This window comes from Calliphora vicina, chromosome 1 (assembly GCF_958450345.1).
Source record: "Calliphora vicina chromosome 1, idCalVici1.1, whole genome shotgun sequence".
Taxonomy (NCBI): Eukaryota; Metazoa; Arthropoda; class Insecta; order Diptera; family Calliphoridae; genus Calliphora; species Calliphora vicina.
In genome coordinates, this window is record NC_088780.1 from 54,709,218 (window position 1) to 54,771,409 (window position 62,192).

The 62,192-nt window shown below is 32.3% G+C and overlaps 3 protein-coding genes across 5 annotated transcripts; 1 reads left to right on the forward strand and 2 right to left on the reverse strand.

Annotated features, from left to right (window-relative positions):
- Positions 1–7,688: 7,688 nt before the first annotated feature.
- Positions 7,689–21,866, reverse strand: Bap170 (Brahma associated protein 170kD). 3 transcript variants are annotated; one of them, XM_065513987.1, is made up of 3 exons: positions 21,458–21,866; positions 11,851–16,111; positions 7,689–9,110 (listed from the first exon to the last, which is right to left on the reverse strand). In XM_065513987.1, exons 1-3 carry the CDS (start codon positions 21,751–21,753, stop codon positions 7,905–7,907), a joined length of 5,763 nt encoding a protein of 1,920 aa, XP_065370059.1. In that variant the 5' UTR covers positions 21,754–21,866; the 3' UTR covers positions 7,689–7,904. The 3 variants fall into 3 exon arrangements, with proteins under 3 accessions (XP_065370059.1, XP_065370051.1, XP_065370043.1); XM_065513979.1 differs by having other exon boundaries at positions 11,677–16,111; XM_065513971.1 differs by having other exon boundaries at positions 11,587–16,111.
- Positions 21,867–22,127: 261 nt separating this feature from the next.
- On the forward strand, positions 22,128–23,312 carry Spt3 (Transcription initiation protein Spt3). The gene has a single exon (XM_065498562.1). It carries the CDS (start codon positions 22,143–22,145, stop codon positions 23,118–23,120), a length of 978 nt encoding a protein of 325 aa, XP_065354634.1. The 5' UTR covers positions 22,128–22,142; the 3' UTR covers positions 23,121–23,312.
- Positions 23,313–25,636: 2,324 nt separating this feature from the next.
- On the reverse strand, positions 25,637–27,421 carry Zif (Zinc-finger protein). The gene is made up of 4 exons (XM_065498563.1): positions 27,207–27,421; positions 26,296–27,137; positions 26,094–26,228; positions 25,637–26,025 (listed from the first exon to the last, which is right to left on the reverse strand). Exons 1-4 carry the CDS (start codon positions 27,348–27,350, stop codon positions 25,707–25,709), a joined length of 1,440 nt encoding a protein of 479 aa, XP_065354635.1. The 5' UTR covers positions 27,351–27,421; the 3' UTR covers positions 25,637–25,706.
- Positions 27,422–62,192: the final 34,771 nt, after the last annotated feature.

The following is a 62,192-nucleotide window of genomic DNA, read 5'->3' on the forward strand; positions in this document are numbered from 1 at the left end:
GTCTCTCAAGTCTTATTAAGAGATTACACAAACGGTTGTACATTCGTAAAATTGTTCTCTTATTCGAAGAGGTGCAAGAGGTTTGTGCCTGCAAACAGCTTTGTGATTTAGTTGCAGATATAACCTCAATCAACTAAATCCTAAATCCTTATATTAATGATACTCAGGAATTGAAAACCTTGGCCAGAATTGTGTTGCTGCTCAATGCCTTGGATAAACGCACAATAATAATTTGAATAAAATATTTTTAAATATGTATACTTCAATAAAGGCAAAAATCGGATTAAGTTTAATGAATATGGTAGCTTTGTTTTAGACATAAACTTCAAATCCCCATTTATTGTCAAATGCTTAATTAGGTTGACATAAAGAGAAAATGAAACTACCTTGTATTTTTTATATCATGATAGAAACGTTTTAACAATGAAAATGTGCAAAAAGTTATTTTTATCAAAATTTAAAAGTTAAAATTTCAAGACATTTCATTGGTTAACATTTCTCTGAACTCACACGGTACCCGTATACATATGTGAGAGAGTAATTTTAAAAAATTGAGAGTCGGACTACTTGGTATACTTTGGTTGCAAATGTAAACAAAACTAAAATCTTGAAAATTAATACAATTTACAAGTTCTGCGAAGAAAAGAAGTAAAATAACACAAAACAAACTTTTTAAATATATATCAAACGTATAAACATATATACAACTTATTTTTACGAATTGTTGTTCGCGTACTTTTTCTGATAATTTTTTAGATTGAGAGTAATTTATTTTTACTCTCTAAAATAATGTTACTGGAAAGTACGAGAACACACCTATTGTAACAAAAAAATATATATTCATGTAAAATTTTGACTCAAAGTACTCGCTTTTAAAAACAGCACATTAGTCAATTTTAAAGAAAACTGAATTTGAGATACACAGATAAATTGAAATGAAATTCTTATAATTTTGAGACTTTTTATACAAATATCTCTAAATACTTATTTCTATGGCGTGTTTGCTTACAAATAAAAATTATGTTTTTGTATTAAAATATTAGATTCCGAACGAAAATACGCTTTCAGATTATGCCTAATACCAGTAATTCGTGAAAAATTCGGCCAAATACCGAAACTTTTATAAAAAAAAAACATAGATTATGGAATTTTAAAGGAGAAACAAATTTTGAAGTAATAAAAAAATGTATAGTTTATTGTAAAATGTCCAGAAAAAAAACCCTCAAAAATTTATTATTTTCAATTAAGTCTTTTCGGAAATTAATAGTACATTTCGGATAAGGCCGAATAAAGAATATTACGTTCGATTGGTATCGGCCAGAAGAAACCAGGTTTCAGCTAGACTCTAGAATATATACATATTTTTAATATATTTAATAGGCCTAAAACTTCTAATATTCCATTTGAGATTGAAGTAAAGGATTTAGTTTAAAAACCTAATAGGTCACAGAGTTAAAATATGTCTGAATTACATACATATGTATACAAATAATAGCTTTTTATATTACTATTTATTTCAATACTATCATGAATACTATTTTGATTAAAAACTGTTTTATATTCTCTTTGGATTGTTTTTTATAATTTTTTGAATTTTTGTTTGTTAGTTACTATTATACTTTTTTATTTCATTATTTTTATTATTTTTTTTTTATAAAAAATGTAAATCAAAACACAAATTATTTGCCCAATTCACAATTGGTGTCGTAGCGTTGTATCGTTGTATGTCTTATTTTTTTTATTAATGTTTTGTTTTTGTTTCGAAAAATTTGTTTGAAAAATATTTATGACATACAACGCTACAACACTACGACATCAATTGTAAATTGGGGAATTGAATCAATTTTGTTGTGTATGTTTTTCTCGTGAACCAACCTGTTATTTAACTAAGTATTTCACCATCCTCCTTAATTTTATCAAATGACAATTTATTAATACAAGAAAGAATGTGTGTTTAAATAGTCTTTAAATATAATTATTATCATTATGATTATAATTAAATATTTTTATTATTAACAATAATAATAAAAATAACATTCAATTATCTTTACTTAAATGAAATCCATATGTTGATCATAAATAAAAAATACACGATTATTGTATTTATAATAAAAAAAGATACACAAATTCATTACGATAAATTCGATAGATAGATCGTAAAACAATAAACCAATTTTAATCATAATTACAGTGCAAACTATGTATATTATATAATCCTCTCAAATTTGTATAATTTTCTGATCAGTTTTTTAAGCAGTAATTTTTTTGTAGTGAATTGTAATAAATATACACAAACACAATATTTTTAAAATATGCATTTTTCTTATTATTCCTACTTATCGGTTTACCGATAATAAGTATCGTAAAACATTTGTTTTTACAGTTGTGAGTGCCATTGAACATCTTAACTACGGATCCGATTTGTATCTGTAAAGCAGTTAAGTTTTCGAAATATTTTTTTTATATTCAAAGTGTTATATCTAAATTGTAAAAGGCCGATTTCCCTCCTTTCACCTGTAGCGAAGATACTCAAAGCTTTTCTCCCCCAGCTGACCAGTCAACTACCAGCAGCTCGTCACCAGCATGGATTCCGTAAGATGCAGACGATCAGTGAATAACTATGCTGCTCCAGTGTGGTCGCATTCGATAAGTGATAGCAGCTCGTCACCAGCATGGATTCCGTAAGATGCAGACGATCAGTGAATAACTATGCTGCTCCAGTGTGGTCTGTTGTAAATAGAATAACCATTTGGTTTTAGCATCACTATTAAAGTAACGGTTGTTTCAGTGTAATGTAGTAGCAAGTAAGATGAGAGAATAAATAAGATTTTTCAGTTCTTTTGTAACACTCAACATAGACACACGCGTTTTACTCTAACAACAGGTTATGGGCCTTTGTACACAGTGAAAGTAAAGAAGAAAAGGAATTTTTTTATAGAACATTTAAATAAATGAACAATTGAAATATTTTTAATAAAAAGTGTGAAACGATTAAAAAATGGCAACGAGTTTATCATTTCCATTTGAGAAATTGCGTGGTCGCGAAAATTTTGATATTTGGAAGCGTCATGCTAAATCGTACTTAGTATTGAAAAATTGTTGGAAAATTGTTGAAGCGGGTTTAAATGAAGGTTCCAGTGTGGTTGACGTTGATATGAATGAACGTGCATTCGCAGAATTAACGTTGATGATAGAGCCGAATAATTTTGCACATATAGCAAATTCAACAACGGCAAAGGAAGCTTGGCAAGCTTTGATGTGTGCATTTGAGGATACTGGTCTGTCTAGAAAGGTTGAACTATTGAAGCAGTTGGTACAACTTAAATTGGCTGATTTTGACTCAATGGAAGAGTACGTCAACATAATGGTTATGACTTCCTTAAAGGTTAAAAATACCGGACTGAATATTGATGATGAGCTAGTTGCATCCTTGATGTTGGCAGGTCTGCCGGAGGATTTCCGTTCACTTGTTTTGGCTGTTGAGAATTCTAAAACGAAATTAACTGTGGACATGGTGAAGAATTTGCTTTTACAAGATGCAAAATTCGATAACCCTATAAAAAGGGAGGAGAATGCATTAGTTTCATATAAGAAATATCAAAAGCCAAAAAAGTTCAAGTGTCATGGTTGTAAAAGGGAAGGTCACTTTATAAAAAATTGTCCAAACGTTCAAAATGCAAACTCAAATAGTAACGGATCAAAGCAGCAGAAAAAAAAGTCGAGCGAGAGAATTCTGTTAGCGTCACTGTTTACGTCAAGTGACGTCGACGCAGATGAATGGTACATCGATTCAGGCGCAACAACACATATGTCGAGAACAAAGACAATACTTGACAACGAGAGAGCATCTCATGGTAAAGAAGTAATTGTGGCTAACAACAACAAACTGTCGGTTGAATGTGTTGGTGATGCAAGCGTATTTTTGTCTACTGATGGAGGGGAAATAAGAACCGTTATAAAAGACGTTGAGTATGTTCCGCAGCTTTGTGCAAATTTGTTGTCAGTCAGGCAATTAACAGCAAACGGAAAACGAGTAATTTTTGAGCAGAATCATTGTGAAATTTTTGATGGTGACAATGTACTCATGGCAACAGCAAGTTTGTGTAACAACTTGTACAAATTAAATTGCGTTTCCCAGGAAAAAACACAGCAAGCTTTAATCGTTAAAAATGATGCTCAGCTATGGCATCGTCGTTTTGGTCATATTTGCGATGAAATTCTGAGGAAGATAAAAAATGATCATGAATTTAATTTTCAAACGAATTTAGATCAGTGTGAAGTTTGTATTCTAGGCAAACAAGTGAGAAATTCATTTAAGGAAGATGGTCATCGTGCAAAGGAGGTTTTGGAAATTGTACATTCAGATGTAATGGGACCATTTAAAACCAAATCGTTTTCTGGTGCACGATTTATTGTGATATTTGTGGACGATTACTCTCGTAAAGTGTTTTTATCGCCGATAAAAAGAAAATCTGAAGTTTTCGATGAATTTAAGAAATTTAAAACTATGGCTGAAAACCAGTGCTCAAATAAAATTAAAATTTTTCGATCAGACAATGGCACTGAGTATATAAACAACTCATTCCAGAAGTTATTTAATGATTGCGGGATTATTCATCAAAAGACGGCACCATATACCCCAGAACAGAATGGCGTTTCAGAACGCCTTAACCGTACTATCATCGACCGAGTTAGATGTATGTTAATAGATTCCGGTCTTGACGTGAAATTTTGGGCTGAAGCATCTGTGACTGCAGCATATTTGTTGAATAGAATACCATGCAGAAAACACTCAGTTTGTCCAGAGGAGCTATGGTCTGGTAGGAAGCCAAGCCTTAACCATATTCGTGTTTTTGGATGCAAGGCATTTGTACATACTCCTAAGGTGAAGCGTTCCAAATTAGAGCCGAAGTCCATACCATGTATTTTCGTTGGTTATGGTATGGAGGCCAAGGCATACAGATTGTACGATCCAGCTACGGGAAAGATAATGGTCAGCCGTGATGTTGTTTTCATGGAAGATCAGGTATGTAGTAATGATGTAGACTTTACTAATAATGTTCCGAATCTTGTAGTCGAAAGCGTAAAGGATAATGCCAATTCAGCGGAGGAATTGATTGTTGAATTGCCATCCAGTAACGTAAATGAATTGTCATCCAGTATTGAGAATGAATTGCCGACTGAGATCAAAGATGTTCAAGCTGTTGATGAGATGGGCAATGTATCAACTGACAGTCTTAAAGTGGAATATGATGTTAACTCGGAAGATAGCCTAAATTTTGAGGATGCGATTGAAGAGCATTGTGTTGAGAACCTGTCTTCCGAAAATATTAGAGTCCGCCGCTCTGAACGAATAGCAGCAAAATCTGGTGAAGAATACAATTTTTGTGCAACTAGTTTTGTGTCAGGTGATCCTGTTACAGTCGAAGAAGCCTTGAAATCTAAAGAAGCTAAACAGTGGCGTGCAGCAATGGATGATGAAATGAATTCACTAGCCTTAAATAAGACGTGGACATTAGCTAATCCTTCTTCTGAAAGGAGGCCAATAAAATGCAAGTGGATATTCAAGACAAAGTATGATGCCAGTGGTAACAAAATCCGTCATAAAGCGAGACTTGTTGTACAAGGCTGTAGTCAACAAAAGGGCATTGATTATTATGAGACTTTTGCTCCAGTAGTTCGCTATTCATCAATAAGATTTCTAATTGCATTGTCTGTTAAATTTGGTTTACACGTCCATCAACTTGACGCAGTAACTGCATTTCTGAATGGGGATCTTGATCAGGATATTTGTATGGAACAACCTGATGGTTACAAGGATGGAAGTAACCGTGTTTGTCATTTGAAGAAGGCCCTATATGGATTGAAACAATCCAGCCGTGTTTGGAACACAACTCTAAATAGTATACTACTTGAATTTGGCCTAAAAAGAAGCGAAACCGATCAGTGTGTATACTTCAATACTGATAATGATAATATTTTATATGTGGCCATTTATGTGGATGACGTGTTAGTATTTTCCAACAATATCAACATGACGAACAAACTTAAGGATAAGCTGTCCAAACATTTTCGGATGAAAGATTTAGGAGAAGCTTCTTCAGTCCTGGGAATGAGAATTACGAAGTCCGGTGGTACGATGAAAATAGATCAATCCAAATATATTGAAGACGTGTTAAGAAGATTTTCAATGTATGACTGTAATCCAGTATGTTCACCAGTGGATGTAAACCAAAAGCTGTCTCTTGAAATGTGTCCGAAATCTGAGAAGGAGAAAGAGGAAATGAGAAATGTTCCTTATATGGAAGCTGTTGGTTGCTTACTATACGCAGCTCAAAATACAAGACCAGATATTTGCTATATCGTGAACATGCTCAGTCGTTTTAACAACAATCCAGGGAGGGCACATTGGTCGGCAGTAAAGCGTGTAATGAGGTACCTAAAGGGCACCATTGATAAAGGCCTAGTCTACAACAACAAATCCGAAGGACTTACTGGTTACTGTGATGCCGATTGGGCTGGAAGCATTGATGATAGACGCTCTACTACTGGTTATATCTTCACTATGCATGGCGCAGCAGTATCCTGGGGTTCTAAAAGACAACGTACGGTGGCACTCTCTTCAACTGAGGCTGAGTTTATGGCGATAGTATCAGCGATTCAAGAATGTATATGGCTTCGACGACTTGAACGGGATTTAGTTAAAAATCCTTCAGAATCAATGAATTTATATAGTGACAACAAAAGTGCTATTCAAATTGCACAGAACAACTCATATTCATCAAGAACAAAGCATGTTGACATCCGAATAAAGTTTATACGCGAGAAGTTGGACAATGGAGAAGTCAGACTCGATTATTTGGATACTAGGAGAATGCTAGCTGACATCTTTACAAAAGGCGTTCCAGCTGATGTATATGGAAATTTTACAATCCAATTTGGACTTATATAATAATTTTTATTTTATGTTTTTGCAACTTTTGATTTATGTATAATTTTGATTGATTTCTATATTTTTGAATTGATTTATTTTAATATTGGTTAAGTGGAATGTTTATTCAGGAAGGGTGTTGTAAATAGAATAACCATTTGGTTTTAGCATCACTATTAAAGTAACGGTTGTTTCAGTGTAATGTAGTAGCAAGTAAGATGAGAGAATAAATAAGATTTTTCAGTTCTTTTGTAACACTCAACATAGACACACGCGTTTTACTCTAACAACATGGTCGCATTCGTTAAGTGATACTCAGTGGAGAAATATTCAAAGCTGTCAAAATGCAACCGTCACAGACTGTCTCCAAATTACCTCCGAATATCACCTTCACGAGGAAACTAAGGTTCTATCGGTCAGGGAACATAACGTCATGTTGACGCAACATTTCCTTCTGGGATGTAACAGGAGGAGTCATCCAAACTTCAACATCAAACAGTTGGAGACCCCCCGGGGCATGTCAGACAGCGGAAAATTATATATAGTTACTCTTTTGGGTATTTTATGATTTCTACATATTAAATTGTAGTATTGGAACTTCTAAAACAATGGAATGGGATTTTAAAAAAACGGACAAAAAAAACAAAGGTATGCTAACCAATTAATAACTTTTTTCTATTCTAATTTCCATAAGAGAATGTAGGTTATACTTTTTCAGTCCTAAGGCTGTATGAGAAATAAAAGATGTAGATAATGATTGATTTTATAAATCGAGTTTTTATTGTAAAATCAAAAAGTGGATTAAATATATTAGAAAACATTTCGAATGGAAATGAAATTTTATAGAAAATATAGAAGATAATATAATTGTTTATGCAATTCAAACTTAAAAACTCATTTTTTAAACTTAAAGAAGACACATTAAATAAAAAAGAAAGCCGATATTTATAAATTTATATCATTCCAATATGATTCAACCATTCATTTCGTAGAGTATATGAGATATAGTGGCACTTGATTCAACATTACTTAAAGCAATATTTGCCAGATGTGGTTCATGGCGACGTATGCTACGCTTTGCTGTAGAGGTGTACATAACTAAATTACGTAGAATCAGTGAGGCAGTCAAACGTATACTCTTTGTTACGGGTCCCTCATTCTCATCCATGAGTTCTTTGGAATTCATTAAATCAGTTGTATGACGTTTGATGGCCTGTAAAGCTGATAGGCCGGTGGCCGATTGGGTTTGAGAACTGGACGATGATGAGGTTGACGGAGACGGAGAGGCATTGTTAGCTCTTTGTGAAAGCTCAAGGTTGCGAACTATAGTTACGGGCGGTATAGCAGGTGCAATATTATACATGCCGGTAGCAATTCTACGTTGCACAGCCGTTCTTAAACTGTCCAGTGTTAAATGATGATCGATTAGATGGGTCATTAGTGAGAAGCGTTTACGTGGTACACCATCGCAGAGGCCAGGACCAACTCCCCATTGACAAAAGATGTCGGCCGCTGGATCCAAATGATCTGGAGCATGTGATGTACAAACGTGATGCTGTAAATCACCCACTGATTTGAATTTTTTACGTGGACAATTGCGCCAATCGCATATGTACAACCATTGGGCATCGAGAGTGGAGAGCTGTTGGGGTGGTGGTTGTTGTTGTTGGGGTGGCAGGGGAAGGTTTGCATTCGCTTGTTGGGGTTGTGGTTGCGTGGGCAATTGTGGTGGATTCGGAGTGTTTTGGGGTTGTGGTATGGCAGCCATATTACTAGATGTGGTTGAAGTGGTAGATGTGGCAGATGTTATAGAGGTTTGTGCAGTTTGTGTGGGAAGTGCCTTAGCCGTAGATGTTGCCTGCATGTTAGCTTGAGCTACTGTTTGTTGACTTTTGGCAATTTCTTCTTTTTTGTTTGCCTCAGTATTTGTTGGAGCTGTCGCATTATTAGCTGCTGTAGTTGCATTTACCGCTGCCAGTGGTGGTGGTCCTATGGAATTAACGATTGGCGGCAATTTCACTGTTGGTAACGATGGTTTTATCAGTGATACAGGTTTTTTAACATTTCCCAACCCGGGAGTTTGAGTTGTTACTGGAATTGAAGGAGCGGCAGTATGTACCAAGCTTTGAGATTGATTTATATTTTTGGGTTGTATCAAAGATGGTGTGGGATCCGGTAGCTAGATATTTGAGAATTAAGAAAAAAGTTTATTTATTATATTCCAAAAAAATAGAGTGGAGGATAAAAGCATACAAGTATGTAAATGAAGTAAAAATAATAGCAACCAAAGTTAAGTAACACAAACACCAGCAATAGATAATTTCAAATTTTGAAACAAAACAAATGATAATGAAGTATAAAAGCAACGAAAATATAATAATAAGTCTATTATTTTGCTAGTTTTACTACTATCCAATGTTATGTTTATTTGTGAATCAGAAATTAGTCCAAATTTTGTCCGAATTCCAAATACTGGTCGTAATTCGATTTTTTACCAAAACTGAATATTCAGAATACACTCAATTGAAAAGAAAGTACTTTTTAGCAGAGAAAAAAGAATTTAAATCTAAAAATAAAAAATATATAAATGTGTAGTAGTAAGTAATAGTGTAAGCAGCAAAGAAAACTATTTTTTTAAGGAGTAACGCTAAATATTAATTTTCACATTTAGTTATCACAATATATTTAAATTTATCTTTCTAAATAGATCAATTCTAAAATTGTTACAAAATTCCCCAAACAATACGAGTCACATGCAACATACGTATCGTTGGTCTCTGTAGAAAGATCGAAACTAGTATTTATCGAAATTGAGTTTTTTTTATTGATTCCAATGTTTTGCTTCTCCAGTAAATTTCAAATTGAGAAAAAGTCCATTATATAAATAGGCACATAAAAAAATACCTGAAACTTTTAAAAGAAATTAAGAAAATATATTTTTTATATCATGAATTCAAAGAGTACAAAAAACACAAGTTTTTTTGACCTTGAATATTTTGAGTAAACATTTCGGAATCCTTTGAACATTTTAATTTTTATTCTCTTAAATTTCCAAAAAAAATTGCATTTTTATTCAAGACTTAAATTAGTTTTAAACATCAAGACAATTTACTTGGGATTTTAATTTAAATATTCGTATCTTATGAAGAATGCATTTAAAAGATAACATATGGCAACAAAATCGAAAAATTTTAGAGGCTTTTTAAATCACTACACAATTTTGATGTATAGTGGTTCCAGTATTACAAATATGGTCCAAATTTTAAATTCTTTGGAATTTTTTTTTAATTTTTTTTTTGTAAAATTGTGAATTTTAGACGTTTCTCCACAAATTTATAATAACTCAAAAAGGGTTAGTCCGATATTGAGTTTTAATCGTGTTAATCTGTGTTATAATAACAAATTGAAGCAAAAAATATATTTTTTAACTTGAAAATAGCAAATGAGATATCGAACAAAATGAGACATCCACCATAAAAATCGATGAATTACTTTCGAATTTATTCACAATTAAGTGAATTCAATTCACTCATTTTCACAAAAATGTTATCTTAAATGTTAAACTAATTTAATTTTTTTATGTGACGATAGTACAATTTCAAATATACACAAACCTTTATCTAGATATCGGATTTTATTGAACTAAGTAATATAGAAATGCATATTTAATTAAAAGTGCATTCATAATGCAATTGAATTTTAAATTTTTTTTTAAATGTTTATAACACAAAAATTCAATTTGATTATGAATAAGAGATCAGCTTCATAAGATACATTAAAATCGAGTATAAACTCGACAGAGTTTTTGAAATTAAAAGAAAAAAATGGAAATGTCCAAATGTCTCGGAAGACCCAAGGTCAATTTGTTGTTGTTGTTGTAGCAGCAGTGATTGCTGAGTTGACAACCCTTGGCCGAGTAAAGTCGGGTCATTCCGGTGGGTAGAACCGGCTGTCGTAGGAATGAGGTCAACTTGTTTCTGATGTACGGTGAAATTAATGATATATGAAATAGGTAGTTCCTTGAAAAAGTTTCATTTTGTTTTCGGCCTGAAACCCTTCCTTCACATCCAATAATAATTATGTGTATTACTGTCCAATTTGGTAATGAAGGCTCCAATGGAGCAGTGGTCGGTTTTCTCCCCTACTAAAGTCCTGAGACTTCTCCTATACCACCCAATCAGTAATCTGCTTTTGCATTCAACTTTGGCCAAATAGCCTTGGATACCCTGAAATCTGTAATACTGTTCCAGGATTGGTTGGAAACAAACGTTCGAAGATCAGCCTATAATAGTGACAAATTGTAGGTTTAAGCCTCTGGACTAAGGTTTACATCTGAATAGCGTATAGCCAGTTAAGTTCATTACCCTGTATGTTACAGTGCCCTGGTACCCAACATAGCCTGATCTAATAAAGCTGCTAGAGCTCTTTTGTGGTTTACCACTAAGCAAGAATGTAATATATCTGACTGGAGGATGCTGCTTTCGTCTGGGAGTCTGTATGTATCAATTCAAATTATAATGATTTTTTGGTTTACCAGGCAAAATCATGGAAGCAAAATAAAAATAATTGTAATGTAATGGAAAAAATTTAAATGTAAAGCAATTTGTCGTTTTGCTGTCTGACAAAGCAGATAAGTGAGCAAAAACGCAACAAACCTTTGCCGCTATAAGTGTTGGTGTTTGCTGTTGTTGTTGTTGCTGTGGTAGTGGTGTTTTGTGTTTTGAGGCAGCAATATTTGACTGTACCATAACTTGATTTTGTGTTTTAATTGGTTGCTGTTGCAGTGCCGCCGAAGACGACGACGTCTGTGGCTGCTGCTGTTGTTGTTGTTGATGCACAACTGGCAACGAGGATATTTTTTGTTGTATTATAGAAGGATGTTGCTGTTGTTCAATAACAGTTCTTATTTGTTGTTGTACCTGTTGTTGTAGAAGGGGTGGTGTTGTTGTGGCGGAAGCTGATCCCTGCGGTGGTGGTTGTTGTGTTATAATTGTCTGCGAGTTCAGTTGCTGCTGTTGTGGCGGTTGCTGGGCCTGGGTGATAACCGTTTCTTTTATTTCAATAGCACGCATACCCACACCTCCGGCACCAGCGCCACCACTTAGTATGACATGGCGCTTTTCTGATGGTCCCGATATTATGTGCTGTTGTATGATGGATTGATGTTGTTGCAGCTGAGGTATAGCCACCGGTGCGGTAGGTGTATTGGTGGATTGTACTAAGGAAACGGTTTTTGCCATGCGTGTAATAGTAGCTGGTTGTGGTTGTTGAGGTGGCGTCGAATGCTGCGCTATTGGCTGGTGTAGTTTTATGGTGGCTGGAATTTGATTGAGTTGATTGAGCAGGGAAGGAGATATTTGTCCTGCTTGGATTTGTTGTGTTTGCTGCTGCTGGTTAGATGTTTGTATAATTTGTCTGGTTTGGGTTTGCATGGGCATATGTTGTATGTGCGTGGCGGCGCCTGTTTGGGGATTGATGAAAATTTGCTGAGGCGTTTGAGGTCTTTGTGTAACCAGCACTTGCTGACCCTGAGAAGTGGTCATTATCATTTTTTGTCCTTGACCTGGAGGGCCAGTGGTAATTATCTGCTGCTGTTGTCCCTGCATGGGTTGTTGTTGCAATATAATTATGGTTTTTTGCCCTGTCGACTGCTGTTGCGGAGTTTGAGTTACCAGCACTGTTTGCGTGGGTTGTGGTGGCGGAGGAGGAGGATGTGACTGGGTCTGTTGGGCCACTAAATAAGTTTGCCCTTGTTGATTTGTAGCTAAAACGTAAGTCTGCTGTTGCTGTTGTTGCGCTGGTTGCATCATTTGTTGTATCATTTGAGTTTGACTCTGCTGTTGCATTTCCATGGGCTTCTGTTGCAGTATTACTGGAACGGTTTGTAGGCCTTGGTCTGTTTTAATAGTTGCCATCGCATTGGGCATCTGCTGGTTGGAGGTTGCTACGGGTTGCGTTAGTTTCAGTTGTTGCTGATTCGATTGAAACATTAATTGTCTTTGAACACCCTGTAGGGGTGCTGACGTTGTCTGCTGCTGTTGTACCTTGGCTGGCATTATAAGAGACGTTTGCTGCATTTGTTGTTGTTGTTCCAATTGTGGTTGAGGCGGCTGTTGCTGTTGTGATTGAGTGGAGAACTCTTCAAGATCTTCATCCTCCAATATGGAAGCAGCCATTTCAGCATATAAGTTGGCGGCATTCTTAGAAGGCGTTACTTGGACCTCCTCTTTGGCTGATGGTGCTGCTGCTGAGGTGGTTTCTAAAGCCAAACGTTTATTGTTTCCCGAATGGTCGTCTATTTTACGTTTCTGAATTATGCTGCCCGGTATAGGTGGATCAACCATTTTCTTATCCAAAATATCTACCAACATTTGGTTGGCTAAAATTATGGGTCTGCCACAGGCATCCTTGGCAACATTGGCCCCACTTAGGGGAGCTAAAGGTGGTGGTGTAGATTCGGATATTTGTGGTTTTTTGTCTAAAGTGGGAGGATGATGATTTAAAGGTTTTATGGTAGTTTGTCCTACTTTTACCGGTGTGTGTTGCATTAGGGGATTGTTAACCAAAGCAGTGATGGCTGTACTGGCCACTTTAATGGGTTGTGTTGGAGTAGTGGGTACAGCAGCAGTAGTTGTTGTAGGATTAGAAGTTGCAGTATTGTCCTTTTGTTTCAGTTGCCTTTGGTTTACTTTGTTGGCCAGCATACTTTTTATTAAAGAAGATGAGGGATTTTGTGCCATTGCTGGCTGGATCACTGAAGTTGAATCGGTTATCTGCATGGGTTCTGGCTCCGGTGTTGGCATGGTTGGCTGTGTTTGGTTTTCTAATTTAGCAGTCACATTGTCTTTTTCATCAATATCCATTTTTTCTTCGCTTTTGATATCAATTTGCTGGGGAGTTGGAGAACGCGTTTCAGTCACTGATTGTACTAACGTTTGTGTTATTGGTGGGTTAACAGGATTTACTTCTTGTTTAACCGCTTCAGCTGCGCTTGTGGCAGAAGTTGGGTTATCTATCGTAGCAGAGGTGCCAGCAACTGAATTTGTGGATGTTTGAGGAGCTACCGTAGTAGCAACAATAACAGGAGGTGTTGTTGTGGTGGGTACCGGCGTTTCCACTTGCTGCTTTAATTTTTTCTTAGTTTTTCTAGCGGAGCCTGGAATTTCGGATTGCTTGGCCGAGGGTGAGCTTTGACCAGCACCTACCGATATAATTGATTTTTGTAAAGGCAGTGGTTGAGCTCTGATTCTTATGGAAACATAGTGTAATCCAGGCAAATCTGTACCATCTGGTTTTCTTACCGTAGCCGGGCCAACGGTAGTGGTGAAAATGAGACGTACCAATTTGGGAAAATGCAAATGATTAACTACCGAATGCTTGCCAGACTTTTGACAGTGTGACAAATACATGCGATACAATTCCTGCGTCTCAACGTGACTCTCCACACTAGAGGTGCGTTCGAATGTGGCTCCCAGCCAGGCCAATGCGTATTGTTCATCATCGTGTGTAAAGTTTTGAGGCATTTGTAACTGTTGTTGAGGCTGATGCAGCTGCTGTTGTTGTGGTTGTGGTGTGTGTTCAGCTATAGAGTCGGTTATGTCAGGTGCTGGCATTGGATTGGGTGTCAGAATCTGTGGTTTAATTTGATTGTGGCTGCTTATTGTGGTGGTTTGTTTTTGTATATTGGCCACATTTTGCAAGTTGGCTATATTTTGTGCCACCATGGGCAGCATATTGCCCGGCACGGTCTCAACAACACGCATCAATATACAACCATCCGGACCATAAGCTTGGGCCTCTACAGTAATCAGTGAAATCAATTGATCCACAATGCCCTTTACCTGCATCATAGAGTGGCAACTTTTGGGACCCAAACAAGTAAGCGCATAAATGGCTTCCAGGGTAAACAACAAAAGCATTATATCGTTAAGAGACAAAAACAAGGTAATAGCATTATAGAAATTGTTATTTAAACACTTCAGAACATAGTCCTCATTTGAATCCTTCTGACACAGTTTGTACAAAATCTCTAAGCAATTGATAATGACACCACGATCAGGACCCTCAATGCCATCACATAGAGTGGCCATTAGGCAACGTGACAAGTCGTCTACCGTAGGATCTAAGATTTCTAATTCTCCTGCAACATTGCCCGCAATCTCCAGAGCCTGTATATGAACATTGCCCCAGCGTATGTTCGAACTCATCACCAGGAAACGTAGAAATGTCTTATTTTTTACTAAAACCCCCAAGTTCTCCTCTTGGAAACTCAGATTACGTAGTATGGACACTACCTGTATTACCCGCTGGCCAACATAGTCCTGGGTGCCCAAACCAGTGCGTAAATTTAAAAAATCCAATTCTTTACAATCCTGCCATATGCCCTCCATTTCCGGTTTTCCATCATCGTAGTCATCCACTAAAGCTGCTTCGCGTAATGACTGCTCATCCGTGTACAGGTCCAAAATTTGTGGTTTTTCATTTAACAAATCATACCAAAATCCATACAAAGAATGATGCCTAACACCACTATAGATGTGCTGGAATAGCTTACGCATGGTGTAATCAGAAAATACACCAGTATGAGCCAACAAGGCATCCAATAACTTTGGGTATTCGTTCAGTTTCAAGGTATGTCTACTCTCATTGGCCATGAGCGTACATGCATTGATGGCAAAGTCTTGTTCGTTTGGTAGTGGGGAGAGCAATGACAACATTAACTTCTCATATGGAGAGGGTTTATGCAGATCTGTGGATAGTTTAAATTGCCTCCTTCTTTCCATATTAACATGATGCTGCCGATAGTTGTATGACATGGCCACATTTGATATAATGGTTGGATTAGAGCTGCTGTAAGAGGTGGGATGACGTGAACCTCTACCTCGTCCACCACCCATATTGAATTCATTAATTTCAGCCGCCGCTAGAGCGTCTACTTTATCGGGATCTTCGCCGAAATAATTTAAACATTCATATTTTTCCAAAACACGACGATAAATATATTTGAGAGCAGCCGAACCATTGACAATTTTCTCTTTTAAACCCAGTTCGGGTAAAATTTCTTCCCATTCGTCACGCATATTGACCTTTTGAAAGCCCCCTCTCTCTGTGACCTCACAATATAAACGATGAAGATCAACCTGACGTCCTGTTATTTTCGGCATATGCATGATGGGAGTGCTATAATAAAAATAATTTAGATTTCGTATAAATAGTTGGAAGTTTCTTTTTTTTATAAAAAAATAGTAATGATTAAAACTCGCTTATTTTGGACATAACAATTTTGACTGAATGAATACAGAGACTAAGTAGATATTGACGAAAATACATTCATACATACACATCTGCTCAAAATAATAGATACACCAAAATTTATTTTTTAAAAACGAAAAAAAATAATGGTATATTGTAAAATTATAAAAAAAATTCAGTCGATTTTTATTTATAGTTAAAAGGAGAGTAAAAAACAAAATATTTCATAATTAATAATAAATATTATAAAGTAAATTAAATTTCTTAAATTTCGAAAAATTTGGTGCTCATAATAATAGATACATTTTTAAAAATTCTTATTAAACAAAAGCTAATAAATTTTATCTTAAAAAAATTAGTTTATTATTAAAGTAAAGCTAGTATCCAGTATATCCACCTTTGTTTTGTAAAACTTTCTCCACTCTTCTGGGCATACTGGATATCAAGTTCTGACACTTCTCCAATGGAATCTCGTACCATATTTTTTGCGTTTTCTCCCATAAATCGTCTTTATTTTTGAAAACTGCCTTCGAAAGCCTTATCTTTAATTCACTCCACAAGTTTTCTATTGGGTTTAAATCAGGGGATTGGCTGGGTCAGCTTAAAACAGGTACGTTATTCTCCAAGAACCAGTTTTTAACTAATCTTGAACTATGTTTTGGGTCGTTGTCCTGCTGGAATGTCCATATTAATGCCATATTTTCCGATGCATATGGAAGCATTACGTTTTCCAATATGTCTCTATACCCACTAGCATTCATGGTATCTTCTATTCGGAATATCGGACCAACACCATTCCATGAAAAGCAACCCCAAACCATTATGTTTCCCCCGCCATGTTTTACCGTCTTTTTTGTAAATTTAACGTGGAATTCTTTTCCTTTTGGTCGGCGTACATTTCTTTGGCAGTCGTTTCCAAACAAATTTATTTTTGTTTCGTCGCTCCATAAATTATTTCTCCATTTTGTTTCGCCTTCACACCCGGACCATTGTAAGTGCTCTTTAGCAAATTCTAATCTTGTCTTGATATTTTTTTGGCGCATTAGTGGCACTTTTCTGGCAATTCTTCCCGGCAATTTAGCTTGTAAAAGACGACGACGAACTGTTTGTGGACTGATTTCGTTACATAGCTCCGCAGAAATAGCTTTCGATGATATGAAAGGGTCTTTTTTAACTATAAGGACGATCCGCCTATCTGTTTCTGGACTGGTTTTCTTTGGTCTACCGCGAGTTTCTCTTTTTTGTTTTTTAGATAAAGCATTTTGGACAAAATGTAAAGATCTTCCTATGCTCTTTGCTATTTCCCGTAATGATTTTCCTTGATTTCTCATCGTTTGAACAATTTTTTTCTCATCTTCGGTACAATGATGATTTCGTCCCATTTTCTTCAAAAGAGTCCTATTTTTTATAAAATTGTTGCTAAAATTTAAATTATACTTACTGTTTCAATAGGAACAAAAAATTGTATATAAACAAATTACAAATTACTTATGTGTATCTATTTTTATGAGCAAATAATTATTTGTAATTCAAATAAATTCGTTTTTAAAAATCAACATGAAAGCAAATAGTTGCCAGATTTTTGACTGACATGACATTGCCAGATAGAAATTTTAATAATATGATGTATTCTTAACGCTTGCGAGGAAATTTTCAATGTTACCGCCATTTAAATTTTTTCCAATTAGGTGTATCTATTATTTTGAGCAGATGTGTATATGCAAATTAGTAAAAGGGCTCGGATATGACACTATATAAAAATGGTAGTCCTAGGTACAACTAATTCTTCGTTCTTTTGAAGATCAGCAGGAATAATGCCATCCGGCCCAGGAGATTTAAACGGGTCGAAGCTTTTGATTGCCCATTGGATTCTTTCCCTGTTTATTGGAACAGAGTTATCACACGGAGCAACAGAATCAGCAGCCATATTCACAGTCTCATCATCGACTAGAAGGCAACCTGGAAAATGAGTATCTAGTAGGACCTCAAGTGTCTCCATACTATTCAGAGTCCATATACCACAGGGTTTCTGGATATAGCTTGGTACAACCGGTGAGGTTGATACACACTATAAAAATAAGTAATTGGTAACTTCTGTAATTTTATATTATTTTAATAATAAATACTTTGAAAGTAATCATTACATAGTTTTAGTCATATTGCTATTACTTTTTCTTAATTTTGTAATTGTAATTGACATTTTTCAATTACAATTACATGTAATTGTATTGTAAAATTTTACAATTACTTGTAATTGTAATGTGCTATTGGTCAATTACACATTACAAGTAATTGCAATTGCAAAAATCCAATTATAATTACAAGGTAATGGTAATTTACCAGTAATATATTACACAATGTTATCATTACCCCCCAAGCCTGATTAGTGGGATATCTGCTATAATCTTGGTATTCCAATCAATTTGAGTTTTAAAAAAATCTTATTATGGAAATCTGGAAAAGGGCTCGGGTAAGACACTATATAGAAATGGGCAACGCAACTGAAGTTCGGTGCCATCCATAATTGACCCATTAAACTACTGATCTTGATTTTAATTTCTCTATAATCCCATCTGGCTTTGTTTTCACTTTAAATACCCACTTTGATGGATTTATATTCCTGAGGAAAATCATACTGCCATAACGTAATCATCAAACTTTTTTTTACGTAAATATTTTTGAATTCTGGACCTACAATGGGTCAAAATCGGGAAAATTATATTTTAACCCGAATTTTTTTTCATCAAAAAATTTTTTTGTCATAAATTCTTTTTTTTAAATTTTTTAAAAATTAAAAAAAAAATTTAAAAAAAAATCGAAAAAACTTTTTTAAAAAGTGTATATAAGATTCGGCACAGCCAAATATAGCTCTCCTACTTGCTTTTCACTAATAATTAAAAAAAAAAATTAAAAAAAAACTTGAGAAAAACAATTTAGAAAAAAAAAATTTAAAAAAACTTGAGAAAAACAATTTAGAAAAAAAAAATTTGTAATTTTTTTTTAATTTTACAAAACAATTTTGAAAAAAAAAAATTTTAAATTTTGTATTTCTAAAAATATTTAAAATTTGTATTTTAAAGTAAAATTTGTTGAAGGGTATATAAGATTCGGCACAGCCGAATATACATAGCTATAATGCGTTGGTGTAGATGTTTGTAACGCCCAAAAATATTAGTGTAACACCCACCTTAAATTATACCGATAGACTCAGAATCACTTTATGAGTCGATTAATTTTGAAGACATTTCGATAAAATGTGGTATATAAACTTTTTTAGGCCCAAGGACTAAGCATATTGAAACTGGCTGAAATCGGTCCATTATTTCCCCTAGCTCCCATACAAATGTCCTCCCGAAATACTTTATACTATGGAAATCATGTCACCTAATTTCATGCCGATCGGTTTATAATTAGTCATAGCTCCCTTATAAGGCCCGCTTCCAAAAATCACTTTAATGAGCATAAATCTCTTAAAAATGTTGGTATGCACATAAAATTCAACGCAAATAACTTGGCGATCGGTCCATAATTAGTCATAGCTCCCAAATAAGACCCTCTTCCGAAAATAAATTATTGAAATTTTAAAAGAAAATTAATTTTGCTCATTTACTTAGTGTAGGGTATTAAATGGTTGTTCTTGAACGACCATTTTTTCTTATTTGTTTTAATATACAGTGGTGGCCACCAATTTAAGACAAATACTTGAATTTTTTTCATCAACTGAATTTTAAGTGCGATAGAGCCAAAATAAAAGGACCTCTAAGGGTATGAAATTTATTATTAATGTTTCTAGTTTCTGAAAAATGTTTGGAAAAATCGGTAAAACATATATGGACAAAGATATGTGGAAATACGTTGACCCACCTCAGCGAACATCCGCTGTTAATAACATGATATGACCGAAACTAATGGAACTAAAAATACGAAATTTGGTCCGAATATATTATAATAATAAAATTATAATGATATAAATGTGAGAAAATATGTTTATCTAAAAAAAAATTTTTTTGGTCAAGTTGTAGACAAATTTTATGTGTTCATGGTGAATATGTGTGAATTGACACAGTCGAATAAAACACACTTGTATGTTAAAACAGTCCTCATGCATACATATTTGTGGAAATATTTGAAAAAATAATTGACAATTACATGGAATTTAGCAAACAATTTTTGTCTTAAATTACTGGCCACCACTGTATGTTATTAACAATTTGACAGAAAAGGTTAAACTGTACTTTTTATAGGGACTTAGAGCTTTTTCTTGTTTTAAATTGTGATAAATTGGACTAAGCGCCTTTGCTCATCACTACAAAACAACAACAAAAAGCGAGATAACTAAAATTTTTTTCTTTGTAATCAATGTATTATTACTTATTGTACATTACTGCATTAAAATCTCAATTTCTAAAAAAGTGAACTTAGAGCCTTTGCATGTTAAGCCAGCGATATTATAGATCGCTAAAAAGTTTTCCAACAAAACATTTATGTTCTAGGGGAGTTTTAATCCCACTGAAGGATAATATCAAATATCTAGGAATTATTTTAGATAATTAGCTATCAACACATGACATATTCTACATATATTTGTGAAAAAGCAAATTTAATGCGCTCAACAGAAGATCTAAACTTAATTTAAAAAACAAGATTCTTATTCTCGTTCTGTTCAAAATTTGTATTCGGCCAATTCATAAAGCTGCTAAAACTAATACTAGAAAATTGCAGATAATACAAAATAGAAATCTGGAAGTAATACATAAGCTAAACCCCAGATATTCTAGTGATTTATGTTGATTCAAGGTTTTTAGACTGATTTTCCTTAATACTGTGATATTAGTAGTTTCTTTATTAAATTATTTAGTTGTTAATTGTAAATCCTCAAAACATTGTAACTAATTATTTTATAAAGGTTTCAATAAAGATATTAATATTCTTTAAATTTATTTCACTCCACGAAATTTCAAATTCCTTAGGAAATTGGATTTGTAATGAAATATACTTACTAAGCTACTAGAGCCTAATTTTATTTTAAAGAACAAACTACACAGTTGAATGCCCTAGGGTCTTTCAATATGCTGGTTCTGGATTAGTCAATATAACTTAATGTTGTAGACATTTGCTGTATATGTATTTCTTAAATGCCATATGACTAGTTATTTGGGTCTTGTTAAATATTTTTTTAAAAAAATATAGTATTATGCCACTAAAACTACAACCAGATAAGTGGCTAGCAGATACAATGTCTTAAATCCACAATTACATTCAATAGCTTCTTACCCTCTTTTCTCATGAAATTGTTGTAGATCTTTGTAAAATTCCTCCATTGGTTTTGGGGGATTTTTACCCTTAATATTTGTTGTATCCTGTTTATCATCGGACTGCTGGCGATCCCTGTTGTAATTGCGTGATCTTAAAGGTGTTCCAGCTGCTGTTGTCGCGGAGGATGAACCAGCAGAAACCGTGCTGGCTGTGATGACGCCAATCGTGTTTGTTGCACTAATGTTTTGCATAGAGCCATCATTTTGTTGAAATTGTGAGATATTTGATGCTTTTATGGACTCGTTTAGTAACATATTGTCAGCGTTACAATTAAAACAATAATTTTACACGAATATATTTAAGAATTTAGCATTTCTTCCAAAAATAATTTAGCACACAAATGCGTAAAGAGAAATGCCGCCGTGAAAAAAAATAAATCTAAAATTGCCAACTATATAAAAAATGTAAAGTGCATCAAATTATTAAAAGTAGTTGGCAAGACTTAATTAAAACAAAAGTAACAAAGACCTGGCAATATCTAGTTGTCATCTATATACACAGCTGTGCTAAATAACTTAAAGCTGGCAATAATGTAAATAATTTTGTTTACCTCTTAAAAAAACATGCAATTAACAGTGTTTAATTTTACTTAAAGGACAGCACAGAGTATTAGAGATTTGTGCTTATAACAATATTAATAATTATGAATTGTAACATCAATAATACAACAAATAATGTAGGAGCAGTTATAAATCCTGCCATAACGGGGGTGACGGTCTCAAACACAAATGCTACAGCCGCTGTGGTGGTAGACGATTCACCAGTTTCTTTATTGTCGGAAATTTCAGATATTATGCGGAGTTTTGGCGATAGTGACCAACCACGCATGGAGAGCGTTAAATTGGTGGAACATATATTGCAGCAACAGCTAAGAGGCATGTTCAATGAAGCTTCATTGGTTGCTATGAAACGTAAGAATAATCCATGCCCCTCGCAGGCAGATTTCGAATTTTTAATGCGCAATCATCCGGTGAAAATTGCCAGAATGCGAAAACACTTGAAGGATATGCGTATATTGAAAAAATTCCTAAGCATACGCACTGGTCGTCCTCAAGATTTCATGGAAGACTTGGATCAACAAGACTCTGACGAAGAACTTGGCATTGATGTACCCGAGATGTACGATGAAGATAGAACTCGACGTCTGTTTCGTGCCGATCGCATTTCCCAGATATTGAGTGGTCAACAATACTTGGAATTTAATGAAGCACGCAAAACATCATTCTATTGCCGCCATGGCGAAAAGATTAAGAATAAATTTAGACGTTTTCTTGATTTGCCAGCCGATCTGAGAATACCCACAACAACTATGAATATTTTGGCTTACTTTGCCCATGAAACTATAGCTGTCATAGTGGATTATGCCATACTAACACGTTTGAACTCTTCGAATCGTGTGACCGAGCCCTACAGCCGTGTCACCTCGACTGGTGCTTCGCCAGCCATGATGCACATTTGTCCGGAAGTAACCCAGGGCCGAGGCATGGAAGTTGTAAAGCCCATTAGCGTGCAAGAAATTCATGAAGGCATACGACGTTTTCGCCAAATGACCAGCAAAAAAGTTGGTTTCTATCGAAGTTCTTGTGATACAGATTTTCGACGTTCGTTTTTAGCATTGTAAGTAGAGTATAAGAGAAAAAATTGAAGGATCTTGTTTGCAGTCTTCAATAATTCGTAGTTGCTTTCATGGATGCGTTTTGTTACTAATACATATTAAAATGTAAAAGTCCAAAAGATCCGAAAATACTCATTAATCATTAAATATTATTGAATATAGTGTAGTCATTTAAATAAAAAAATAAGTAAAACCGTATTTGAATTGATGTTATTTATCATAGAATAAATATGTGCATAGAATGGAAGAAATGTTCTCTTTTCACACATATGGATGATGCAATACCAAAATACATGACAATACAATCTCATGAATTAGGTTTTTTACAACAGACTTGTGTTTTTGATTCTATAGTTGTCATCTATGTTATTTATGCATACATTATAAAATTAATGAAAAGTAATTCATTGTTTTCTATATCGTGGGGCTATATTCTACTCTATCTTAGATTTTCATGAAAATGAGTTTTTGATGGTAAAATATTCAGCAAACAGGCAAATGTCTGCGATATACATCAAAGAAAAAATATTTTTTGCAATTTTATTGTAATATCTTAAAAAATGTATGTATACATACTTATTTCTGAATGCAAAATCCTATATCTTTTTGAATAATTACTTTTATCTATTGATTAATTATTCGGCTTTGCCGAATCTTATATACTATTCTCTAACAAAAAAGTGGTTATTATATTTTTTGGGTGAACAAAAATCGGGTTTAGAAATATTGTTCCTGATTTTGGCCCATTGTACGTCCGATTTTCTATGGCGTTATATACTACGTTGGAAAGATCTTTGATATGTATATCATTAAACATCCATATTGTCTATATTAATGACTTAGTACCTAGATATAAATAAATAAATCGAGGTCGTGCTTTTTTGCATATCTCAGCCATTTGTTCGCCGATTTTCCCGAATTAAATAGCGAACGAATAAGGACTATAGCAGCGATATTGATGTATCAATCATGTATGTATGTTATTTGGGGGCTTCGGAAAATTGATTTCAACATACAGACGGACATGGCGGACATAACGACTCCGCTATATATAACGATCCAGAATATATATGTATATAATTAATGGTGTCGCAAGACAACAATGTAGAAATCTTGGTAAAGTGTATACATACAAATAATTTAAACACAATCTCTATTCATTATTTATACTGTTCCCAGACTAGTCAGAATTTTCCAAAAAATACACCCGCTTGCTATAAGTTGATCCAACTTTTAACCTGTAAATAAAACTTGTATGAGATGACAATTATTATTTGGTGTTTCTAAAATGACATGTCCTGCACAATAAATATCAAGGCTGGCGTACCACAAGGATCTGTCCTATCACCGTTGTTATACTCAATATATACCTCTGATTTTAAATTACTTAAAAACACTGCAGCGCTTTATGCCGATGATACAGCTATAATATCAAGCGGAAAACTTTCAAACGCAATTATCAAAAATATGAAAACATCTATTATTCATGTTCAAAAGCATGATATAACAATTATTGTATCATGGTTCAAAAGTACTTCACGAAATGGAAAATAAAAGTTAATGAGGGAATAACACAAGCGATAATATTCCCATTCAATAAATCACCTAAAAGGGTTCCAACAATTCCATTGGAAATACAGGGATCAACTATTCCCATAAAAACATCTGTAAAATATCTCGGTATAATACTAGATAAAAAAATTAACATTTAAGGAGCATATTGTTCATGTATGTAACAAAGCTGTAAGATGTGGAAAAGCTCTCTTCCCCCTCCTGAACCGAAAATCAACACTAAACACAAAAAATAAACTTTTACTATATAAAACATGCATTCACCCATAATGACATGGATGCCAAAACTCTAATTAAAAAACTACAAATCATTCAAAATAAAAACCTTAAGATTATCTATAACTTAAATAGACGTTACCCCACTGCTAACCTACAAGATATGTTTAAAACTATAATTTCTAAACTTACAAAAAGATTTGAAGATTAATTCCTTCTACAACTTCACAGATGAAGTTAATAGTAGTTGTTAATATTAAGTATCTTAAAGAACATAAACAGTGTTTTTTCCTCTATCTTTTTTCCCCTAAGTTGTATCAATATATTTAAATTTGCAAGTATCATATTATAAGCAGGCCTGTATTTGCTGCAATACTTATTTTAAGTTAAACCTCAAGCCATAGGGTAACATAGAGACGAGACGAAATTGTCAAAAACCTAAGTCTGTTGTCAAAAACCTATCTCTTGCAACAACAAAATACATGCTAGTCAATGCATATTGTCTATGAGTCAATGTATTTTGTTGTTGTATCAAACATATGATTTGTTGTATTTTTGTTTGACAAAACGGAGTGTCTCGTCTCTATGTATAATTCTCTATGCCTCAAGCCATGTATCACCCGTATGTGTGAAAAGAGAGTAATATTTTACTCTCTCCGTCCGTTCTATGCGTTTATTCTATTGTAACAATATTTTTAAGTATACTGATGATAGAAAAATAAATAAAAAAAAAATTTGGTGTTTCTTGCATTATTAATTTAAATATCTATAGGGTAACATGTATATAATTTATGTTTTCATATTTTAACTACCACTGGCTAATTGATCATTAGTAATCTCCTCTATAAACAAAATGTCCTCAATTATATCTTGTTCTCCCGTCACCATGTCAGGACAATCTTCATAAATTGTACTACCGTGTGCAAAACGTACTGCGTTTTGATGTAATTTTGTCATTTCATGCTGTTTTAGGTGATGCTGTAGGCGAAAATCTTTATTGCAGTATTCACAACGATATAGTTTGATTTCGGTATGTATTAGTTTGTGCTTCTTTAAGGCGTGAGCATAGGCAAAGGCTTTGTCACAAACATCGCAAACGTGGGGTTTAAGACCTTGGTGTATCCTGGGAAAATTTGAAAATCATATTTAGATTACACTTCAAAAATATGTATATATGTATATTTGACTTACGCTTCATGTGCTCTTCTTACGCTTTCGTAATAAAATTTTCGGGAGCAATATTTACACTTCAATGGCTTTCCGCCGCTGTGGGAAAACATGTGCTTGCGTAGAAGTTCGCGCGTAAGAAATGTTTGTTCACATATTCTAAACAATAAGGTAAGTTACACTAATTACAAGTTAATATGGAATAATATAACATCTATCAACTTACTCGCAACAATATCTATGTTCTTTATCATGCCGCTGTCTATGCTCCATCATACGTCCAAGTTTGGCAAATACATTTCCACATATATCACAAATATGACCAGTTTGGTTGCTTGCATTTGTTGGTTTGCGGCCACGTCGAGGAATTAGTTTCATATTACTCATTGAATTATTCTCCAATAGTTTTTCTAAAGGTTTTGGTATTATTTTGGAAGTTCTCTTTCTTTTAGCTTTTGTACTTCTAGTTTTTGTAATGGATTTTGGAATATGTTCATAATCTTCATCCTCGGTCGACATATTAACCTGATCTTCTTTGCATTCAATTTCTTCTTGCTCATCACAGACTGTTTCTTGTTGTTCCCCATTATCATCATCTTGTTCTTCATATTGTTCATTCTTCTGGTGGTCTAAATAGCTTTCATGCTCAATTTCATTCTCATTTTCATGCGGATCTTTTAATATAAAATCTTGTTCTTGTTGTTTATAATATTCCTGCTCATCCTCTTCAACGGTATTGTCTTCGTCATTGGCTGTTGTTTCATTTAATTCTTCCTCATTTACCAGAGATGATTTATGTTCATCCTTAGTTAAAATTTGTATTTCTTCCTCTAGAGCGTCCACACAATCTAATGGTTCCAAATTCATTATTTCTTCATATTTCGTTTTATAATTTGAAATGTGAGATTTATTACTGTCTTCATTGCTCTCATATCCATTCAACTCAATCAAATACGAGGCAATAATTCGTTGTGTATTCAAGGCATTTTCGCGAAACTCAAATGCCATACTCAGGGACAACTCACAATTTTTACAAATATTTTTTGGTAATGTTTCATGTTCATCCAACTGCAATTATTAAAACACACATTTATACCTAAATAAACTAATTTGCTAAAACAATTTTGCGAAACAAACCTTTTCCACTTGTATTCCAGTGATGAGATGCAACATTTCATTTGGCGGTTCGTCTCCTTCTTCTATTGGTTTGTATAAGGAACGTAGTTTTTTTGTTTGTGTCAAACAAATACGGCAACTATTGGCAATAATTTCGTTTCTCATTTTGTATAGTTTATTTTTAGTTTAATATATTAATTAAGGATTAAAATGTGATTTTTTTCGTTTTAAATAATGTGTAGCAATTGTTTACTGTCTGGTTAATAATACAACAAAACCAACACAATTTGAAGTTTAACAGATGTTTACATTTTTTTTCATAACACAGTGTTGTATTTGCTGTTTATAAGCGTTTTTATATAAAGCGCCAATAGTCGTTTTACAGTGAGTTCGCGGAAACTTGAATACCCGAAAACATGGACGACTCGAAAAGTGAACAGTTTAATTTTTTCATTTACTCTGAAACGTGAACAAATTTTCTCGAATTCACTGTATATAATTATTATGTAGTTTAATGTTCCTTGTAAATACTTGTCCGAATGGAAAATGGACGATAATCTGTGATCACTAATATTTTCAACCCAAAATCGATTTTTCATATAACAATGAACAGAAATGTAAACGTTGCTATAAGTCCATAAATAGTGGTCCAAATGAAAAAAAAAATATATAATCTGTAATCAATTATATTTTTAATTAAGAAAATTGGTAAATGGTAGTCCAAAAGGAAAACGGACGATAATCTGTATATGAAAATTAAGTGAAACATAAATGTTGGTAAATACTGAATCTAATATGATCACCAAGGCAAACAAAAATATGAATTTAGTTCAGTTTCTGACAATTTTAAAAATTTTGCATTGATTTGTTAGTTGTTATTTTGATAATTTTGCTCTTTATTGAATAATTTGCTTCTTTTAGCATATTTGGGTTAGTTCTACCAAAAGCTCTGCAATTTTTTTTTATCAGAACATGACCTATGCTCTCCATCGGGTTTTTGAAAATGTTGACAACAAATGTTAAACTTTTTTAAAAAGCTTCATACCAAAGTATACCAAGTAGTCCGACTCTCTATTTTTTAAAATTACTCTCTCACATATACGGGTACAGTGTAAATTCAACACCCTTGTGAGAGAATTATACACATCAAAAGTCTCGAAATTGTAATTATAAAATGTCGAATAAATATAGTTTAATACACAAAAAAAAAAGTTCTTAAATATTATGAATTTTGTAATAAATTGTATGAATCGAACTTGACTTTTTTTTCCCAAACCGTTTTCATTCATGTTAGGAATTTATTCATATATAGTAGGAACTGAACATATAGGTATACGATTTTTAAATATTTTTTCATAAAATAAATTAACTTTGTTCTTACATTGAATGAACACAAATTAAGAATTTTTTATAAATTATATGAATTTTTTTCATAAATTATATGAATTTTTTTCATAAAATGTGCAGGTCTTTAATGCATAATGTCCACAGACAATTTTTTGGTTACATGGAACGACGGAATGCTATTGAAATTGGAATATTCGTGAACACCAGTAGTTGAGACATTTCGAATTAAAACATCAGATTCGTAATTTTTGACATTTCGTATGGTATTCATACGAAATATCGAATGTCGAGTTCATAACATAATTTCTCACACTTTTCTTTAGGTACTTTGCAAAATCTGCAATACATGTTACTTGAAAATGATTTTGAAAAATTTAATATTGAATTTAATGCCAAATTGTCTCCGAGAACTAATGCCAAAATAAACTTCACATTTTTTCCATCTTCATTTGTTGCTATACGGTAGAAGAACCACATAAACGATTTGGGCCCGTCCAATGTATGAATTGCCAAGAATATGGACATACCAAGGCATATTGCAAATTGGCACCCGTATGTGTTGTTTGTGGAGAGTTGCATAACACATCCCAATGTAACAAATCCAAGGATGCACATTAGAATTATCCTCGGATCACTCACCCACCTTCGTTACTCTATTGAACCCCCGAGAAATAGTATCCACGACTGGTCACTCTGCAATATCAAGCACGAAAATAAATTGGTTGTAATATAGAAAATATATTAGCACACACAGTACAGAAAATATATCTCTAAGATATCGATATCTCACTCAAATGTATAATTCTCTATGCCTCAAGCCATGTATCACCCGTATGTGTGAAAAGAGAGTAATATTTTACTCTCTCCGTCCGTTCTATGCGGGAGACACTTTTCTTTAGGTACTTTGCAAAATCTGCAATACATGTTACTTGAAAATGATTTTGAAAAATTTAATATTGAATTTAATGCCAAATTGTCTCCGAGAACTAATGCCAAAATAAACTTCACATTTTTTCCATCTTCATTTGTTGCTATACGGTAGAAGAACCACATAAACGATTTGGGCCCGTCCAATGTATGAATTGCCAAGAATATGGACATACCAAGGCATATTGCAAATTGGCACCCGTATGTGTTGTTTGTGGAGAGTTGCATAACACATCCCAATGTAACAAATCCAAGGATGCACATTAGAATTATCCTCGGATCACTCACCCACCTTCGTTACTCTATTGAACCCCCGAGAAATAGTATCCACGACTGGTCACTCTGCAATATCAAGCACGAAAATAAATTGGTTGAAATATAGAAAATATATTAGCACACACAGTACAGAAAATATATCTCTAAGATATCGATATCTCACTCAAAAATTTTGAACAAAACTTAAAATTTGCTGTTGAACACGCCACTCAAATAACCCAACAAATAAGATACAATAGACTCTATTCTGCAGACATTGAACAGTTATTAGCTGAAAAAAGAAGAGTTCGTCTAGAGTGGCAACTCTACAGATCCCCTCAACTTAAAACGGAGCTTAGAAAATGTCGCAAACGCCTTAGTATGCTTCTTCACAAACGCAAAACTGACCCAATTAATAAATATCTGGAGAACTTAGATGCCACCCAGTACTCAAATTACTCTATGGCGAGCTACAAAAAAATTAGCAGACCTCCTCTACGTAATTCTAGTGGAGGCTGGGCGAGAAACGATACTAAAAAAGGAAACCTGTTTGTTAGTCATCTAAAGAATGTATTTTCCCCAAACGACATAATAGAGATATCACCTACTTTACCCCATATTACTGCAGCTGAACCACTTCGTTTTGAGATTTCAGAGATTGAGATATTGATAAAATCAGTAACAAGATGCTCCTCGAGCTACTCCAAATTGCATTAAGAATAATCCTATTTATTTTTAATGCTATATTACGCCTTGAATATTATCCACCAGAATGGAAGGTTTCTTTAGTTACAATGATACCTAATCCGGGAAAAGATCACAGTAAAGTAGAATCATATAGACCCATTATCAAATATATCAAAGCTGTTAACGCACAAGTTAAAGCCGATAGTGAATCATTTTGATTATATTCCAACTAATCAATTCGGATTTCGAGAAAAACATAACACCATAGAACAAACTCACAGGTTGGTAGAAATCATATCCAAGACATTTGAAGAAACAAAATATTGTTCTGCACTCTTTATCGACGTTTCGCAAGCCTTCGACAAAGTATGGCATGAAGGATTATCGATAAAAATAAAACAATATTTACCGGTGAACACACATAAGCTTCTAGAAAGTTATTTAAGTCATCGAAAGTTCGTTCTTAAAGAGGGAGACTTCATAAGTTCACTACAGCCTATTGAAGCAGGCGTACCCCAAGGAAGTATACTGGGTCCCTTCCTATATTTGCTATATACTTGTGATATGTCTACAAACAGTCGAACCCACATATCAACTTTTGCTGATGACACAGCTATACTAGCCATTCATGAAAACTCCCAAGAAGCATCTGTACTTTTACAAGACCATATACTCGACATAGAAAGGTGCTTAAAACAAAAGTAAACGAGCAAAAATGTATACATCTCACTTTCACATTGCGTAGGGAATCGTGCCCTCCAATCCTAATAAATAAACTGAATCCTTCACTTAATAAACTGAAGTTAAATATCTAGGTCTGCATCTAGACCGACGTCTTACCTGGGAAAAGCATATTGACTCAAATGAAGTTAAAATTACTACAAATTTACTGGCTAATTGGTAAAAACTCGAGATTGAGTTTAGATTGCAAACTTTTGCTGTACAGATCAATAATAAAACCCATATGGTGCTATGGAATTCAATTATGGGGCACGGCCTCAGCTTCTAATATTGAAAAAATTCAAAGATTCCAAAATAAAATATTACGAATGATAACAGCAGCGCCTTGGTATGTGAGAAATATTAACATTCATAAGGACCTAGGTGTCTCCCTGGTGAAAAATGAAATAAAAAAACAAGCGGAGTCATATTTGATAAAGTTAGAAGTTCACCCAAACCCACATGCACGAACATTAATGAGAAGTAATGACTACATTAAAAAAATTGTTGCTATATCTAATCCATTTACTTCCAAGTCATAAATTACATTAGTTAGTTCATTAAAACATTTGTTAGGGTTAAGAAGTTTTAAATCATTCGATTTTAGAACATATCCCAAAAATACCTGTTCAAATTGAGAACTTTTTGTTTTTAATGTTGGAAAACTATAGTATACATTACATATATTTTGGTTTCGACTCTTCGCTCCTAATGGATTATTAATACCGAAATCATCCGCGTAAACGAAATATGGAATCATCAACTTTCCAGGATACAATTTTATTTTGTTCTGCCATAATTTTCCATTTATGAAATTTTTAAGCGTCGAATCATTTTCACTGCTTTTAATGAATCCTTTAAAAAATTATGTTTTTCAAACAATGATTTTATTTGGTCTTTTATAGGTAATAAAATTCCCTCCGATTTTTTAGTTGATATTTGTATTTCATTGTTCATCAAAGATTCATCGTCAAGTTTACAAATTGTTAATTTACCTGCAAGATTTTTTCTGTTTGATGATTCATTAGCTTATATTCCGAATCAAAAATATCAAATAAACTTCCAATTCGATTGATTTCACACAATGTTTCTTCTTTGTTTTTAATTTTCCCATCGATACAATCATTTATTATCTTTTGGATGATTTCATTAATTGGTGTCAGCAACAGTCTTTTGATTATATCTTGTATATCATAAACATTTTGTCTTGTAAGATTTCATAATATTCGGTTCAATCTCAGGTTCAATAGTTACCTCCATTGCATCTAATTGATTACTAAGGTGTATCCTCTCGATTCGAGGGTTTAAAAACATTTAAATGTTTTTTGTATCGATGCATATTCCCAAAAACTTGACCACAACTAAGGCAAAAAACTCACCAATTGTTTTAAAATTATGCACCCGTTTCAAATGTAGAATCAAATAATTTATATTCGCACTGATTTGTTTGCACACAAAACACTTCAATAATTTTTTATATTTTTGTAAAACTTATTTACCTTTAATCTTTTGGAAAACAACGAAAATTCCCGTTTAAAAAAATTTTATAATATCATTTGATTTCAAGAGACAAATTGTTATTGAAATTTTTTTTATAATTTTTTTCAAGCAACTTAGATTTTTTTGATACAATAATTAAAAAATAAAAACATAGTATGTATGAAAAAAATCATATATACTATTAAAACCACAGATTATACAGATATGAAACTAATGATAGGTGTCATATAAGTAATTTCGAACCGTATGGTTATTTTGACGTTTCAAACGATTTTATTTTGGTCGTGGTTTACAGAGCGAGAACAAAAATATAATTTACAATATAAGCAATGAGTGTGAGAGACCATATATATGACTGTAAGAAAATGAAAACAAAAATAAACATTGAAGTAAATTTTAATCATTTTTGTATATAAAAAAATATTAATAAAATTGTAAAAATCAAATAAAGAAATAAAATTCAGAGACAATGGAATTGGTGAGCATTTACGACATAACGACATATGTAATGTAATTAAAGAAGGTGAACTTTTGGCTGTTAGGAAAACGCTTGTTCCTAAGAATTATCAAAAAAGATCCGGGAATTTCTTAGATTTAGCGTGTTGCAGAACGGAGGAATATATTTGCTGCACTTACGGCATTTTGAAAAAGTTGAACACTGCGGTTTGGTCTTATATTTGTTGTAACAGGTCTGTTGTTGGCGAAATTTGTTAGAAGTAGTTGTTACCGGAAGTTCTTTCCTGCAGAAATTAATATTGTTACTTTTAATGTTGTTATTAGAAAAGTTTTATTATTACCTATTATATTGGCTAGATGCTGTTGAGAATTCTTTCTTTAGGAATTCGAATTTTAAATTTATTTAATTTTTAATACAATTTTTTCACAAATCAATATTAAATTTATTGACAATAAATAATGTTTGATTTTTTTTTGAAATTGATAGTAACGTATTTTGAAAAGAGGGACAAACAAACATTATTATATATTTATCCCTCTTTTCCAACCACCACCATTTTGACATTTATTTACAGGTTGTATTTTGGTTGCCATATTCGTAAAAACAGCTGATTCATATCTGTAATAATCTGTGATTAAAACAAATCAATGAAATCAGTTCATACTATTTATGTACAAACTTTTTTCTGTGTACACATAAATTCACTAAAATTTTTTTCAACACATTTAGCACTTTTTCTTTTCCGAAACATGTCCATTTCGCACAAACTCAAAAAATATTTTTTTTTTATTAATTTTGACATTTTATTTTGTTTGTGGTAGATTTTAAAACATAGAACAGAGTTTAAATTTTTGTTATTGAAAATATAACAAAATTTAAATAAATTCAAATTTAAACAATTTCATAGAACTCTGTGTGTCTGGTGAAAATTTAAAAGGCACCAACACATGTACATTTTTGTTACTAACACATGTTCAGAGTTAGGTACTGCTGTCAAAGAGTTGGCTTACTTGTTATACTTTGCCTATAGAGTAGACTTTTATTTAGAGAAATTTATCCGGAACTTACTCCCTCCTGATCGTATAAATATTGAGTCACGTGGATTGAGACGGTAATAAATTATGTCATTACCCAAAAATTCTTGACGTATAAGTATAATCTAAAACAAAAACATAACTGTTTTTTTTTTAAAGAAATTGGCTATAGAAAAAATTAATGCAAAGGAATAGGTCCCGTAATAACAATTATAAATAACTCAAACTAATTTTAGTCCTCCCATAACCATTATAAAAGAGTATTATTTTTTTTTGGTCTTTGATAACAATTATACATTTTCTTATATTTTTTGGTCTTTCATAACCATTATAAAAAAATTTTAACCCTTTAATGCATATTGTTGCCAATTGTCTACATTCCAGTTCCACTTAATTTTAGACGAATATAAGCTTGATACTAATTCAGATTATAATTTCGAAAAATCAAATGGTATATCAAATGTTTCAGCTAAAGAAATTCTAAATCAAACTAAAGCTAAAGGAAATATAATAAATAAAAATCAACTAAATATTTGATACTTTATAGACAAATAAAAGTAAAAATCATGCATTTAAGGGTTAAACTAAACTAGGTCTTTCATCATGGTACAATCAGTTACCAGGTACAATTATTAGAGAGAGTTTCCAATGTTCACCCCTAAAACGTCAAACTATGTATTTAATCACTTAACTTTTTTTAATTTGTTACCGCGATATTTTTTAAATTTGTTACGTTTTAACTGAAATTATACACACTTATTAAAAAATATAGTTTTTCTTCAATTGTTAGTAAATTTTTGTAATAAAAATTTAAATTCAATTATTTCTTTTTGGCATTTCCTTTTTATATTTTTTAATTTTCTTTTGTTTGACGTTATAGGGAATGTATAATTGATAACATACTTTCTAATAATTGTACCTTGCTAATTCTACAATGGTCTTTCATAACCATTATAAACGATTATTATTTTTTTAGGTCTTTCATAACCATTATAAAATATTTTTATTTTTTTAGGTCTTCTATAGACTATAGCCATTACAAAGATTTTTTATTATGATTTTTTTTCTTTTGACTTCCAAGCGATTATAACAGAAAAAATTAAATGGTGAAAAACTCGTTCACTGCTGCGTTCTCAAAGTTTTTACTATCTGCCGCACACTGCAAATAATTGTCATCCTCTCATCGTTGCGTAGAAAATCATTTATCGCCAATTGAAGTGTATGAGCAGCACACCTCACTGAGTAAATTTTCACAAAGATATTCGCAAAAGGAATCTTGATTTTCTGCAACAGAATCTTCAGAATATTGAGTACTGCTGTTATCGCCATTATATCCATCCTTATCGTCATCATTTTCTAAATGTTCCTTTAAATTTTGAGCAGTTTATGAGGTCCGCATTTCACTTAAGCGTGTATATTTTAATCTTGCCGCCCAGAATTAGCTGTATATTAATACCCAGTAAAGATCGTTCATTCCTTGTGGCACTATCCATTTTTATGGAAATTACCTTTCCCTTAATTTTTTCTGTGATCATGTTTTTAATTCGATTATACTCGCCACTGACAATAGAAATTATGTTATGAGATCTTATTCGATTCATATTACATAAGTCCTTTAAAAATTTGGTCTGTTAATATTTTAAATGCTTGAGAGTCGAAGAATGACAACGGTTGAGAGTTCTCCGTTACTATTTTCAAGCTCGTATTTCTGATCTCTTTTTCTGACGCTTTTTTGACGCCTTCATTTTCAGCCAAGAAGTCATGAAACACATCTCGTTCTTGATTATAAAGCTCCATATGATAAGCTAACATACATAATATGAACCTTAACCCTTTGTCGACCGACGGTACTTATAAGTACCACAACAATAATAAGCTTACAAAATGGAAACAAAACATATTTTGACCCGTTTTGCCCAAAAGTACTTTGAAGTACACTATCATCTTTGAAATAATATATTTTTGGCAAAGTCGCTTCCAAGAATAACGGTGAATTATTTCATGTTCTCATTGTGGTGTTTATTTATGTTGTAATGATAAAAAATACTGTTTCCAACAATTTTATATTTACAAGTTTTACACGTGGACTCGTTTTGAACTTTTTTTATTCACTCTATTACTTTTTCACTATTTTACGGATTGAAATTATTTTAAAATTGTAACAGTTACAATTGTACGTTGGTACAATTATAATTAAAACAAATTAGTATTCCTATTAACGATGTTTATTAATCAAGGTAAAATAAAGAACTAACATAACAAAAAGGAGAAACAAAATATATCGTTTAATTCAAAAAGTCTGGGGTTGTCAGATTATTAATTATGGTTTTGGCTGTTGCCAACATCTCCCCTTTTTCAAGATGGGGAGTAACGTCTAGATTTTCGGGGTTCCAAATTTTGGTCTACACCGTTAAGATTGTCACGCTCCTGGTTACGAGACGGATTGACTTCAGCTGGTACCTCCGGAATCATTGTCGATGTTTCAGTAGCATCTTCAGTGTATGTATTAACAGTTTCTGCAGTATTGAGTTTCTCGTATGAATCTGGCAATGATAATTCATTCGAAAATCGCTCGCGTAACTGATTTACGTGAGATCTAATAAGTGTATTTCGTCTTCGTGTGGATTAAAGTACATTGTAGATTACGTCCCCAACTCTTTCTATTATCTCGCCGGATGTAAACCTAAGGTTTATACCTTATCGCCTGGCTTGGAACATAAGCTTGTTCCATAACAGTGTTTCTCTTCCCAATTGATGCTGGTGATGGCTTTAAAAGGTCCAAAGGTATTTGAAGGCCAGTGATGGCGTTTTTGGTTATTTATAACCAAAATTGGTTATTTTTATTCCTGATGTGTATTTATTTTTCATTTTGGTTACTTTTTTCAAAACATTTTGTTATAGACAGATTTTTCAATATACGATCCTAACGAGATCGTATATTTAGTCTAAAGCTAGGTACTCTGTTCAAAATTCCGTGCGAAATGCTGTCAAACTACATATAAAATATTTGGAATGAAATATATGCGAAATAATTTCGCAAAAGCAGTACTCTGTTTTTATTGTGGAAAACATGTAAAATACATCTGGCAACCTTATTTTTCCACACGAAATAACATAAGCAGCACTTCTTTCGCACGAAATTAAAACTGTCAAACAGCATATAAAATTTTTCGCATGAAAAAACCAAAGTAAATTAATAAAGTAGCGACAGTACTACAACAAATACAACATTTACAAAAACCACAAGCAATTTTGTTTTTGGTTTAAGGTCTGAGCTGTCAAAGTTGCCTGTTGTTGTTTTTGCTTTTGGGCTTGTTGTATTCTTCGCCACAACAATCACAAGTGAATTGACAGTTCAGACCAAAGTAAAAAAAATAGTCAGCTGTTCTACTGAGTCTACTTTATTAATTTACTTTGGAAAAAACCATAATTTTTCGCAAATATGAACAGAGTACTAGGCTTAAGACTAAAAATGTGTTAATACTTGTTGTAGGTGTATAATTTTACGTGAGAGTTTTCATAAACAAATTGTATCTATCGTGATTGGCAATTCAAGCTCTTTGAAATTATATCAAAAGATTTGAGAACGAATAATTTTATTAAAAGATATTTACGATGCTTGTGATTTAGGAATGTAAATGAGTTCCTAATATTGGTTTAATTACACAGCGGAACTGACATTTTGGTGCCGAAAATTTCAATTTCGTTTTGTAAGAGTTGATGAACCCTCAGTACAATGTTAAACTAGTTTTTTCCAGTCTGCGTTTTCGTAACATCGCCGTTTTTATATTCACATTACACATCCGATTTTTTGGCCTTTTTCCTCTAAATTTTGGGTGATACTGGCCTACGTAAACATATTGTTACGAAATTGTATTTGAATTCAAATATAACGATTTTAACGGCTGATTTAAAGTTGCATAATGCTTTCAAATAGCAGTGATCAAACTTTAACATATCTGTGGGCATTATTAACATTGAATAAAAGCTTTCAGTTGACCATTGATCGTAAGTTGGCAACGCTGTTTGCTGCGACCGTATATTCGAATTCGAATATTTAGTTAAAGAACATTGTAGAAAGTACACCACAGATGGCGTATGTATTAGAAAGCTCTAGACAGTTAAAGAGCAATCTAGAGTGCAGATGGCAGTGTTATAAATAGTGGCAGAGGTTGCATTCGTTAGTGAGTTTATCAGAGACGCTATTTGAATAAACATCAACTGAGTACCTTAAAGTGTGCTGTATTTTCCAGTGAATTCGTGCATATTATAAAGTGTGTCTGTATTTCTGCGAATTTATAAGCGTGTATAAAAAACATTGAGTGACTATTTATTTGCAATCAAAAGTATCCGGTTTATTTAAAGGAAATAAACCAACGTTTTGAAAAGGTTAAAACGTAAGAATATGTTTCTTTTGAGTATAGTAATTCTGGTAGATGTTTTGGAATATTTGTCTGATATTTCAGCAATGTTGAAATTTGACTATTTTAGCTTTATCCTCAATAAAATGTTGTATTCTGTTGTATAAATACAAATTTAATACTGCACATTAAAGTGAACATAGTTTTTAATTAAAATGAAAAATTAGATAAAAATGTAATGAAATATTTAGATAATCCACCGAAATTTTACATCCCAAAAAAAATATTTTTTTATAAATTAATTTTTTAGGTAATTAGATCTTATTTCTTAATACACATTTAAATCTAACTACAGCAATATAAATTTTGGTGAAAATATCTAAAAAAATTTATCAAAGTAGAGTATTAAAAACACTACTATTTTTTTGTATCTGATTTATTTATACATTTTATTCAATTTATGCTATATTTAACCAGAATTTATTATTTTAAGAAGAAACATATAGAATAACCAAACAAATTAAAACCGCGATATTTTAAAAACAAAAGCTGCCCAAAAAAATAAAGAAAGTTGTAAAAATAAATGTCCCATATATGTGTTATCAATTATATTATTATACACCAAATTAAAATTTCAATTTTGTTCCTCTGATCGGTTCTTTAAATTAAATAAGATTAAAAATATGTGAACAAGAAAGTTTAAATATAATATTTAGTTAGCTAGCTTCAACCTTAGCTATTTGTTTAGATTTTATTAAAAATACTCTAATAAAAATTACCAATATCATATGTCACAGGCTGCATGCACATATCTTTAAAATGAAAAATGTTCAGCAAAACCACACTAAGCAAATTTTAGTTTTAGAAACTCAATAAGTATGTAATATATAATAAAATTTTTATTTATTAACAAAACTCAATGAAATTTTCAAAGTTTTTTATATTTGTCATTCTTAATAAGTGTAAAAAAACTTGTCAAAAGGTCAAAGGGAATCTCGTAATTCTTAAAAATTGGAGCGAAAATCCCAAAAATCGTAGTTTTTACAATTTTGACCATAGGGCCCACATTTCCATCGGGGCTAGAAATATACTATGGGGATAAATAGAGAACACATCCAGGTTTCCAAAGCTGCTTTCCTTTTTCTGATCCAAGCTTTGGGATTATATGTGATCCAAAATTAAAATTTTGATAAAAAATAGATCAAATTCCTAAGGGAAATTTCGAAAAATAGGACAAGTGTTGTATATCAAAATGTTCTCTGTAAGGATACCTTACAGAAACATATAAAATTGTTATATGTTCTTAAAGAAAGTTTTTTTTTTAACAAAGTCACATTTTCGCCCAAAAAACAGTAAAAATCTACTATTTTTTAATTTTTAAATTGAAAATCGTTTATTTTTCGATCAATAATTGATATTGTTCTGAGATCATTTGTAAATTTTTGGCAATTTAGTTATCTAACTAACAAAAAAAATCGAGTCCATTCGGTCCAAAAGCACGACCTATATTTTTAAAAAAGCGGACCAAGGTATGGCAAAATTTTAAAATTACAATTTTGAAATGCCTATAACTCGGAAATTATAAGAGATAAATAGCACACCTAAGCAAGTTTTTCAAGACTTAGACGAGCGCTTCCAAAAAGCTTTGAAATCAGATGGAAAACAAAAAAATGTAACGAGTTTAAAAATTGTATATGTCGAAGGTACCCCCTAGAGAATTTGTAGGGACCATTTTTAAAATTCAAACTCGAATACTCCTTGGCTACGCCCATGTCAAATTTTATACCGATCGGACCAGCCGTTTAGAATTGCCAGATTTATTTCCAAAATATTTTGATTCTGATGGAAAACGGTGAGCAAAATGATTTGATTCAGTTCTTCGAGCATTTTCACAAAACAATTTTAATAAATTTGAAAAAATAAAAGACCAAAATCAATCTCTTCTTACTTTATATTAATGTATTTATGAAATTGAAAAAAAATTTACAAATAAACAACTTCAGTCATTTCAACTAAAACAGTTTTTCTTAACAGAATGTTACCGTTATTTACACCAAAATCTTTATTTTAAAATTTCCTACTTTACTGCATTTACAGAATATAAACATTTTGCCTCTTTCAATTTTTATATAAGAAAAGGTAAGCAAAAATTAAAAAAAATGATAAGTTCTGATTTGAAAATCTGAATTTGTAATGCTATGAATAAAAAACCATCGAAAAAATGGCAATGTTGCTTTAAGTAACATTTAGGAAATTTAATTAGCTTTCTAATGCATGTAAATAGGTTCAAATCCGTTAAGAACTGCTTGAGTTAGAGGCAAATTACTAAAGCATGATTTTTTGGAAAAAATGCATTTGGCCTAAAAAAACGATTTGAGAGACGACTTCCCGTTCATCCATATTTAAGTGTTATACACCAAAATTCGTGGTTTTTAGAGTAGATTGAGAAAATCGATGTTCATGAAGGAATTTCGAAAAAAAAAGAAAAGTGCGACGGTCTAATGCACATGCAGTGTTGCCGTTTTGGTTAAAAATAACCAAAATTATTTTTTTTTCCTGATGTGTATTTATTTTTCATTTTGGTTACTTTTTTCAAAACATTTTGTTATAGTCAGATTTTTCAATATTTAAATCAGCGAAATGCAAACTCACACCACTACAGTTTTTAGATATTGTAGTTGTACGAGTTGAGAATTATTCTCTGGCAAAAACAAAAACAACTAGCTGAAATAATGAAATAAACAAGCATAAAAGCGTAACACAACCTGTTTCTATCAATGCTCATGCGAGACTGACTGTTTTTATACAATGTGTGTGCTTGCGTACATGTGAAAATAAAAACAAGAGAGCTCATTTGAGAGCTCATTGCATTTCGCTGATTTAAATATACGATCTTGTTAAGATCGTAAATCTAATGGTGGTGTACTCTAAAAAATTTTTCGACATCGGTTTGTGTTAATCCTTGTTGTAGGTGTATAATTTTACATGAGAGATTTCATAAACAAATTTCAACTCAGTACTATGTTAAACTAGTTTTTTCAGTCAGCTCGCGTTTTCGAAATATCGTTGTTTTTATTTTATGTTCACATTACATACCATATTTTGATGGTTTTCTTCTAAATTTTGGGTAATACAGCATAGAATATGAAATTTTCAAACTATTAAACTGGTATACGTAAACATATGATTCTTTTGAGTATAATAATTCTGTTGAATGTTTCTTTTAGCTTTATTGAGGATAAATAAAATGTTGTATTCCGAAAATTCTAAACAAGAATGTTTATTTTTAATATTTAGCTAGGTTCAACCTTTGCTATTGGTTTAGATTTTAAAAAATACTCTATTAAAAATTACCAATGTCGTATGCTATAAAACTATGTATAAAACTGTATTTACATGAGACAATGATATTTCAATTCAATTCGTTTTATTTATTAAAAATTTCGTTAATTTATTTTATAAAAATTATAAAATATTTTTTATTATAAGATAATTAAAATGAAAAATGTTCAGCAAAATGCTACTATTTGAAAAGATGTTTAAGTCGGGTATTTCATGTATACAAAATAAAGTACATTTAAAAAAAAAATTAAAAAAAATATATTCACTAAAAATAATTGTGTAAAATAAAAAAATATGAAAAGGCATGAAACTGGAAAAATATATTTTTAAAATATGTATTAAAAAAAAATTATTAAAATTTATTTCTTTCGATTTTTCAGAATATTTTGCTATTAAGAATTTATTTTCATAACACTGTGCAACAAGAAAATCTTTCCCGAATGAGACCAACGGGAAATGAAAGTAGATAATTAGTATACCAAAACCACCAAAGGGTTTTTAAAAGTTAGCTCGTGTTTTAAAGTTATTCGCCTTTAAAGTTCAGCTTTTTTGAGTAAAAATTTTTCATATATATTTTATGAATAATCTATTGAAGTAAGTCAATATTTCTATAAAGTAATTTTAGTTGAATGTTCTAGTCCTAATATACTTAAAATTCATTAATTTTAACACTTTTTGCAGATTTATTTTTTTATTTTTATAGTTTTTGGTACTTAGATACGCAATTACCAATTTTTGGAAAATTGCTGAATATTGCTGTAAAAGTATTGAGTATCGCCAAGCAACACTGCAAGAATGTTTTTTTGCAAATAACGAGCAAACATCTGCTTACTGCAAGGATGTGGACAAACTAATGAGCCAAACAATGCGGCTGAGTGGAGACTTTTTATTGATAGCTCCAAAACCAGTTTAAAAGCAGTGTTGCTCCATCAAACAAACTCAAAACCATCGGTTCCAATTGCCTATAGTGTAGAAAAGAGACGTATGACTTATTAAAAACTATTCTTCAAGAAGTAGACTACAATAAACATCAATGGAAAATATGCTGTGACTTGAAGGTGGTAGCAATTCTTCGGGGATTGCAATACATTAAATACATGTGCTTTCTATTTGACTGGGACTCCAGATATAAGGGTGATCAATATGCAAATCATGAATGGAAGTGTAGGGAATTAAGCAAACATGTGAATGCCAACGTCATTGAAGATAACCTGGTAGCTCAAGACAAAGTTTTATTACCACCATTACATATAAAACTCGGTATAGTAAAAAGTTTTCTGAAAACTGTGGTTAAGAGGGATGAAGTTTACACTACTTTATTAAAAATTTTCCCCCGACTCACTGAAAGTAAATTAAAAGAAGGTAAAACATTTAAAATAAGTATATTTTTCTTGATTAAAATATATATTTTTTTATAACTTTTCTTCCTTTAGGTGTTGTGAATGGTCCAGACATTCGGAAGCTGGTCAAAAATCAGGAATTTGATAATATTTTAAATAAAAACAAATTGATTGCTTGGCAATCAATCAAAGAGGTTATTGGCGGGTTGTTGGGTAAAAATAGGTCTGACAGCTATCAGAGATCTGTTAACGCAATGATGAATGCTTTTTCTAAAATAGGCGTTAATATGTCGCTCAAAATTCATTACATACATCATCATCTAGACTACTTCGGTCAGCAACTAGCGACCGAATCAGATGAACAAGGTGAACAGTACCACCAAATTGCAATGCCAATTTGAAATGAGGTAATTTTTAATATACATATATTTTTTTTCCCAATACATTTTAACACAAATTTTGCAGATATCGAGGAAAAAAGTCTCCCGATGCTGTATTAGCAGAAATTTGTTGGTGGAGCAAGAACATGCATTACGATGATGAAGGAGAAGAAAACACAGGAAGTGAACTACAAAATTTGTCTACTTCAAATTCTGGTTCTACAGAGCATCCACCAGAGCAGAAAAGACCTCGAACTATATAATGTAGTTCATTTTTATATAAACTATGTAAAAAAATACAAATTAAATTTTAAAAATTAAATATATATGAAAAATTTTTACTCAAAAAAGCTGAACTTTAAAGGCGCATAACTTTAAAATACGAGCTAACTTTTTAAAACCCTTTGGGGGTTTTGGTCTACTGATGTTCTACTATCACTTCCCGTTGATCTCATTCGGGAAAGATTTAATGACCCGAAATTTGATACACAGTGTAATATTCTAAATGTTGAAATCTTGACATAAAATTTATCTTGAAGTATAAAAACCTGTGTAAAATGTATTAAATAAAATAAATTTCATACTTTTTTTTTTAAAAAAACATGACGTTTGCAATAATTTTTTTTGATTACTTTTTTAGCATTTTGGTTATTTTTTTAATCAAACTTGGTTACAAATATTTTGAGGTTGTGGCAACACTGTTGAAGGCGTCGACCAATAAAACATTCGGAAGGACTTTTACAATTCGGTGCATTTGGGTTGGGAGTTGCCCTGTATTGTGATAGAAAATATAAGTTGGCCTTGTCGTCTGGAAAGTCATCACAATATGATTTTTCAAGCGCCCTCTTTATCGTATCCACGAGCCTGACCGTTGGATTGGGGATGATACGATGGTGTGCATAGGTGATGAATTTCTCTCGTTATCCGTTATCAGACACGATGACTTTTGGTTGACCATAGCGACTGATGAATTCATGAACATGATTTGTAATTTCCTTTGATGAAATTGTAGAGACCTGTGCTACCTCTGGCCACTTAGAAAAAGCATCCACCTAAATAAAATAGTATTTACCACGCGATCCAGAACCTCATCTGGTGTCGGCCATGAACTAAGTAAGGGCTTTGTTGTAGATTTTGCGGACATTGCAAAATTTTTACACTGCTTAACATAATCAGCAATTTCGGCATCGATTCTTGGCCAATAAACGAAAGACCTAGCGAGTACAAATTGTATATCATTCTCCGTTTGTACAACCGCTACCACAAAATCTTCGTATTGGTGTTGATTGTTAATGAGGCAAGAAAGCATATCTACATTTCCGAATTCCTTGGTGTTAACATATTGAATTTCGAAATTATAACTCATCAGGATAAGGGCCCACAATTTCGTACATCCATAAACCAAAGCCAATGCTTCCTTTTCTATCTGGTTATTCCTTTGTTCCGTTGACGTCAGTGCCCTTGAAACATGATAAATAGCCTTTTGTGTTCCATCTGGCATCTTGTGGAAAAATTGTGCTCCAATACCGACCGTAGATGCGTCCACAGCAACAAAGATAGGAAGTTTAGAAGAATGTTGTAAGAATTTTGTGTAGAAAAAAGCTTTATTTTATAAACATTTATTTATTATTTACATATATTAGCATACACAACAAAAAATGCAAGTGTACAAAATTGCAATAGTTTTAGTATAATATTGCAATTAAATATTTGTTTTTAACAATCTAAAAAGTCGACTTTTATCGACTATTCGAATTTTTTCGACTATTCGACTTTTATCGACTATTCGACTTTTGAGATAACATAATAATCGATTGTTTGACTTTTTTCCGACCAAAAGGTAGATTTCGACTTTTTTCAGGAAAAAGTCGATTGTTCGAACTATTCTCTTCTATTTATCAACAATGTTGAAAGCATGCCGTTTTTTAGCACTGTTTGCATGTGTGGCAAAACTAAATGTTTAAGCTGCTAATATTAACATCAAAAGCTCTAGAATATACGAGTTTTGACCGTTAAGAACAATCTAGGCTAATCAGATGAAGATGGCAGTGTCTATAAATAGTGACTGCGGTTGTAGTAGTCAGTGAGTTTATTATAGGCGCTGAACAGTGGGGCAGAATAAAAATTGTTTGAAAATAAATGTGGCATTTCTAAACGGCTAGTACAATCGGTATAAAATTTGACGTGATCATAGCCAAGAGTTAATTATCCTTTTCGCCAAAAAACAACTATTTTTTGCATATTTAAATTGAAAATCGTTTATTTATGGATCTATAATTGATATTGCTCTGAAATCTTTTGTATGTTATTCGTAATTTCATTGCCTAACTAACAAAAAAATTCGAGTCCATTCGGTCCAAAAGTACGATCTAAAGCTATCCGGTTTGTTTAAAGGAAATAAACCACGTTTTTAAAAGGTAAAAACGTAACAATATTGTTCTGCTCTTTTCAAATGAATAGGGAGGGGGAACCTACAGTTTAAATTTCATGATTATATTTTAACTTATTTTATATTTTACTTTTAACCTTTGCTATTTGAATTAGTGCCTTTAATTAATATCTGTAACTTTGGCTTATTTAGTTTAAACAATTAATTGAAATTTACAATAAGACCAAACGTTTTAAAAACGAAAATAAAAAAGAAAGAATCTCAATTACTTGTATCCACCAAGTCAAATGTTAAGATTAAAACTAAATGCTGGGCTATAAAATTTAATGATGCTCTTTCGCCTACAAACGAATTTTGTATGTGTTGCAATAACAACGAAAGGATACAATCAGCTGCAGCACGTAGTCACACACATACGTTGGTTTTCATGAGATACGCTCCTATGCAACAAATACTACCGCGTTCAACTTATCAAATGAAGTGAGATTTGTTTTTAAACATTTATTTCTTTTTTTTGGGTTTAGCAACAAAACGATACATAAGAATGATTTAAACACACACACAACAACTCTAAACTTGATAATACTTAGACAAAAACAAGCCGGAAACGGATATTCCAAGTATTGAAGTAAAACTTCTTCCAGCTGCAATAACACCAGCATTTACTTACTGATGGAGGGTTTAAGAAAAAAAATCTCGGTTTAATGTGAACTAAATACAAATACTACATGCAACATTATTTTAACCCACCAACCAACATCCACAAAACAATACAAAGGAATTACATGTACAACAGTTCTTGTGCTGCAATTATACTCCTACTTACTTGATGTTGTGTCCCGTTTAACACTTTGCCTGTTTTCGAAATTTTATCACAAAATTATGAAATTTAAACTTGTAAAAATGGCTAAAGACTGTTTTTTTTTTGTGTTTCTTTGTGCGCTTTTTATCTTAAGATTTCTCATCATAATTTGCATTTAAATTGTGTTGTTTTCCGCTGTTCCAGTTTACAGTGTAAGGGAAGTTGTCTGCTACAAATCTTAATATTAAAAATGCTTAAACTGTGAATGTTATATTCGAGGGTGCTAAATATTTTTTGTGTCTTTCAGCGAGTGAATATACTTATAGTAGACATTTGTCTATACTATAATCGCACGGTGGCCAAAATTCGACCACTTTTAAACCGCTTTTTACCACTTTTATGGAATGAATTTTTAATTTTTTTTATATCGTGCATATCTAAAGAAAAGCCTAGCCTGTTTATATATAAGAGTATATATAAAAATTAATTTATGTCGGTTTAGTTGTTTGTATGTTTCTACCTTATAGGAGGCTAAAACACCAGACCGATCGCCTTGAAATTTTTACTGTATGTTTCTCTATATCTGGAAGGAACAATACTTTTTATTTTGAAATTTCCATACACATTGTGAAAACCACAAAACTTCGCAGGATTTACTTCGGTACCATTGTGCACAGCTGATCTGAAAATCGACATGATTGGATAAATGGGCGTGGCATCACCCATACAAAGTAAATAGTTATTCTCGAATATCTGCAGTGTATATCAGTGACTCAGTGAGTCTTCAAACTATATACGAATCAATTTCTTATCACTATATGCAGTTTAACCAAGATAGATAGATCTGAACAGGGGGTGTGCCACCTCCCACGGGCGGTATTGGATTAGTGTAAATAGTTAACTTCAAATAACGGGATAACAATAATTGTAAAAGTATTTAAACTTTTTACTGTATGGAGTTTAGCTGAAAATATGCGGAATTGGATTAGTGGGTGTGGCACCTTTCATACAAAGTAAATAGTAATTTCGAGTATCTGGAGACTTAAATGTTTCAAAATAACATTTATACAATAAACATTTATTCATAGTATTGACTGTTAGATTGTTAGCTATGACCAGACTTGGGCGCTACCAATTACATTTTGTAATTAATTACATGTCCAATTACCAATTAATTACAGACCAATCAAAACTTGTCCAATTAAAAAAAAAAACAATTAAGAAAGTATGATCTGTCAAGCCCATATAATACCATACACTAAGTAAATGAACAAAAATATTTTTATTTTAAAATTTCAGTAATTAATTTTCATGAATGATTTTCGGAATGATTTTCGGAAGGAAGCTATGACTAATTATAATGTAATTCATAATTTAAAAGTAATTGGAAATACCCAAGTCTGGATATGACGTTTTCCCATCTTTCTGCCAACATATGGATTCCGGCCAAAAGAACAGCACATCTTTTGAGGCGAATAACGAATCAAGCCAATATTGAATGCCCTGTTCCAAAGTGAAGTGTATTCCAGAGAGAGCTTTCAGCATCGATCGAAACAAAGTAGTCGGACGGTGCACGATCAGGACTATAAAGATGTGACCGAGCGTTTTCATGATGTAATATTACGGTTTCATGTTTGGCCACATATTCTGGCGATCGGTACAGGTTCCCTGCTTGATTAGCTCCCAATGATTTTGCAAAATCTTGATGAGTTTTACAATAATCGTCATGGAGTAATGCGGCATTTTTATACCTTACACCACCATAGTGGGGAGGGTATTATGCGTTTGTGCAGATGTTTGTAACGCCCAAAAATATTAGTCTAACACCCACCTTAAAGTATACCGATCGCATTAGAATCACTTTCTGAGTCGATTAAACGATGTCCGTCCGTCCGTCTGTTTGGCTGGCTGGCTGGATGTCCATGTAAAAAATATTTCGATAAAATTTGGTACATATTATTTTTTCGGCGCAAGGACCAAGCCTATTGAAACTGGCTGAAATCGGTCTATTATTTCACCTAGCCCCCATACAAATGTCCTTCCGAAATTGGACTTTATCGGTCATACATATTTAATTTATAAATGTTTCTCCACAAATTGAGCTCCAAATAAGTTTTATATATACAAAATTCATGTCACCAAATTTGGTTACGATAGGTCCATAATTAGTCATAGCTCCCATATAGACCCGCTTCCGAAAATCACTTTAACGTGCATAAATCGCTTAAAAATGTTTGTATACACACAAAATTCAACATAGTTAACATTAATATAGACATAAGTCACACGAAAGTTAAAAACTTGTGTTTTTTCTGTGTTCATTGGTGGAATTCATGACATATTTCATGAATGCAAAACTTAAAAAAAAAAATTTTTTTGTATACGTTAATATACGCCACTCTGTAAAGTCATACACACAATTACACGAGTAAAATTAAGCAAGTACTTTTGGTCATAACAATTTTTATAGAGATTAAATTTTCTATTAAAGCATTTAACTACTTTAATGACTTTAGGCGTTTTGTTTTTGTTCTTCAAACTGTGTGTGCGTAATTGTGCAAGTTTGCGCATGTATGTGCGTGTTTGCAAAGAAAAAGAAAAACATGATTTTCATTGTTTTTATTATTCTTTAGTTGAGTTTTTAACATTTTAAAAACTGTGCTGTATTGATGAAAATCTGGACAAGTCTTTCATTTGGAAAGAAAATATTTGAAAGTCTAATGAAAAACGTAAAGGAATTACATATTTGTAAGTCTAATAATAAATAACATGTGAATCATGTTATTTTAGACTACTTTATTTTGATTTAATTTTTTGCTTCAGAGAACTGACGAATACATAAGTTAATTATGTTCATTTAAAGGTGAATCAGAAACAAAGATTCGGTGTGCTCGTGAAATCCATAAATATGTATGTACATATTTGCTATACACTACACCTGCATAGTGAGAATCGTATTGTGAGCTTATGCTGCCATAAAATATTATTTTATCACTTTAAAGTACAACGATCAACTCAGAATGGACTTTCTGAGTCGATTTAACGATGCCCGTCCATCGATGGGACTCGCCAGCTGGCTTGTGCGCAAATTTGAAATATTTTGATAAGGTTTGGTACATGCGTTTTTTCGGCCCAAGGTCGAAGCCTATTGAAACTATTTGAAAACGGTCCATTATTTCACCTTGCCCTCCCGATTTAGAAATTTTTTCTCATAAATATCTGACCTAATTTCATGGCAATCAGTCCATAATTGGTCATAGCTCACATATAAGGCCCATTTCCGAAAATCACTTTAACGAGCATCTCTTAAAAATATTGGTAGCCATAAAAAAGTTTTTTATAGACAGAAATCACGCGTTTAAATTTAATGACATGATTAGTTATAGAACCCATATTAGGCCCACTTCCGATAATCACTCTTTCAGTTTATACTTTCTTAATTGTTTTTAATATGGATAAATGCACGACCTTAAATTCAAACAAATTTAGACGTGATATTGGCATTCCTTTCTTGAGCGGTAAACGACTGATTTCACACTTGTAATGAGATCAGAAAAATGTCGCCCATTATGGGTATGCAGAGGATACGATTTGCGATAAATCTGGCTAGAATCCATCTAAGAAACCTCATGGCGGTCATTACTGGTCACTGGTCACTGGTCTCAAGGTTAACATGCTCTAAAGTTAATATGTAATGTTTGATCTGTCTCGTACAGATCCAATCTCCAAAGGCTTATATCTTCGAAAAAAGACTATGTCCGTCTGTCTGTTGAATGCACGATGGGACCTAGTAGATTAAATTATCGCCAAACTAGAGTGTCCAAAAAACCGGTTTCCGGTTTAACCGAAAAAGTGTGTTTTTGAAAAAACCGGTTTCGATTATTGTCTTTTAAAAAAACCGATTAAACGGTTTCGGTTTTTGTCTTTAAAAAACCGGTTAACCGGTTTATATTAAATTTTTATTTAATGGAAATTCAGCATTTTGGAATTCTTTATGCAATTATTTTATATTTTTTACGAAATATTGTTAAATGCTATAATTTTTTATAAAATAAATCAATATTTTTAAAAATGGTATCAAAGTTTTTCATAAATATGTTTGAATGAGCTTTAGAAAATATATTTAATTAAGCTGGTTAACCGTCTTACAGAAACCGGTTTGTCAAAAAACCGAAAAGCTAAAAAACCGAAACCGGTGGAGTTTATAAAGATGAAAAAACCGGTTGACCGGTTTTCGGTTTCGGTATTGGATACTCTACGCCAAACATTCTTTGTTGTTCAGAAATGTTTAGTATTTCAAATTAAATCACGATAGGGCTTAAAAGATAATTGTTGCTAATATGTGTCTAAAAATGAACAAAATATGTATGTTGAACTGGTAAAATGTGAGCAATATTGGATTGCATATTGGAAAAAATGTTATATTTTCCAGATCACAAAGTAAATTTCATTGCCAGGAATAGTAGTTTTTTGATCTTGGCTGCAAATACCTAAAATGTTAAAATTTTATCCAATTCAGATAAACATATGGACAATTTAGACTGAATCATTTGATTAGCAATAAATTCTGTTATCACAACCATAACTGTTTGGTCAGTGTGACAAAAACAGAAAAATATTTATTTAAACTAGAGAAAGTAACTTTCCAATGACCGACATAATACAAATTTAAACTTTAAGGAATTATTAAGAGGCTTAATAATAAAACTACAAAGAATATTTATATCAACAGAAAATAATGACAATAATACTGCTTTAAATTTGTTTATAAACATCCTGATTTGAAAAGGTTCTCTTTCAAAACGTATTACCCATTTTTTCAGATTTAACGGCATAAATCAAGATCAGCGAAACAGCTTGCATTTTTATAATTTTGTTGGAGTTGGTAGCTCTCATAATTAGAAGCACAAAAACGTTAACATTAGGTATTTTATTGTCAAAACCTGCAAAGAATGCCATTATCGACTGGAAGCCATATTCTGACAGAATTATAACTTTAAGACTGCGAACCAGAGCACGCAATCTCACATGCATACAATGCTACGCACCAACGGAAACATGCGAACTATCTACAAAGGAAGCATTTTATGAACTTCTTGGTAGAGTGTTGGCAACAGTACACCTAGGTGATATTGTAATAATGATGGGTGACTTTAACGCACAAGTTGGAGCAGACAATAATAGCATAGAGAGCACAATGGGAAAACATGGATTAGGGCGGCTGACAGAGAATGGTGAATTGCTATTGTAAACATGCACAACAAACAATCTCGTTATTGGTGGCACGCTTTTTCCCCATCCAAGAGTGCATAAAGTGACTTGGGTATCACCTGACGGCAAAACTGAGAACCAAATCGATCACATCACTATAAGTAGAAAGTGGCGAGGTTCGCTTTTAGATGTGCGAAACAAAAGAGGAGCCGATATCGCAAGTGATCATCACGACAACCAAGTTTCGCAAAGAAGGTATGATGTTGAAAAACTCAAAGAGCCAACAGTTGCAAACTCCTTCACGGGTTCATTGAAATCATCTCTGCTCAGTGTCAATAATTCAGACCTAAGCTGGGAAGAAACGAAAAAAATTTTCACTCAAGCCGCAGAGAATCACCTAGGATATAGGAAAAACTCTCGTAAAGAGTGGATTAGCGATGAAATTTGGAGACTGCAATCAACTCTAGCAGAACGCGCTCGACCAAAATATTGCAACAGCAGTTGCACAATCGCCTCAATCGTGAAGTAAAACGGAGCGCTAAAGATGCTAAAGCTGCTGCCGAAACGTACCGGGCAAGAGATCTATATCGTGCGGAAAAGAAATTAACCGGAAGTACAAAACCTTCAGGAAAACCATTAAGAACCGATGCTGGGGTACTTATAACATCTGAACAACAACTACTACTTTGGGAAGATTTCTATGGTAAAATGTTATCTTCATCAGCTCCCACACAACAACCGATATGCTGCTGTGAGTCACATCCGATAAACACAAATATCCCCATCCATTACCCAGATATCTCTGAGATATGCAAATTAATCAAATCGCTTACAAGAAACAAATCGCCTGGTACAGATAATATTTCCCCAGAGATGCTAACAATTGACGCAACAACCAGTGCTCGGCTACTCATGCCTATTGTAAGAAAATTCTGGTGTACTGAACTTCTCCCAGAAGAAATTGCTGAAGGCGTAATCATAAATTTGCCAAAAAAAAAGGGGACCCCACAGAACGTAAAAAGTGGAGAGGGATTACACTTTTAAGTATGATTAACAAGTTGATTGAGCACATATTTAACAAAAGGCTATCAACTGCGGTTTTCGCGCCCACAAATCCTGAGTCGACCATGTAAATAGCCTGAGAGTGATCGTTGAGCAGTCTGTAGAATGAAGATCACGTACCTCACTTTCATAGACTTCGAAAAGGCATTTGACACATTAAACCACTCAGCGATATGGAATGTATTGGAGTGTAAAGGTGTACCTACTAAGTTAATAAAACTCATAAAAGGTCTATATATATGTTAACGCAACCTGCCGAATTCTGCATGAAAGGCAATTAGGTAACAACAAGATTAGCATTAACTCTGGTGTACGACAAGGCTCTGTTTTATCTCCACTTTTATTTAATTGCGTACTTGACGTTGAGATGAATAATGCAACTTGCCAAAGAAGAGGAATCACTTGGGGCCTTCAAGGTAGATTGGAGGACCTCGACTACGCCGATGATATTTGCCTACTCACCCACACGTTTTTGGACATGGAGACTAAGTTGTCAGTAGTTAAAGAAACTGCATCACACGCTGGCCTGAAAATTAAAATTAGCAAAACTAAAACATTAATAATAAACTCTAATAATGAACAAAGACTGTCCGTGCAGAATCAATGGCTTGATGGGGTAGAATCATTCTGTTATCTGGGAAGCATACTGGACAAAAGTGGTGGTTCTAAGGCTGACATCTCAAGCCGCATAAACAAGACAAGGCAAGCATTCGGACAACTTAAGCCGGTGTGGAATTCATCGTACATATCAAGACGTACAAAGCTAAATCTGTTCAACTCAAACGTAAAATCCACACTGTTGTATGGATGCAGCATCACGTGACATATAATCCGTACAAGTTTTCTTGAACAAATGCTTAAGGAAGATTCTAAATATATTGGCCCAGAACAATTTCGAACAACGAGCTATGGACAGAAACCAGACAGCTATGGACAGAAACCAGACAACAATCGATTCATCTGGAAATTCGAAAACGTAAATGGTGTTGGATTGGACATATGTATGTATGTACATTGCGGAAACCATCGACAGATATTGCAAGGCAAGCCATGGACTGGAATCCGCAAGGCAGTCGAGAAATAGGAAGACCATCCCATAACTGGAAACGACAAGTCGAAACAGATACATCCCATCTTCATCTAAGTTGGAATGAAATAAAACATCGTGCATCAGATCGATTATATTGGAATAATCTTGTTATGGCCCTATGCTCCGTGTAGGAGATAAAAGGAACAAATATATACAGTGAGTGTCACTCAAAATCGTACAACATATTTTTTTTTTTAAATATTATGAAATTATACAGGCAATAATAGGTGATTATATAAAAAAATAAAAGTCATTTTATTAATTGGAACAAAAAATATGTATTTCAACAAAAAAGTTAACAAAACCTCAATTCGTTAAAAAAATATTGATGAAAATTAAAGAACATCACAAAATTCATATTTCACTTAAATTCGTACAATTATATTAAATTATAATTAAATCTTTAAAAATTAAAAAAAATGTTAATATTAAATAATCTTAATACTTTGTAGGTTATCATTTGCTATTTTTTAGTGCCTTTACGATTTTAAATGAAGCGTTGATATTCTGGGCACTGACAGTCTTACCCAATTTTTTTATTCGTGGATAAGGGCAATTAAAATTATATCCAATTTTCTGATAGGTAATAGCACACACAATATAAAAATAGCATTTTAAAATATTTCCAAAACATCAACTTTCTAAAACTAATGAATAAAATTTGACTACGATGGTGTACGATTTTAAGTGACATTCACTCTATATACTGGGATCTTGATTTGTTCCGATTTAACTTAACCTTTAAATACAATCTTGACTGATTATTTTGAAAAAATTGCAGATTTTTGGTTTTATTGTGTATAAAAAAATTCCTTGGAATGAACAGATTTTATTAATACCTCCAGGAATGGAAAAAGTCAAGGAAATTAGGAACCCTAGTTCATACTCATAACGATCTATCCTTAACCATGTTAAATTCGTTCTCGTGAAAGACATCCAAATTTAAACTTTAAGACCAAATTCTTCAAAATACTGAAGAACGCGTTCATAGTTTCGAAAAAATTAATTCTTAATTCCATTTAACCATTCCGTTAATGAATTCATTATGAGTTAGTTCATTCATTCCATTGAAAATTCATGCCTTATTTCTTTATTGGATCACTAGCTGTCCCGGCAAACGTTGGTCTGCCATAACTCACACAAAGTTTGAAGACTCCCACTATAATAGTACTCCAGATATGCAATAATAAATGTTTACTTTGTATGGGATGTACTATGCCCATTGTTCCTATATAGGTCAATTGTGAATCTAAACCATCCAGGGACCCACTCAAACACACACAACAAATTTCATCGAAATCGGCCCAGCCGTTAAGGAGGAGTTCAGTTACTAACACACGTACAGAAGAATTATATATATAAAGAAGAAGATAATAACTTTCTTGAATTCAAATCCATTACAAAATAAATTGAAAAATGTATTGAATGATAAAATTTTTCACCAATTCAAATCTATTACAAAAATTTGTCAGTTTTTATGAGTGGTTTGTCATTCCGTTTGTCATTTCTACATTTTTATTTGAGACCTCATAGAGTATACATTTTGGATCGTTCTTGAGAAAGGAGTCGATATAACCATATCATGCCCGTCTGTATATTGAAATCAACTGTTAGTATCCGATACACTTAGTCCTGAATCGGTTGTTATTTGAAATCGGCCCACAAATGGCTGAGTTATAAGTAAAAAACATGACTTCCTCGATTTTTATCTATTTTTTATTTATATCAGGATTACTTCATTTCATAGACCTTTCCAACGACGTATATAACGCCATAGTAGTTCGGACCTACAATAGGTCAAAGTTGGGAATGTATGATGAAAGGGTTATTTCAGGATTCAACGTAAACCGCGTAAACTTGTTATCAATTCATTTTTTAAATGATTAAAAAATCTAAAAAATACTAAATTTAATGGAGAACAAATATTTTAATTCAATTTGTATTAGATTTGCATTAACAACAATTGAATCATTCAAAGGTTGAATGAATTATGTTATTAATTAATTACATTATGAATTAATTCAACGATGAATGAATCTAAAGAATGGGAATGGATTTATGGAATGAATGACTGACATTTTTTTAATTCCGAGTTAACATTATAGTGAATTAAACTCAACCTATTTTTTTTTTTGGGAAATTTCAAGATTGACTGGTCATAATAACATTTTAATGCAATTAGTTTTAATCCAAAGTCTTTTCAAAACTGGGTGATCAAAGTGCAGTTTATTAAAATTCGTTAATTTAGAAATTATTTGCTAGAATATGTCAGTTTCATTAATTTGAAAATATTTCGGGATTTAACCATATAAGTAACATTTTGTACATAGAGAATTACACATATGGGGTATTCACACGGTCTACTATTTGGTCATAATGTCATAATGTCCTAATATATTATGATAGTTTTAACAAATTTTTTTTAATATTGTTTTTTTGTTTAAAACACAACAACAACTATTATAATATATTAGGACATTATGACAATATGACCAAATAGTAGACCGTGTGAATACCCCAATTGAGGTGAGATGTAATTGTCAAAAACTGTATTTTGTTGTTGTATCTATGTATAATTCTATATGGACGAGATATTTCGATTTGTCAAACAAAACAAACTCTATGTCTGATACAACAACAAAATACATACATGGAAGAGTTAGGTTTTTGACAATTACATCTTGTCTCTATGGGTAATACATATATGATTTGGTATCTCAAAATATTAAATTAATTTCGTATTTGTATTAAACTCAAAAAGTTTTGCTATTGTGCAAGCGGATGCAAATTACCAACAAAGATATCTTTAAACCAGTAATGTTCACGCCATACAACAATTGTTTGAAAAATTTACACACATTTGTTACGCTCTTTTAAAAACTTTTGTTCATTCATCGTTTAGCTCTCGATGAAAACACATACGACGGACTATCGTCATTTTTTTCAGACATTTACTAAGCATTGTTGTTGGTTGTTTTTGGACGAAGCATAGCAAACACAAGCGTTTCAATTGCAATTGAACACAAAATAACAAAGTCAAAAATAAATACAAAATTAAATAGAATTTAGGCCGTATAATGCATATTTTTTCTTTTCCTTAAAATTTAAATTACATTCATTAAATAAATTGGTTATATGTGACAAAAATTCTAAATCTAAACTTTCATTATTTTGTTCTTATTTTAAATGTTTGACATTATGTTTGCTGGGTAGCTCTCTCACCAATACATCTTCATTTTTATTTTTGAACATCACTGCTTTAAACTCATTTCTAGCCAATATATTACAGAAGTGTGATTGTACGTGTAAACACAAATAACAAAAGCAATAATGTTAATTAAATTATATCAATAACACATGCAATTCAAACTAGTACAACTGTTTACTTATTACCGCGACTACCGATCATTTTTCTGGGCGCCAACACAAATCGCCCACAAAAATGCGCATTTTAAAATGGGGTCAATCGTAACCACATTACAATTGCTGTGGAACATAGTGGAGTGTGATAAAAAAGGATGTAATAATTCAATTTGAAATGGTTGCTGTATTTACCGACATTTTTTTTTAAATAACGTACATACGACAAAAGAATTGATTGTCTGTTAAATACAACGACTTTTTTTTTTGGGAGAAAAGTTGTGGGCCAATATTTGATAAGTTTACTATATAATTACTCTATGTCTGACGTAGATAGTTTTACATGCATACTTACCCAACACAATTGCATTCCAACTTAATATTTTATACTGCTTATAATTACTCTAATATCACTAAAAGTATTTACAAGTTACAGCTTAAATAAGCATTTAATAACATATAATAAATAAGTCATTATACAACTACTTCTAAGTAATACTGACGGTATATAGTAGTCATTGAAAAGTATGTCATTGAATAATTACTTGTCATTACCTAGTTATTGTTGGGTATTCGATCGAGAACAGTTTTTGGCATAAGAATGTAATATGAAATAAAAGCTTTAATAAGGTTTAAAATTAAAATTGAAGGAAACTTGAAGAAAGAAATGAAAAGAGTAAATTGAAGTTTTCTTATTTACCCTTTTTTAACATTACAGGTATTGTTTGGTATATTGATCCCACATTTTGCCATTTTCATATTTAAAACTTAATTAATTCGGGCAGGGTATTTAAATATGGGGTTTAACTCCAACATTTTATGCCATTTTATCTAACTGCATCAGTACGAGTCCTCGTATGAGCAACAGTTAAACAAACATCTGTTGTTCATGATTGACTATGTGCATTTTTTTTCTTTGCAAATGCAACATCGGCAACTGCAACAAGGATGCAAGCAATTGTTGTATGTCAATAACAAATAGTAGAATTGTTAACGCGTAAAAAAAATTGTTAATTTTATTTGTTTGCGAATGGGATTTTTATTGTTGTAGTTGTTTTGTCTTGTATCAATTTAATTCGGTTACAGGAAAAACATGAAGAACAGAAAAAAAATTGAATCAAACCTCCACAAATGTATAAAATTAATTTTTTCTTTATGCATGTATGAATGGACTTACATATTTATTTATCTGGATATAGATGATAGTTAGTACATTAGGGTGGCAATGAGATGTATGAGAAATTTTTATTTTTAACTTTTTGACCGCCCCGGCTTCGCCCGGTAGCATTTACTAATGTTAGTTCTACAACCCACATACACCTGCCTGATCTTATTAATTTGCAAATAAAATATGTAAATTTGTACTGCATACTTTAGTTAGCTTTTTTATTACAGTTGACTGGACTCAAAAAAAAAAAGAAGAAATTTCCGAGTTTTATTTTTATCTTTACAAACCATATCCTGAAAATTTTGAATCGAATAAAAAAAATCAGCCAAATCGCTCCAACCGTTCTCACGTGATGCCATTACATACATGGACCATTTAATTTTTATATACATACATACATATATATAGATTTGAAGGATATTTGGTTTAACCGGTTCACTTAAGTATTACAACTCTATATTTCGAATATTTTGAGAAGTATTCTGCAGCTGTTTCATATAGATTAAAACTATGTTCAAGTAAGCATATCGGAGTATATACTAGGGTATTCAATTAATCGGGTTTCTGATTTAATCGGTTAATCGAGCAAATAATTAATCGAGGTTTAGATTTAATCGGTTAATAATCTGTTAATTTTAAATTATTCGATTAACCGAATAATTTCCATTTTAATTTTAAATTGAAAAGAAAAACAAGAATTTTGTGTACTTATACAAGCATTTTGTTAATAAAAAGAACAAAAACATAAAAAGCAAACAAAACATAACATTTCAACAAAACAATAAATAAACATGTGAGTTTTTTTAGGATTTTAGGGAGATCTTCTGAAATAATCTTTTAAAAAAAGAATATAATTTAAATGATTTCTTTTAAATGATTTTTTTTAGTTTCAATAAAACTTGACTTAAAAAAACACTCTCACTGTCAATATCCAATTTCTCAGTTCTTTTTTCAGTTTTTTCTAAGCATATAAAATCCTCAATCATGGGAGTCCCTTTTGAATTTTTTTTTAGATTTTGAATACTTTAATAGTTTCTTTAAGTTGCGATAAAAGACTCTGTAATGTCTTCAGTTTCCTATTACTATATCGTCCTCCGACTCATTAGGACAAAGTTCATAGAATATTCTAGAAAAAAGGGTCATTTCCAAATTCCATAGTGTCAGTTTTCGTACTATACTTCAAAAAACTAAATATATTTGTGTGTTTAAAAATATATTTCTATATAAAGTCTAAAAAAAATAAATTTCGGTTAAACGACACAAATTAATCGGTTTATTTGTTATGTGAAAATCGTCAATTTCTAATTATTCAAACAGTTAACCGACCAAAATTAATCGGTTAATCGATTGAATACCCTAGTATATACTCAACCTCACTTCTATCCGTCACCATCATGATTCTTTTAGAAAATCAAATAGTAGTCGATTATTTTCAAAATTTAGAACCAATTATAATCCACTTACAATATATTGGGATACCCAAGTTGTATCTAGTATATCAGAAGAAAAAGAATACATATTGTCTATAATTGCAACTGCTCCAGATTTAGTGCAAATATTAATATGGAACCAGATTGGAAATAGCATCTGCAATTTATGATTTTTTAGAAGATAGTCAATTCTCCGCTATTTGAAATAATTTTAGCAGCTGTATTCAACAAACTAAAGATATGCCCTTCGAATGGGTCAGAAGTAAATTTATTTAAGAAATTTAAAACCAATAAAAACAAGTAAGAAAGTATGGTCGGTCAAGCCCGACCATATAATACCCTACACTATGTAAAAGAGCAAAAACATTTTTATTTTAAAATTTAAATAATTTATATTTTTGAGTGATTTTTGGAAGTGGGCCTAATATGGGAGCTAAGACCAATTATGGACCGATCACCATGTAATTATTTTTAAGCGATTTATGCACGTTAAAGTGATTTTCGGAAGCGGGTCTATTTGGGAGCTATGACTAATTATGGACCGATCGTAACAAAATTTGGTGATATGAATTTTGTATATATAAAACTTATTTGGAGCGGAATTTGTATAGATACTAGGGTATTCAATTAATCGGGTTTCTGGTTTAATCGGTTAATCGAGCAAATAATTAATCGGGGTTTTGATTTAATCGGTTAATAATCGGTTAATTTTAAATTATTCGATTAACCGAATAATTTCTATTTTAATTTTAAACTGAAAAACAAACAAAACATAACAATTCAACAATCCTTTTTATACAAATGTGAGTTTTTTTAGGATTTTAGTGAGATCTTCTGAAAAAATCTTTAAACAAAAGAAATTAATTTAAATGTTTTCCTTTTAAATGATTTTTTCTTTAGTTTTAATAAAAGTTGGCTTAGAAAAAAAAACTCTATCACTGATTGTCGATGTTGGAGAAATCAAAAGTAAGGCATGATAAAGAATATACAATTTCTCAGTTCTTTTTTTTAGTTTTTTTTTTAGATTTGAATACTCTTAATAGTTTTTTTTTTAAGTTCTGATAAAAGACTCGTTTCTGTAATGTCCTCCGACTCATTTGGACAAAGTTTATCATAGAACATTGTAGAAAAAATGTCATTTCCAAATTCCTTAGTTTCAGTTTTGGAAAACTTGTTAAAAGGGAATGTTCATGAGTTAAGACATACAATTTGAGTGTTTAAAACTATATTTCTATATAAAGTGCAAAAAAAAAGAAATTTCGGTTAATCGGTTAATCGACACAAATTAATCGGTTTATTTGTTATTTGAAAATCGGCAATTTTAAGTTATTCGAACAGTTAACCGACAAAAATTAATCGGTTAACCGATTAACGGTTAATCGATTGAATACCCTAATAGATACCTATATAAATTAACCATTTTCGAGCGATAAAGTCCAACTTCGGGAGGACATTTGTATGGGGGCTAGGTGAAATAATAGACCAACTTTCAATAGGCTTGGTCCTTGGGCTAAAAAAATAATATGTACCAAATTTTATGGAAATATCTTCAAAATTTCGGCCTGTACTCTGCGCACAAGGTTTATATGGACAGCCAGCCAGCCGACCAGACGGACGGACATCGTTTAATCGACTCAGAAAGTGATTCTAAGTCGATCGGTATACTTTAAGGTGGGTGTTAGACTAATATTTTTGGGCGTTACAAACATCTGCACAAACGCATAATACCCTCCCCACTATGGTGGTGTAGGGTATAAAGATGAGTTTCTTAAATTAATAATTATATTTTTGTGTCAAGTCCCCCAAGGATTTAGAATTTGTGAACTCTTTGCGGTTGGGTGGTTAGTTTACTAACTGCATTTTCTATAGTGTTTAAAACATAGTTTATTGGCATGTATTGCCATTTAGCTAAACATTTATATTTTTTTAAGTCATCGTTTATGATTTTTTGCAAAATTTTGCCGTCACGGTTCTCTGGTTAGATAAATATATTAATTTGAAAATATTAGCGGTATTCACTGTTAAGTGCGAATAGTGTAGCATCATTGCAAATGCAAAATTTCACCGTAATCCAATAACAAAATACACACAAACACATTTACAATTTTGCATTTGGAATGATGCAATACCATTTTTATTATAGTT

Excerpts from the sequence above, each read along its gene's own strand:
- Spt3 (XM_065498562.1), top strand. The coding sequence starts at position 22,143 with ATGAATTGTAACATCAATAATACAACAAATAATGTAGGAGCAGTTATA.
- Zif (XM_065498563.1), bottom strand. The coding sequence starts at position 27,350 with ATGAGAAACGAAATTATTGCCAATAGTTGCCGTATTTGTTTGACACAA. Across the intron at positions 26,229-26,295 it reads GAACATAGATATTGTTGCGA|AATATGTGAACAAACATTTC; the intron begins GTAAGTTGATAG and ends CTTATTGTTTAG. Across the intron at positions 26,026-26,093 it reads GTAAGAAGAGCACATGAAGC|GATACACCAAGGTCTTAAAC; the intron begins GTAAGTCAAATA and ends AAATTTTCCCAG.
- Bap170 (XM_065513971.1), bottom strand. The coding sequence starts at position 21,753 with ATGTTACTAAACGAGTCCATAAAAGCATCAAATATCTCACAATTTCAA. Across the intron at positions 16,112-21,457 it reads CAATTTCATGAGAAAAGAGG|CACTCCCATCATGCATATGC; the intron begins GTAAGAAGCTAT and ends TTTTTATTATAG. Across the intron at positions 9,111-11,586 it reads CAACACTTATAGCGGCAAAG|CTACCGGATCCCACACCATC; the intron begins GTTTGTTGCGTT and ends TCAAATATCTAG.